This window comes from Armigeres subalbatus, unplaced genomic scaffold, assembly GCF_024139115.2.
Source record: "Armigeres subalbatus isolate Guangzhou_Male unplaced genomic scaffold, GZ_Asu_2 Contig1516, whole genome shotgun sequence".
Classification (NCBI taxonomy): domain Eukaryota; kingdom Metazoa; phylum Arthropoda; class Insecta; order Diptera; family Culicidae; genus Armigeres; species Armigeres subalbatus.
In genome coordinates, this window is record NW_026942304.1 from 331 (window position 1) to 72,419 (window position 72,089).

General features: G+C 41.3%; 1 protein-coding gene across 25 annotated transcripts; it reads right to left on the reverse strand.

Moving 5' to 3' along the window:
- Positions 1 to 9,006: 9,006 nt before the first annotated feature.
- LOC134202905 (myosin heavy chain, muscle) lies at positions 9,007 to 28,420 on the reverse strand. 25 transcript variants are annotated; one of them, XR_009977373.1, is made up of 16 exons: positions 28,198 to 28,420; positions 27,442 to 27,585; positions 26,433 to 26,813; positions 26,192 to 26,354; positions 24,311 to 24,414; positions 23,489 to 23,896; positions 22,464 to 22,634; positions 19,688 to 20,283; positions 19,397 to 19,514; positions 16,702 to 16,965; positions 14,553 to 15,649; positions 14,276 to 14,354; positions 12,213 to 13,388; positions 11,229 to 12,137; positions 10,914 to 11,016; positions 9,007 to 10,378 (listed from the first exon to the last, which is right to left on the reverse strand). XR_009977373.1 is itself a non-coding variant. In XM_062677900.1 (15 exons), the coding sequence occupies exons 1-15, from the start codon at positions 28,402 to 28,404 to the stop codon at positions 10,304 to 10,306; spliced, it is 5,892 nt and encodes a 1,963-aa protein (XP_062533884.1). In that variant the 5' UTR covers positions 28,405 to 28,420; the 3' UTR covers positions 9,007 to 10,303. The 25 variants fall into 25 exon arrangements, 24 of the variants coding, with proteins under 24 accessions (XP_062533884.1, XP_062533877.1, XP_062533874.1 ...); XM_062677900.1 differs by lacking the exons at positions 10,914 to 11,016; positions 19,397 to 19,514 and adding an exon at positions 18,774 to 18,891; XM_062677893.1 differs by lacking the exons at positions 10,914 to 11,016; positions 14,276 to 14,354 and adding an exon at positions 13,895 to 13,973.
- Positions 28,421 to 72,089: the final 43,669 nt, after the last annotated feature.

Genomic DNA, 72,089 nt, shown 5'->3' on the forward strand with positions numbered 1-72,089 from the left:
CAAATGGTCATAGATGTGATAACGCAACAAAAAATATGTTTATAGAATTCATAATCAAAATTAAGAAATATGTAGGAAATATGTAAATGAAATAAAAACTGACTAAGTTGGAATTACTTTTCAAAATTTTCTGGGGGGGCCACAAGTAGGTCTGGCCCTCCTTATTTACGCCAATGCTGATCACCTCAGACCAAACTATAGTTGCTCTGTGCTCCGCGTATATGCAGCGAGCAGAATCCTTGGCGAACGGCCACTTACGGATCCGGGTCTAGGCGGCTTACTTCAAACCAAACATGAATGAATTCACCTTGCTTCACGCTCTTTTTGATTGTTAAAAAGTGCATTAGAATCCTCAAGATATGTATATGCCGTATATTTAACTTCATAATGGGTACTTTTTTACCCATTAAAGAGTACTTTGCTGGCACAGTGTGGCTGACACTTAGAAAAGTTGTTCGAATAACTTGAACCTCCTTTTCAGCAGGCCAATTGAGTCGGTCAATAGCTGACCAATCACGTCTTTCACAGGAATCGTTGCATTCATTTTCACCCCGGTTGCTGTAGCTTTCTTATCTTCGTTGGCAAAAAATTCCGCCTACTATCGCTTGTCCCGTCGACTTTACTTTATTTTCCAGAGTCGAGTGTCGTTGATAGGCTAAAATTCTGTCTCCTTTGGGTTTTATTCGCGGTTTTGGCTTCTGTTCATTACTCAATCTTCCTTCAAGTCTCATCGGTGTTGCATAGTTTTCTCTGGGTGATGTGAAAAAGTTTGGTAGCAAGCCTCGATACTGTATTGTCGTGTCCATATTTTCAATTGAGAGTAATAAGTTCGATTGCAAATGGTTTCATATTTTTTTCCCGAAATGCATAATAGTTGGAATTGAAAAATTACCGAATGAGAAAGTATACAAGCCAGTTGACATGATTTATTTTTTTTATATGTCTCTACTCTATAAGATGGTATTGCTTACCACATTCCGGTTTGAATGTTTCTTTCGTTTTTGTTGTTAGATGTTTGCGAGCGATTTAGTTTTATGCACTGATTATGAGAGAAGAGAAGATGTGTGGTATGAATCAGTCTATAACATGCATCAGTCTATGAAAGCCCTTGCACACCCTGTGCATGTAAGGCACGGTGTATCTGGTAGAGCAACATTATTTTCAAAAAATCAGTATCGGTAAAACACCCACCAGGCGAAAGCTTACACTCTCCTCTTTCATCTCATGATAAAATTAAAATGTTCTATCGGGGGGTCTAGAACATTTTTTAAACAATGTGCAATTACATTGAAATGGCCCAAACCCTATATATTATATATCAGCCCCTACATTTGTTTTGAAAACTGATTCTAACATAGCAGAAAGTTTAAGGAAAATTTTTCTCTCATTTCTTTTAACGATAGCCAGGCAAATCTTGATAATCAATATTCAAAGTTTTTAATACTTTTCCATCAGTGTACGTTGGCACGGAGAGTTTAAAGATGAATTCGTGAATAAATTACGATCAAAAGCGATAATGTTTAGTTCAAATGCCAAATTAACAATCACCTTACAACCATAGTGAGCCATGACTTTATACTATTTAAGCGCACGTGTATGTATACAGTTTGTGAATTTCTATTTGAAAGTGAATACATAGTCGTTTTGTTTCTTTTGCTTTTTTGGAATTATAAAGGTAAGTATTTAGGTATATCGGGATTTAGATAAAACATTTTTCTAGATTTATATATACATAAAACAGGAAAATTGTAACATGAAACCCAGAAGCCATGAGGAAAACCGATCTGTGGTTTGCATATTGTGTCTCAAGAAGTTGAACCTGCAACCGTTATCTTCCAATGCGGTTGATATAATCGAACAATATATTCTTCCTGATATAAGAATAAGAAACTGGTATTACCCTACACAAATTTGCAGAGCGTGTTCGTTCCAAATATACTCATTAAATAATGGTAGTGAATCAATAAATATAACACTACATGATTATACGTACAATTTGAAACCTCCCACTCGTAGCAGTAAGATTTGCTCATGTGAGATTTGTTCAGCAGCAAGAATCACACTTTTCCCTAAATTGAAAGGAAAACGTGGTAGACCTAGTACTTCGGGTATTGAAAAACGAAAGTGTCAATTGAATCTATGCTCAATTTGCTACAGGGAAATAGGCAAAGGGAAACGTCATGCTTGCACAAAAGCTGGAATGCAACGTAATTTGTTCAGTATTATCCAAAACGCTCAAGGCTCTGGTGACTCTGCAGTAGCACAATACATGAGGTGTAAGCCCACAGATAGTTCGGGGATGGTTACGCTTTCAAATTTGCATGGACATTTATCCAACTGGAAATCGTCTCCGGTGGATAAACAGTCAGAGAAACAGTTAACCGCTGATGATCTATTTCTAATAAAGAAAACGTGTGATTTGAGCACCAGACGAACGATTCAACTGAGCAAATGCCTGAGGGGTCTGGACATTGAAATTGCTCCCAACATTGCTGCCAAAATGACAATCTTCAATCAATCCCTTCAACGATTTTTCGAGGTCACTCAGCTATCTTTCGAAATGAACGGAAAGGATGAAATGGTTTTAAAACCAGTTATATATTGTAACAACGTACAGGAATTGGTCAATCATGTAGTATCTGTAAGAAAAATAAATGTAGCTGACTCGTTTTTCAAAGTAGGAGTCGACGGCGGAGGAGGTTCTTTCAAAGTGACTCTTTCAATTGTTGAACAAAATGGAACAAAAGGTCGCTGTAAGGATACAGGAGTTAAAATGTTATTGTTACTAGCTGTTGCTCCTGGAGTACCGGAAAAAAATCAACAACATTGAGACAATTTGGAACACGCTTCTACGCCTCAAAAGTTTCAAGTGTTTTGTTGCTGGTGACTTGAAAATCGTCAACCTTCTACAGGGGTTAGACAAAAAGGTTGAGATAGGAAAAAAATTGTCGAAGTTCAAATCAGCATAACATTGCGTAGAATGATCCAATTTTGATCAAACTGGGACCATCGGACGCGGAAGCTCTTATAGTATACTGGCCCTATGCGAAACTTCTGATTGGCCCTTGACCACAGGTGGTGTTCCGGGTTTTCCGAGGGTATGTTAAAAATGCATTTTTTCTGCTGCTTGTCATTTTATATGACGTTTGCTGCTATTTTGTTTTATGTTTTCCCCAGAAACTAGAACTAATATGCTGACCAATGCTGGCTGCAGATCGAAAATCCGTTAGGTATACGCAGAGATATGGCCATTTTCGTGAAAACGATATGGGATTGGCCATACACCCTGAACAAATGTCACTTTCGCAGAACTTCCGGAACCTGTTACAAATTGGCCAAAGAGTCTTACAGTCCTCAAAATATATCTCTAATAAAGATCCTATATTCATCGTCTTAGGAAAACATGAATTTTGACACCCATATATGCATGGTCCAGATGGTGCCAAAACCGGCCCCTCATGGAAAGCCCATGGAACCGGCTATAAGGGTGGCAGTGGACACTATCATTCTGGAAATGTTTCTGTAATCATCGTCTCGCAAATCCATGAAGTCAGATACTCATATTTGCATTATTCCGTTCTGTTATCATTTCATCATGTTCCCGGTACCGTTTTTACGGAAATGGCCGTATCTCTGTGTAGTTTAGATGGATTCTCGATATACAGCCACCATTGGCCGGCATATTAGTTCTAGTTTTCGGAGAAAGCATAAAGCATGATGAAAGTTAACGTCACATAAAATGACAAGCAGTGGAAAAAATGCATATTGAACATACCCTCGGAAAACCCGGAACATTTCTGGTGGCCAAGGACCAATCTCAGATTTTGTAGGGGGAACGGAATACTAGAAGAGTGTCCGCTTCTTATGGTCCTGGTTTTATCAAAATCGGATTATTATACGCAATATTATGCTGACTTGAATTTCGACTTACTTTTACCTATCTCAACCTTTTTGTCTAACCCCTGTATGTGGTATTATGGGACATAGCTCAACATTCCCTTGTCCATACTGCACCATAATGAAAGCTGATCTCTCTGCAGCTGCCGGTGAACCCAGAACTCTTGGATTTATCCGGGAAATGTCGACGCAGTGGAAAAAACTGGGGTCCGAAAATAAGCTAGCATGGCAGTTTTATAATTGTATAGAGGCCCCTTTGCTCAGTGGAGAACCTGACGAATCCGTTGAAAACATTTGCCCTCCTCCTTCTCTGCATATTACATTGGGAATTATAAATGCAATATACAATAAAGTTGAGACACTCAACGCACCTATCGCTGAAGAATGGGTCAAGATTAGCAGCTGCCAACGCCACAGCAAATATGGTTTCACCGGTCGGAACTGTCAGAAGCTGTTGAAGAACCGGAACATTTTGCGGAACCGGAACAACGCTGGGTTTGTTGAAAAGTGTAAGTTATCATTTGTGTTATATTCTAGATAATCACTATATAAAATTAACCCGTATTTCAGGCACTTGATCAGTTCGACCAGGTTCAAAAGAGCTGTTTCCAGGAGTCCTTAAGCTATGACTATGTTGAAAAAATCGAGAACTTTTCGAAAACCTGGCTTTTACCGAATAGTTCAAAGTTTCACATTTTGCGTTACCATATAGCCGAATTTTGCACATTCGCCGGAAGAGGACTAAGTGAGTACAGCGAACAAGCAAGTGAAACCGTGCATTTCGATTTCTAGACGTCGTGGAATCGAGTCAAGACTTCTGAAAATTCTGAATCATACGAACGCCAGCTTCTTCGTGCTGTGGTTATGTACAATAGCGAACATTGTTGATTATTTTAATTTTTCTTGGATATTTTAATGTTTTGGCTACCACTTGAACTCATTAAATTGTTTCTAGTACAAAATATATCTATTTCATTTTGTAGTTATAGTATTATTTTTAAAAATATTCATGCCAAACACATGAGAGGAAAACATGTGAACGAAGAACACAATAGTCTTTCATTATACATATTACAGCCAATCAAAAAAAAATAATGTTCTAGACCCCCCGATAGAACATTTTAATTTTATCATGAGATGAAAGAGGAGAGTGTAAGCTTTCATTTGGTGGGTGTTTTACCGATACTGATTTTTTGAAAATAATGTTCCTCTACACCCAAAACAATTCTGTGTGACATTCTTTGTATTAAGCATTTTGTATTAAATCTCGCATTCAAACCGATCAGAGAATGTCATCCTTGTTAATACAGCTCATTGCATTGAGTCGGTTTACTTGGTTTCGATAAATACATCCAAACGAATCTGGTTGGCTCCTCCTAGAACAAGTATATGAATCGTGTACAGCAATATAACTTTAACCCACACAATCTTCCCGATTCCATTTAGCTTGATAACGGAAAAGGACACAAATATGCATGGTGCTTATTTCACTCGTATTACTCATTGATATCCCTGTTACCCTTCCACTTGTCACTTCCGCATAGCATGAAATGTGGATTATAATTGCCTTTGGTCGCGTCGTTCCTCATCTGGTAAATAGTCCAGATGGTTAGCGCGTCAGTCTTGATGTGCTAAGTATGGAGGGTCCAGGTTCAATTCCCGTCTTTGACTGATTTTTTTAATATGATTGCTGAGGTTGTCGGAGTATGCAGCATTTCACTCCCTCGATGGGGGAGTGTAAAATTAGATTCAATGTAGACACTAACACATAACCAGTTCTTATTTTCTCGTGACCGGGTACCTAATACAAGGGTCTGCCGTTGACTTAATACAAGCTGTGCATTTGTCGCAAATTATGGCAAACTGTACGCGGAATTAATGCATGATTGTAATAAAATGTTGCAGTCTCTGGTTGGGTGTACCAGATACACCGTGAAGGTACAGGTATATATTACAGTAATATTACTGCTGGCAGTTGTAAGGATGATTCTAAAGTGCAAGGACATCGAGCTGTGTTGAGTGATTCTCTGTTGAAGTCGAAGCTACATAGGTCCTACAGCCCTACTTCGTTTATGGTGGCAAACGATAGTGCCATCGGTCAAGAATACGTCAGTAAAAATGATATTTTTGTGTTTGAAACTTTTTAAGACATGTTTTGAGCTGAGCAAGGTCTGTTGCTGAAAAGGCAACATATCAGAACGAATCGTCAAGCCCATATATTAACTGTCAAATGTTGAGTCAAATGCCCTGCGGTGTTTTGCTAGTGCGTTTGAATCATATTATTCCGTACGTCAAACAAGGCCCGAAAATGTCGAGGAAACATTTTCCATCTATTTCTTCTTCTTCTTCTTCTTCTTCTTATTGGCATTACATCCCCACACTGGGACAGAGCCGCCTCGCAGCTTAGTGTTCATTAAGCACTTCCACAGTTATTAACTGCGAGGTTTCTAAGCCAAGTTACCATTTTTGCATTCGTATATCATGAGGCTAACACGATGATACTTTTATGCCCAGGGAAGTCGAGACAATTTCCAATCCGAAAATTGCCTAGACCGGCACCGGGAATCGAACCCAGCCACCCTCAGCATGGTCTTGCTTTGTAGCCGCGCGTCTTACCGCATGGCTAAGGAGGGCCCCTTTCCATCTATTTATTAATTTCAAATTAAACAACGTTTCTTTCGGACGAAAAACTTACGCGTTCAGTAGATTAACTTCATCGTTTCCTGAAAGAAAATCGAATATCGATTCTTCCGAGAAAACAATAAAAACTGTTTTCCTAGAGAGTTGGCACCGAATCTTTTGATTTCTTTGATACAGATCAATAGTTTCAGCCCAGAGAAATCCTGCGTTAAAACATGTTTCATCGTTTACCTTTTTAAAGGTAGATTCAATATTTTAATAGTTAGTTTATTTATTAGGCTCAATTGTTTAATAAAAAAAAACTCTACGGAGCCGAAAACATCAGAATTAATATGTCAAATTAATCCGAAGAACTATCAGTTTCTCTGCGAGATATCTTATTTGGCGGGGAACGGTCTATCGATCCAACCATAACAGAATGTTCCCGTCGTTGACTCGTCGATTGCGCTAGTTTCTTTTTTTCCTCTTCCTCTTTCATCTTCCTGTGGTAGTCCGTGTAGCCCATTATTGCCTTCTTCACAAACCAGATCCGATCTGTTTTGTTCTTGAAGACCATTTTTTCCGCTAACTTCTCGCGTTCTACCATCGAGTTGGGTATTTCGAATGCTTCCATTCGTTCCGTTGAGCCACTGTCCAATTCCACTACATCTTCCTCTGGAACTTCAATAGCGTCATTCTCCGTTGCTTCCGCTGATGTTTGTCCCGATGAGGCTTCGAAGCCAATAACGACCCCAGGATATGATTTCCGCTGTCCGTTTTGCGTGTTCGCACCGACTGCTTGCTCCTTCTGCTGATTTCCATTGGCGCTCACTCCGGTGTACATATGGTCGAGACCTAAGTTTGGCGGGAATTTTTCCCGGACCACGTGATCTACTTTTCCGTACTCCGCAAGACGCTGTTCTAGCTCGTTATCCGGTAGTTCTGGTGGCAAGTACACGTATGTATTGCATATTGCTACCGGCAGCCGTCATATTTACTGCCACTGCAATCCCGCTAGAATAGTGAAATTTTCGCTGTTCCTTATTCTTCCTCAAAGACTCCTGCATTGCATCCATCGAAACGAACTTTACGAACAGCGACCAATCCATTGCTGTTTTGTATACCGTTTCCATAAGAGACACATCGGTATCCAATTGTCGCACAAACCCGGCAACCTCTACCCATGATGGCCGGGGAGCGGTGGGTGGAAAACGAAAGTTAAAACGCAGTTAAAAGAACCGTACGAACGAGAGCGAATGAAGCCAAACCGAGAAACAATGCAACCTGGTAGGTACCTATAGTGCCAAATCGAAAATAATCCGAAAATAATCTGACTGCTACACATCCGCGCGCGACGAGCGCAAAACAACAACTGAAGGTAGATTCAATGTTTTGTACGTGATCAATCGGCCACCGATGGCGCTTCCATCGGATTTGCTTGTGGTTGACCTTTGCACACAATCGCCATCTGTTTTCTTATAACAGAATGCATTTACGCACGAACTAGTTCACGTGCTTATAAGCACTATAGTAGTGGACAAGCTACCACACGGGGGTGTACTGGAGTGTTGGACTCGATCAGTGACAGGTAATACCGACTAAACCAGGGGTCTACGAAGCGGCCATGTTTCTGGTGCCAACATCAAAATCATTGATTAATTTAATACGAAGGCGTAATCCTAGTGGTCAAAAATCTGTCATTGAAAATATGTTTTAAATATAAACGCATTTTCCCAAAAGTACACGCGGCGCTCCCCAGAGGAAACGACGCACCGCACTTTTTGATGCCGGTATACTCGTTTCTTATGGGGAGATAACATTGCCGCGTTTGCTAGGGTGCGGTTGTTCCTTTCGAATGAGAAACGCCGCGTAGAATCTTGTGCAAATGCGCTTTTGGAAATATTGCAAAAACCGCGCGGTGTATCGTATTGACAGCACCCTACAATATCATGATATTTTGGCAAATTAGGGCGCTTGGTGCTAATGCCCCATGATAAATTTCTTTTAGAAAGCTCCGAATGCGGGGAGCACTGGCTCTGATGATGCATTTCAACTTGTTCTAGACAGCTGTGCAGTAACCAACACGAAATGAGTGAAAACAAAGCGAGGATCACCATTTTTTCTGTGGGGGCTGCCTATCCGATTCCGTTTTTTCGCACTTGTATACAAGTTTGATAAATTTGTTATCATGGCTTGTTATGATTCGGAACAGTTTTTGCTTCTCTTTTATCGTTGTTCGTTATCTATTGAGAGCGGTTTCTGCAAACCCTGCTGGCGACACAATAGGTATCTACGAGCTAACACAGGAGATATTTTGGCAAACTCACAAGCTGAATCCCCTTCCCTGTCAGCATACGACCAAAGTTTCCACCGGGGTCCCATCTTCCCTAAGGTTGTTCATTGTTGAACAGCGAAACTATCCTATGATGCTGATGTCTGCACAGTAGTGGGTGCTGGTTGGGTCAATTTTTCATTACAAAGTAAACATGCATGTATTTTAAATTAAATTTGGTTTATTTTGAATTTTTTCTTTCTTTTTCACACATATACATTTACAATAGCTTTCTTCTCTCCAAGAAAATTCCTTTCCTTTGGCTTTACAGATCGTAGTTTCAAGTCAAGTTCGAATTAGTATGTTTTTGTGACGTTTTTCTCAGTTTTATTTTTTCTAGTGTTCTCTCTCAGTGTCTCAGGTCGTGAAAATAGATTCGTTTTCAGGATGCTGCGGTTCGCGTCTGGCTTTTCTGGGTCCGCTTGAGAAACCTGTTAACCGGCGCCCGGTGGGCCCCACGGCAACAAACCCTTTCGGGAACTGGAATGCACGCCGGATGACAAGGTGGATGGCGTTTGGCGGAGGAACGGTCGAACGTTTAGACAATTGCGAAGTTTTCTTAAATTGCAATCGATGGGCTGATGTTTGTTGGTAATTTGAACGTGTCTCTATATTTATCTCTCGTTTTGCCTAGTTGAAGATGGTAATTTCGGGCTGTACTAAACGTACTACGCGTCGCAATCAATTCTTTCGGAGACGTTGCGTGGGGACCGGGACTAGTCAACAACTTCCAAAGCGTAATTCGGATTGTTCGGCTGCGAAGCGCAACTCCACAGTAAAAACTAAATCATTTTCCATTTGTTTCAGTTTCGAATAGTATCTTATTTCGTTATTTTAATTAATAAAATAAATACATTTTTTATTAATAAAATTATAAAAGATTCAGAGCGAAAGTACAAAATTATAACAAATACAAAATAAAGAAAATAAAGAATGATAACGTTTAAAAAAGTATCATTATCATTATGTTTTGATGGACATAGCTATCCTCTCTCGATATAACAGGCGATTCATTTTCTTTTGTTCTCGCATGACGCTCGCAAGATCTTCCAATACCTAATATACAAGTTCCGCTCTCGGAGAATTATTTGCGACCGGCACGTTCGCTCACTTCCACATACAGATAACACGTGTACGTTAAACAATACTAATTCTTTCGGGCTGAAAATGTGTATGTGTGAGCGTTGATCATCGTTGTTGGTTGTGTCTCTCTCTCAATTGTTGTTGGCAAGATGTTGGTTGCTGTTGTTTCTCGGATACGCTTCTCTGTATGTGTTTGTGAGGGGGAAACGTGCCACGCGCACTGGCTTTGCTCTGAAATCTTTTGTGGTTGTATTTGTGATGACGGCCTACGTCAGCGAGTAGCGTGAGGATCTTTTTTTTACGTGTAAATAAATTAATTAAATAAATAAAAAGGTGTATTTTATCTATAAATTAATTGGGTTGTTTCAGAATTTAGAAGCCGTGGTCATCGAATGTAGGGAAGTTCAGACCTGCAAGTGATGGCAGAACAGATGGTTGTCTCTGGGGCTGTGGAAGAGAGAAGATAAAGAGGACGTTTTGTATGAGCATGAGTGTATCAATATTTTGCATGTGTTTCATTTATTATTATCAAATAATGCTGAATGGCAGCGTTAAGTTTAGAAGTTTGATAGGATACTTTCAATGGTGGTAAGTGAATCGATGATCCTTGGGTGTGATTGTTGATTCCGTGAAGTGCACGTCAATGTAGTTTGAAGAGAATTATCACTTTCTGTAGTGATTCAAATGAAGATCAATGAAGGCATTCCATTTGAATTATTGAGCTTGTGATTGTGAAACTCGTTTGGTGCATTGTGTGTGATTCCGGTGAATGATACTCAGATAACACAATAAAACAGGAAGGCATTTTATGCTTGGGAGCTTGACTTGTCAAACGATGAATGGTAGGAGGTTACAGTAAATAACAGAAGAACTCGTCGTTATCAACTGGTGACGATTGAGCAGGGTACATGAGACACACTGAAGGTGGGATTAATCAGGTACTCAAAAAAACATAAATATTGCTACCATTCGGTACACTTACAAATGTGAACGGTTCATATGGTTCAATTTATTCGTTTGGATTGGGCGTACAATAGTCTATCATTTGTTTATTTGCAGCGATTTTACGCTCTGATGACCGATGGCTAAATCGATACAAGAAAAAAGAATTAATGAGGCCCAATTTTGCATGTGACATATTTTTGCGAAAATGAATTGAAAGAACATGAAAACTAATGGCTTCTCTTCAATCTGTTCCTAGCGTACTGATTTATTCAGAAAACCACGAGATCATATGAAGATTCATGAAATTGAATAATCGATTCTAAGCAGAATAGAACGCAGGGAGTATACTTACTGCTGGGCTGGCACCGCGCTGCACTGAACCGGCACGTCCTCCCTTGGTGCGGAATTTGGTGGCAGCTTGTTCGGCAATGTCGGCGCGCTCTTCGGCTTCTTCCAGTTCCTGCTGAGCCTTGCGGAACTTGGCAAGATTCAGAGCGGCGATTTCCTCGGCTTCCTCAATCTGCCTCTTGTAAGTCTTGATCTTCTGCTGCAGCTTGTCGACGAGATCCTGCATGCGTTCGTGGTTCTTGCGGTCTTCCTCAGACTGGAAGGTCAGTTCCTTGATGCGGCGCTCAGACTTGCGCAGGTTCTTCTGGGCATCGGCGTGTCTTCTCTGTTCGCTGTCCAGTTCGGATTCCAGCTCGCGGACGCGCTGTTCCAGTTTCTGGATGGCCTTCTTGCCTCCCTTCAGGGCGTTGGTTTCAGCATCGTCCAGGCGGACCTGCAGTTCCTTGATTTGTTGTTCAAGACCCTTGCGCAATTTCTCCTGGGTCTGGGCATGATCCTGTTCGGCACGGAGTTCATCAGCCAGGCGGGCGGCATCAACCATAGCCTTCTTGGCCTTCTCTTCGGAGTTCTTGGCTTCGTTCAGCAGCTCATCAAGGTCGGAGTGCAGGGTCTGCAGTTCAGACTCCAGCTTCCTCTTGGCGGCGGCAATGGAGGCGTTCTGGGCGGAAACTTCGTTCAGCTGTTCGTGAGCGTCGCTCAGTTCCTGTTCGGCCTGGCGGCGGCCACGGTCGGCCTGTTCCAGCAGGGTACGCGATTCTTCCAGTTCGTTCTGCAGGGCGTTGGCACGGCGTTCCGAGATTCCAAGCTGTTCACGGGCATCGTCGCGGGCACGCTGTTCTTCCTCCAGGGCGCTCTGGACATCCTTCAGTTGTTGCTGGTAGCGCTTAATGTTCTTCTGGGCCTCAGCGTTAGCCTATGTAGAAAAAGAAAGAAAATAAAGAAATTAGAATTGTGCTCCAATTTTATCGTAGAAGATGTATCACGTTACCTTGTTGGCATGATCCAGAGCAATCTCAAGCTCATTGATGTCAGCTTCCAACTTCTTCTTCATGCGCAGGGCCTCAGCCTTACCCTTGGCTTCGGCTTCAAGAGAGGCCTGCATGGAGTCCAGGGCGCGCTGGTGGTTCTTGCGGGTGTTTTCGAATTCCTCTTCCTTCTCCTGGATGCGGCGATCGATTTCCTGGCGCACCTGAGACAGTTCCAGCTGAGCGCGCAGAACCTTGTTCTCTTCCTGTTCCAGAGCAGCCTCGGCTTCTTCGAGAGCGGCCTGCAGTTCGTCCTTTTCGGCTTCCAGACGCTTGCGAGACTTCTCAATCTCGTGGATGTTGCGGCCACCTTCGCCAATCTGGTCCAGCAGATCCTTGACTTCATCAGCCAGGTTCTTGTTTTCACGGCGGACAGCCTCAAGCTGCTCCTGGCCTTCTTCGTAGGCACCCTTGAGACGGAACAGTTCGGTGGAGTAGTTGCGGCATTCCTTCTGGGAAGCATCCAGCTCGGCAGCCAGATCGTCGACCTTGAGTTTCCATTCTCCAATGATCTTGTCGAAGGCCTTCTGCTTCTTCTCGGCAGCATTGGCAATCGAGGTGGCACGGTCGACCTCGAGCTGCAGATCCTCGACTTCGGTGGACAGGCGCTGCTTGGTCTTCTCCAGAGCGACGCACTTCTGGTTGAGCGACTCGATGGTTTCCTCGGCTTCGGCAAGGCGGGCCTGGAGTTTCCTCTTGGCTTCCTCGAGTTCCTCGGCGCGGGCAACACCCTCGGACTCGTACTTGCTGCGCCACAACTGGGCTTCGGCGTTGGCCTTGCTGAGCTGGCGCTGGATGTCAGCCTTGCCTTCAGCTTCCTCCTCAACCTGTTCACGTAGGCTGTCGAGGTCGTGCTCCAAGTTGCGGAACTTGCCGAGCAGGGTAGCGCGTTCGCGGGATTCCTCGTCGGCGAGACGCTTGGTATCCTCCAGCTGCTGGGTGAGCGAGATCTTGATCTTGCTCAGCTGCGACACCTGGGATTCAGCATCCTCCAGCTGGCGGAGCAGGTCGGAGTTCTCGATCGACAGCTTCTTCTTGGAGGAGTCCAGGTCGTTCAGAGTGCGGTTGGTTTCATCCAGCTTGCCCTGGACTTCGTTCAGAGTGTGCTGCAATTGCTTGGCAACCTTCTCCTGGGCAGCCTGTTTTATTTGTAGATTAAATTGCCACGGACAGGATGATGTATCGTTCGATTTAGATGGGAATGGGAAAAAAGTCAGATGGTTAGTATCAATAATCCGAAACCGGATACGAGGCCACTCATTTACAGAAGCTGAGGCTGTGCATGTTGATTTTCTTTGATCCTATATTTACAGTAGGATTGCTATTGCTCGAGTGCATAGTGAATTGATATTTTTAAAACGATGAGTTTGGTGTGGGTGTAAGTAGGTGTTATTGGGTGCTCGTGATGTGTTGCAGATGCGTTTGATAATTCTTCCATTATGTGAGTAGTAGTGCGAGTTTTAGGAGCAGATATTGCGCAAAAATTCAGCTGTTTTAGGGAGTCAGTTTTATATCGGAAGTGAAATTTAACGATTGTATTCTTAGAAAGCAGCGTTAGAGCTGTTGGTATTGCTTGAAACAAGGCTATACAAAATTTTAGTTGTAGCTTGATTGAAGATAATGACAGCTGCAAATCTTTTAATACCTTCTCATTGGCCAAATGATCTAAGCTGAGACGGGAGTCGTTCAATTCAGCATAGTATTGACTGCGCTCCTTTTCGGCTCTAGGGAGATAATTGGATGACAAACATACAAACGGGTAACGGTTAGATTCGGTGACGTTGTGGTTGGGGATGGAAAATTCGTTTTTATCGATTATTAGAGAAAATAATTATCCAATTCAGTCGCTGCATCTACTCGTGGTTTTGGTGGTGGTGATGGTGGTGGTTGGGCTCGCTGGTATTGGTTGGATGCATATTGTGTTGTATAGTTTGAGGGTGTGGTGATAGACCATGCTCAGTCATCAACTTGCTGCTCAGGCGGATTCGAAGGGAGTGATAAGAAAGGAAGATAGGAAATACATTACCTTTTCGCGGGCAAGAGTATCGCAAGCGGAGCGAGTGTTGTTCAATTCATTGTACATATTTCCGCGATCATGTTCAGCCCTGGATGAAGGATCATTTTATTAAGGAATGGAGGATGGGATTGTAGGATGCAGGTAAGTGCAAGACAGAATATAGAAAGAAAAATATTGCATTTAGAGAAGAACGGCTGTGGTCAGCGATGCATTCCAACCAATCCGATTGGTTAACCTGTGAATGAGAAGATCGGAAACATATTTGATGCAGTACGATTATACTTACTTAGTCTTCAGCTTGTTGAGCTGGTCAACCTGTTCGGCCATCTCGGCGACGGCATCGTTGTGCTTCTTGCGCAGGTTGGCCAAGGTACCTTCGTGCTGGATGTTGGATTCCTCCAAGTCGCGGCGCAGTTTGGCGAGTTCGGCTTCACGCTTCTTGTTCAGTTCGATCTGGGCAGAGGTGGCACCACCGGCTTCCTCCAGGCGCTCACCCAATTCCTCGAGTTCACGAGCCAGATCGGCACGCTGCTTCTCAGCCTTGGCGCGGGCTTGACGCTCGGCTTCGACTTCCTCCTCCAGTTCCTCAATGCGGCCCTGCAGTTCCTTGATCTGCTTCTGCAGTTTGCCAACCAGGGACTGTTCATCTTCCAGCTTGGCGGACAGGGCAGAGATTTCCTTGTCCTTGCGCAAGATGGTCTGTTCCAGTTCCTTCTTGTTGCGCTCCAGATCGGCAACGGCTTCCTGGGTGAGCTTCAAGTCACCTTCGACCTTGCGCTTAGCTTTCTCAACATCTCCGCGCAGCTTCTTCTCGCGTTCCAGAGAATCCTCCAGTTCGTCGAGGGTCTGCTCCAGCTTGGCTTTAACCTTGTTCAGGTGGTTGACCTTGTCTTCAGCGGCCTGCAGCTCTTCGGCGGTCTTCTGGTTGACCTCACCCTGAACCTTCTTTTCCTTGTTCAACTTGTTGATCAGTTCGTCCTGGTGGGCGATCTCATCGTTCAAGTTGCGGATCTGGTGATCCTTGGAAGCCTTGTCCTGTTCGATCTTCTGGATCTGCAGTTCCAGATCCTCGGCATCCTTCTTCTGTCCTCCGATTTCCTGTTCCAACTTCTTCTTGGTCTGCAGCAGTTGGTTGCGGGCATCTTCCTCCTGAGACAGGCGCTCCTGGGTGTCACGCAGCTGGTTCTCGAGGTCGTTCTTCTGGGCGTTCAACTTGGCAGCCTTCTCCTGGAAGTCCTGGAGGGCACCCTTTTCGCCGGACAGGGAATCCAGCAGAGCGGTCTTTTCAGCCAACAGCTTGCTGTTGAGGGCTTCCAGTTCCTTGCGGGCCTTCTCTTCCTTCTCGAAGGCTTCCTGGGCCTTCTGAGCCTTCTCTTCCAGTTTCTGTAATTTAGATTTAGAGGCGGGCGCACCTTTAGCACTACCATTCACACTATTTTCTTCGTCAACTAGACTGGTTGTCGGAACGGTTGCTTTCACGGGTTTAGTATCGGCGTTGGGTGGTAAATTGTTTTCCGCATTGGCAAAGTTGAAGTTAAATGTAACTTCCACATCGGGTTCGATTTGATTTTCCATGTTGCTTCGAGCGTTCGATTAAGTAAGGTAAGTATTGTATGAATTAAAGAAATGCTGCTACTGGTCAAATGCTATCGAATCACTGGATTTAGCTGGAGACTATTTAACACTACTTAATTGCACCACAATTGGCTATGAATACTGGTTGATATTTCTCTAAGTCGTTGGACCACGTAAAGCTCAGGTAGAGGTCCGTCCGCTGTACTGCGAATCACTGGAGTGTATGAAATGATTGGCCATCCAGCAAGAGGTTGCGTTCGCTATGTCACCCACTTCGGCTCCAGCCGAGCGCACAGCTTCGCTTAATCTTCGGCACCAATTAAGTGGACCTACGCAGTGGAAATATTTGTGCATATCTATTCCCATCCCGAGGACGAGAGTCATTAAGAAAACGACACTCTTCTAGTTCCGACAGGTTGAAACAATTTCCAACCGCTATGGCACGGGGAATGTGTAAAATTATCACGAAGAGAAATTTTTATCAAAAATTGTTCAAAATAACCTGGAATATTTTCCGCCCACGCCGAAAGCGGGGCCGATCCAATCGCGAGGTAATAATTTATTTTCCACCCAGCCCCACTACTGGAGGCGAATCGTCAGAGTGCTAATGAAATTTTATGTTCACTAATTTCCTTCCTCTTCAGAGTGTGCTACTAAGTGTTTTCGCCACAAGTGGCAAAGGTGATGCGGATCTATTTTTGGCGCTTGAATCAGCGCCGTTAATTATGGGTCCGGCACAGGTGAAAACCGAGAAAAACTGTTGGCCCGAGTTCCATGGAAAATCAAATCGTGATGATCGCGAATGCAACCGCTGCGGCAGTCGTCATCGTTGCCGTCATTTTTAGAAAAAGGAAACTTACAGCAATCTGGTCCTCAACGCGGGAAACGTTCAGCAGAGGCTTGACCTTCTGCCACAGTTTCCACCAGGCCCAGGTACGGAGCTTCAGGTACTTGCGCAGATTGCGCTGGACGATCTCCAGGGAGACGCGCTGTTCCTGCATCTTCTTGAAGTTCTTACGGGCGATGTAGCCACGGCACCAGGACTGCATCCAGGACATGATCTTGGACAGACGCTCGTCACGGAATTCCTCCATCTGACCCAGGACACCGGCACGGAAGAAGACCTGTTTGTGTGGAAGTAAATGGAGGGGGAGGGGCGGACATCGCGAAACACGATGTGTAGAGAAAACTGTCGGTTAGATCTTGTTCGGCTTCAGGTTTCTCCGTTCCACGACGACGGTGCGATAGCACACGGTCGGGCTCGGAGTTGTGACGAGTGAGTTACAGACATTCACGACAACACATATAATGGCTTTTTGTACAGAGGATAGAATGAGAGCGGTAGGAAGCGATAAACACAGATATTTTTCACGAGAATGATGATGAAAAAAAGGATGGCGGTCGATGGGAGGTTGACAGACATAAAGGGGAATTTATGACTATGGAATGTGTGAATCGAAGGTGAGTGCAGAAATCTAACGGTGTTTAGATTCAAATGGTTTCTACTATTTATTTTTGTTTCGCATGGGTGAGTGCAGAAAAGAAAATGTTTCCGCCAACGGCGGACATATTAGTACACGCGCTGAATCACGTCATTCGGATTTATTGATATTTTTATAGTGTGTGAGTTAGAAAGGCCAAATAACACAACATAGAAGCGAAAGATATCTGGAAGATTTCAATTAAATTTCTGTGATTAAAATCACCATAAGTTTCCCACTTTCCAGATACCTTTGCTGACACTCAACACCAGTTTTCAGAGACCGTCCAGTTATACCTTGGTCTTGCCCAATCGGAACTGTTCGTCCGGTAGTTGAATATGGGCCACAATAATCTGACATGCCTTTTCTGGTGAACAGGGTTCTTTAATCAGTTGAGGGCACAGAATTTTGTATCTGTGTTGGGAGAGTAAAAGTACAAAAGGGATATATGATTGTGGGTGTGTGTGCATTATGGTACAATGTGGATCGAGGGGTTAGTTTGGTATCCCTATCGAATATCCTGGCACTCTTCAATCTGCTTTTTCTGAGGGGTTATGTACATATGTATGAGCTATAGACAGTCTGTTCATTAGGAGGCTGGTCTCAAGTAACCTCTTATGGACAAATGCTGGTTTGAGGGTGATTTTGCTATCGGAGCGAATGAGTTCCCTAAGGTAAGTAACGAAGTGATCCCGTTGGTGGAGTTGACGGTCTCAATCGTATAACTCCGAGGATCCGATGGGGGCCAAATGAGAATATGTATAAATCCGCTTGCACGGCGCTCCAGCTGTTGTGATGTTGCTGCTGCTGCTTTGTACAGTTCGCGAAAGAAAAACCCTATTTCTGATTATGCTTCTACTCAATCGAACTATGGCTACTACTAGAGGATAATTTGGATCATGCCTTGGTGAGACCCAATCGGAATTGATCTTCGGTCAGCTGGACGGTGTCGATGATGATACTGCCGCACTTCTTGCCGTCCTCGACGTCCTCAACAAGCTTCGGGCAGAGGATTTTGTAACTATTCGTGGGGTGCGATGTTGAAGCGAGACATGTTAGGATTATCGTAAATGGAAGGTGTAGAATACAGTTTCCGGGAGGAAGAGATAATCATTTGGTAAAACATTAGTGTTCAGTGGGTTGAAATGAAGATAGGTGAGGGTCGCGGCAGAATTCTATGTTTCAAGAGGAATCCGCCCGCTAGAGGAATGTGATTTGAGTGTGGTGGTGTGTTGGAAGAATCAAAATGTGGTTGGTGTTTCGGAAGAACGAAGCGTGTCCAGATCATTGACGTTCGGCTTCAGTTCTTCTTAACTTAAAGCACAGACTAAACAACTGTCACGGGGGGTTCATAGTTGGTTGTAACAGGACAGGCATAACATAACGCATACAAAAGAGTTGCTATTTGGGAGTAAACGCATAACAAACGGTACTGAGTTGGGGATTCATGCCTTGGTGTGTCCGAGGCGGTACGATTCGGTGTCGAGACCGATGGAATTCAAGATAACTTCGGCGACGTTCTTAGGCTCTTTCTGTTCTTCGGCGGCCTTGGGGTTTAGGATTTTGTAGCTGGATAATGGCACAATCACGTTGTGTGGTTTAACATGTGTGCGTGTGGTTCGGGTAGAACGTGACGGGACATTCACAGTGACAAGGTTTACACGAAATATCGAAGAGAATAAAAAACATAAAAAATCAAATGAATTGCTGTGCATTGGGAGCTTTGGTTCAACTTTCGAGTTGACGTAATCCCTGAAAGGAAATGGTTTCTGGTTTAAACTGTCATCGTAGACGTATCATTTCTACAAGTCCATTCGGTTGAGTTTCTGTTTATTTCTGGGGCTGTGGTGAAACACATAAAGGTGTAGACAATCACAATTTGGTGAACTGAACGAAGAGGAACGGGGCTAGACAAGACAGAATTGAACAGGTGGTCAACGGTTTCCATCTTCAGATGTGATTCTTCACATTGACCATCCAAGGATGTGGTTCGTTGGGGTTCGGTGCGGGTGGCATATGATTGGACAAAGACGACTGGGTAACAGATATAAAGTAGAAAAAGGTAAGTTCTCGCCTTGGTGTGACCAATACGGTAGGACTCGGGATCCAAACCGATGGCATCGAAACATTTCTGGGCAGCATTCTTCGGTTCGCTTTCAGCCTGCATGGCAGCGGGGGCCAAAATCAGGTAACTACAAGTCAAGAAAGAGTCAGCTATTAGTCAACCGCTAAGCTAGAATTCGTCCAAAGTCCGAACTGTCGTCAAGGCTGTGTGGGCTCCTGGCACTAAGTGTAGCTATGTATTCTATTGTATGGCTGAAAAGTAGAAAAGTATGCTCATTTGTTGGCTCAAATTGACACTTACCGCAGCTTGAAGTCGGGGTACATCATTCGGTTGGGGAAACCTTTACGGCAAATACGGATACCTTCAAGTACACCGTTACAGGTCAGCTGGTGCATAACCAAGTGGGCATCGATGAGACCGGTCTGCTTCAATTCGTTGGGAATGATACAACGGACGAAGTGAGGCTGAGTCGACTTCAGGGTGGTCATCAGGTTGTTCAGCTGTTCCTTGTACGAGGAGGAGACAGTGGCGAAACCAGCGCCCTTCTTACCACGTCCACCCTTGCCGCCACCGGCATCAGCACCGCCAGACTGTCCTGGGTGATCGGCGAAGATTTCTACCAGCAGCTTGTTCTGACCCTTCTTGAACTGATCGACGACGGTATCGTTCAGAGGATCCTTGTTCTTCTCAAGCCATCCGGTGATGTTGTACGAGACAACACCGGCGTAGTGACCAATGGCGAAGTGACCGGCCTGGCAACCTGGCTTTGGTGGCTTGGGCTTCTGGAACGGAGCGGACTTGCCGAGATGGTTGTTCATCAGCTTCTCAGCAAAGGTCTGATCAGTGGCTTTCGGGAACATAGACTCTTCCTCAAGAATGGACAGGATACCCATGGGCTACGGAGTAAACAAGTTCGGATAAAACCAGAAAAGAAAACATCGGTTAACACGGCGCTCAACGCATCACGGTTAGACGGCCTCGAAACGGGCCGTCCGGGATGCATCGTAAAGCATGCTAAGCTGAAAAACCGCGTGCAAATATTTAGTTAGTGCCATCAAATTTACGCTCTCCTACACGGTTAGTCTCATTTATCTACACAATACAGTTTCCTGCAACCCATTTCAGGCGCTTACCTTACCCATTTAGCTTTAGTACAAAGCGCATTTCTTCAGCGAAAAAATTGAAACTCAGCAAGAGAAAAATGAGCGGGAAACACTTCAAAAACCAAAGGAAAAATCTGTTTCCCACTGTGGTACAGCAAAAATGGTCTCGGCGCGGGGGAAACGCACGGAAGTGCTAACTTCCGCCGGGGCTAATCTACGGGACAAGAATTGAAATAACGTAGCGTTCGTAGGCAGTGGGTGGCTCGCAGTGACTGTTACTACCTTCTCGATCAGCTCGATCGTCGGCTGGAGGTCCAGACCGAAGTCAATGAACGTCCACTGTATGCCTTCGCGTTCGTACTCCTCTTGCTCGAGGATGAACATGAAGTGATTGAAAAATTGCTGTAGCCGCTCGTTGGTGTAATTAATACAGAGCTGATTGAAACCATTGTACTGTACCATGGCCGGGGTTGAACAGGAGGTGAGGTTGTGTGTGGGTTGAAAGGAGAAATAGATACACAATGAGCTATGAGAGTGATGATGGAGATAAGAGAATGATTAGTCGTTTAGAGAAAACCATGAATATCTGAAATGAGAACCGTTGTGGAATGTTGGAATATAACGTCTCGTGGTTATATTTCGGTTGTCGGGCAATTAGGGATGAACGTAGATAAAAAAAAACTCTGGAGGGTTATAGAAAAGTTGTTGTGTATGGAGGAATCACGACATTCAACACGTGTGGGGTAATCAATCTGTTACGAGAGATTCTAGAAGAAAATACACAAAACGCATCGAGCAGTGGTTGGCCGGCAGAGATCACTCCCGAACAAATGGGCGCTCTACCTTCTCGATCAATTCTATACACTGCTGCAAATCCATGCCGAAATCAATGAAGGTCCACTCGATACCCTCGCGTTGGTATTCCTCCTGCTCGAGGACGAACATGTGGTGATTGAAGAACTGCTGTAGCTTCTCGTTGGTGAAGTTTATACAGAGCTGTTCGAAGCCGTTGTACTGTATGATTCGTGTGGGAAGGAATATGCGAGGTTAGTGTTATGTAAAGAATGACCCGGCAGGGGTTGAGTTGTCCCAAAACAACAATTTTTGTATTGTTCTTTCTAGGCCCCTGCCGGAAGATGATGGAGAACCCAAAGAGAATGACTCGGTATTGTCGCGTATTGTGCTCTTCCTTCAGAGACACTCCGACGTAACCAATGATCAACGCAACTGTCTTAGTAATGGTAATGACGAATAATGGTAGTATTGTCTTTGGTACGGCGTTAGAAGTTCGGGATTGCACGAGTCTATCTCGTTGAAACCCGCGGTATGTAACTGTGGTAAGCGTTTCGCATAGAAGCGGTCGTTGTAAGGGTCGTTGAGTTGTACCTTTTCGATCAGATCGATACAGGCCAGCAAGTCCATGCCAAAATCGATGAAGGCCCAGTTAATACCTTCCTTCTTATATTCTTCCTGTTCCAGGACGAACATGTGATGGTTGAAGAACTGCTGCAGCTTCTCGTTTGTGAAGTTAATACACAGCTGCTCGAAGCCGTTGAACTACAGTAATGGAAACGGTGGTTGAGTACAGTTAGTCGAGTCTGGTGCAGGTCATACACAAAATTGAGGTCCCCTTTAGATGAGTATTCTCCGTTTGTCCGGTGTCCATTTTTTTATGAAAAAGTGATGAGTGATGATGTAATATCGGTACATGAACATGAGCTTTTGCCACATAAAGAAACACGAGTATACCTGTTTAATTCCTTCGTGACCCCAACTGAAAAAGCTTGAAAGACCAACTTCGTGGTGCATGCTGGAATTGTGATTTATGATTTATACATGCTACAGGAGGTACTCGTTCGCCAATCAAAGTCAAGTCTAAAAAGCAGCTATCCTTGACTTAGATGCGGAAACATTCAATCACAAAAAAACAAATCGTATAACGACGGGCAATAGGGATGAAATTTGGTATGAACCTTCTCAATCAGTTCAATACAGGCCAGCAGATCCATGCCGAAATCGATAAAGGCCCAGTTAATACCCTCCTTCTTGTATTCCTCCTGTTCCAGGACGAACATGTGATGGTTGAAGAACTGCTGCAGCTTCTCGTTTGTGAAGTTAATACACAGCTGCTCGAAGCCGTTGAACTACAGTAATGGAAACGGTGATTGAGTACAATTAGTCGAGTCTGGATCAGGTCATACACAAAATTGAGGTCCCCTTCGTTTGTCCGGTGTCCATTTTTTTATGAAAAAATGATGAGTGATGATGTAATATCGGTACATGAACATGAGATTTTGCCACATAAGGTTACACAAGTATACCTGTTTAATTCCTTCGTGACCCTAACTGAAAAAGCTTGAAAGACCAACTCCATGGTGCATGCTGGAATTGTGATTCGCGATTTATACATGCTACAGAAGATACTCGTTCACCAATCAAAGTCAAGTCCAAAGAGCAGCTACCCTTGGCTTGGTTGTGGAAACATTCAATCACAGAAAGCAAATCCTTAAACGACGGGCAATAGGGAAGAAATTTGGTATGAACCTTCTCAATCAGTTCAATACAGGCCAGCAGATCCATACCGAAATCGATGAAGGCCCAGTTAATACCCTCCTTCTTGTACTCCTCTTGTTCCAGGACGAACATGTGGTGGTTGAAGAACTGCTGCAGCTTCTCGTTGGTGAAGTTAATACAGAGCTGCTCGAAACCGTTGTACTAAATGGTATACGGGTGGCGAAAATCATTAAGTGTGTGGTTCCAATGTGTTCCCGAATGTACGTTTGGTCGTGTTGGTTGATCATTTGTGAAACCCTCCCTTTTCCCCTTTGCCCGTGTTGAGCCCCTTCCTGTTCCGACAAGAAGCAAGTCGATTTGGAACCAAGCTTCGTTGGCGATCACCTACTCAAAAAGACCATTTGAAGCAGATCACCCCCCATCGCTAGGATCCCCATGCGACCGGTTCGTCGGCAGTGTTGCCCCCAGTGTGTCGCATACTTACGTCGAAAATTTCGAAACCAGCAATATCCAGCACACCGATGAACTGGACGCGCTTCATCTTAGTGTCCAGAGTCTCGTTACACTTCTTGACCAGCCACTTGAAGAGACGATCGAAGATACCCTTGCAGAGGGCACCGACGGCGTTGGTGACCTGGTCCTTGTTCTGACCCTTGGTGACGAATTCGGCACCGACCTTGATACGTGGCTTCAGCAAGTTCTTGTACAGATCCTCAGTGACGCAACCCAGCAGCTTGGCGACGCGATCACCTTCCTCGGTACCGTCGGCTTCAGCCTGCTCTTCGCGACCCTTTTGCTTGAACTTCATGCCACCCATGTGCATGACAGCGGCGGTGATTCTGTAGATGTTGTCCTTCTCCTCCTGGGTGAAACCCAAGACGTTGAAGGCTTCCTATTTTAGGTGTATGGGAAGAAAACGTGCATTAGAAAGTGTTCGTCCGACGAACGGACGTTCGAGTAAAATGCGACACATGAAGTAAAGCGCGCTTCCCCTGTTTGATTGATGTTCGCGATTCACGCATGGTTGCGGAAAACCGGAAAATCAACCAAGTGGGGCTAGCGCGGTGGTTAGTAATGCTCAAAATGGCGTCTAAGCGTTATTCGAATAGCGTTTTCTACAGAGAAGTTTTGTTCGTTTCGATTCCTGAGTGTTTCGATCTCATCGTAGGTGCTTGGATTCGACATGTTTGACGCTCTACTGTTCCAGACAGCTTCGTTGCGCAGACAGGTGGATTCTAATAAGTGCTCGTTTTGATGGTGGAGGTTCAGGATTTGGGAGAATTATCCAGTGGGTACAACAACTTACATCGGTCAGCAGACATTCCTCACCATCATCGACATTGGGAATGGTAATTTTACCCTGGGCGACGTTGTAGTAATCGTAGATGTCGTTGGACAACAAGCACATATCTGTAGATTTTCATCGGACGGTTGAAAGAACGGATCTCAATTATTTGGTTCTGGCTGTACGGTTGATGGCGGTCCGGTCGGTACTTAGTTTTTTTGGGATTCATTATATAGTGACATGATTCTATGTTTTCTTCAGTTCTTGGTGAGTTGTGCTGCTGGTGCGTTTCGGCTCTTTGGTAAGTTTGATTACAGCGCTTTGGAACAAAACACACACACACGCAAACGTGTACGAAATAAAACACTCACACAAAGTGCGGAGAACATTACGTACACAAAAGGGTAAGGACGAGTAACGGGGAGCGTTAGTTGGTGAGAAAGTTCAGGAATTCATACATTTTGACAGCTCAATCCAGGACACGCGGCAGCGGACGCTTCGTATTTTTGTACAGCGGAACGCGATTTAATACAACAGTGGGGACTGGTTGGTGTGACGCTTGCAGTTTGCATTGGTCTGTACAAGGAAATTAGGTCGATCGGTGTGCGAGTGCACCAAAAGGTAATTCACCAAAGGGAAGACCCGGTACGACAGACTTACGTCCAATGATTCTAGCTCTTCTGCGTCGTTCACACCCGGGATGCGTGTCTTTCCTTGAGTAATCGTTGGATAATCACTAATGCGCGTACTGAGCATCGTTAGTTCTGTCCAATCGGATCGGTTCAAAATGTATGGATTTCAAAGATAAATACGAGTAATGAACACTTGATAACTGAGTGTGTATTCAGGTGAGATTAGTAGAGGATCTGGGTTTCGTGTAATGTTGGCAAAAGGACAACAACAGAAGCAACATTCAGCGATCAGAGTCCAGTTTCTGCCGATTCTTACTTCGGTGCCCAGCATTTCTTCGCCATCATCGACGCTTGGGATAGTAGTTTTCCCCTGCGATACGATATGGTAGTCATGAATGTTGTTGGAGAGCATACACAGCTCTGCAGGCCGATGGTGAGAAAGTGCGGTTGCATGAAATAGGTGATTCAAATTGTGTAGGGTACGGTTAGTGTAATGTGTGAAATCAACGGAGGCGTAAAACTGTAGTCCTGTGGTTTTCGCGTTGATGTCCTCACGAAGATACGGATGATGTAAACCGTCCGATGTGATCCGTTGCGAGGGATCCATCGGACGGCTGCTACTCTACGCTATAAATCAACGATAGTTCATAGTATCTACCAATGGAAATGAAGTACTCGACCATCAGTAGGGTCGTTCCATCAAGAACTACGCGATCTACATTCAAATCAACTGAAGCGATCCACCCTGTCAAAATCTATAACTACTGAGAGAACTGTTCATGGTTCCTCGAAATCTTACATCGGTCAGACTCATTTCTTCGCCGTCGTCTACGTTGGGAATGGTAGTTTTACCCTGGGCAACAACCATGTAATCGTAAATGTTGTCACTGAGCAAACATTTTTCTATTTGAAGTCCATTGAACAAAAGAAAAATCAACGGTTAATGTGCGTTCTCTGACGATTACTGCTGCTCGGAGCAGATTTGATGGTGACGCGGTCTCCTGAAAAAAATAACTTTTCCTTTCGTGTTTCAGTATGAAAGGAAAAGTCGTGCTACGGGTGCACTTTTGTGCTATCAAAAACGCTACAATGTGAAGGAGGGGATATGTCTAACAGTACAATTCCTAAATTGCTGTTTTCGGGGTAGGGGGTTCACAACATACAAGTCCGGGTTTTCTTTGGATCGTCATTTGTCCGCGAAGTGGTACGTGGTCAAAATAGTTCGTAAAAGTCCCTTGTATTGTCATTTGCATCAGTCCGAATATATTACCTTTCAGTCCCTTGACGGAGCCGGACATCATCTGGTAGAAGATATGGTAAGAACGCTCCAGCGTCTGTTGGGAGATGACACGGGCCTTCTCCAGCAGGTAGGTCTCAATATCAGCACCAGCCAGTTTACCGGATCCAGTGAAGTGAATACGGATGAACTTACCCTAGGGGGGTTGCAGAAGAAGAAAAATTGTGTTCAGTTTTCCAACGGCTCCGACTTTCAAGTTTCCAGCGTGACTTACGAAACGGGAAGAGTTATCGTTACGGACGGTCTTGGCGTTACCGTAGGCTTCCAGGACGGGATTGGTTTGGACGACCTGATCTTCCAGGGAGGCCTTCTTCTCAGTGCCTTCCTCCTTCTTGGTCGAGGCGCCAATGGTGGCGAAGTACGCAATGACCTTCTTGGTGTTCTCAGTCTTTCCGGCACCAGATTCACCGGTAATCAACATAGACTGGTTCTCGTGGTTGGTCAACATGTTGACGTAGGCACCGTCAGAAACGGCGAACAGATGGGGTGGCACTTCATTACGACGCTTACCACGGTACATCTTAGCGACACGCAGAGTATACAGGGGCCAACGCTTGTAGGGATTGATGACAACGCAGAACAATCCGGAGTAGGTCTGTGGGTGGGCGGTAAAGACATTGTGGTTAGTCGGCGGTATGACTGGAATGAGTGTTGAAACGAAATGCAACGGGGTACGAGAGAAAATGCTGGTCCCGAACGCGCGGCACATGTCGATCATGTGTTTCTCGGTCCGGGACGCAGTGGTGAAGGCGATTCGTGGTGCGGTGTAGATTTTGTTCTACGATACCGACGCACAGAACACTCGAATGAATTGTGTAGTCAATGTAAAGAGATATTTTTTTGGGAACGCGCTGCAAGGTGCAGCTATGGTCTCGAATATGGTGATGGATTTTCAGAACGATCCATCCGACGATAGAAGATGATGTTGTAGTGATGTAGTTGTGCGGGTGTTCGTCGATCCGGGTGTAGATCCAAAACGGGTGCCATTTTTGCGATTGATTGGTCCTTTTTCGAGGAGGTTTCACGCTCGCAAAAGCAGATGGTGCAAAGAAGGAGTGGATTCTTCTTGGGATGTTAATATCGGGAACAGTATTGGAATGATTTTTGGTTACATTTTGAGATGATTGTATCCAGCGGTGAAAGTCAGCCAGGGTTAGTTCTGGGATATCGAAAGGTTGGCGGTGTTAGCCAGTGAGTTCTTACCGCAGAAGCAGAATACTTACGTAGATAAGCTTGGCCCTATAACGCTCTCTCAAGTTATGCAAGACAGAGGCATCGTTAAGATATGTCAAGTTGGACATATCCTCGCATTTCTCGTATTTCGGTGGATTGACCTGGTTGACCAGATCCTTCTTGAAGTCCTTGGACTGAATAGGTCATGTGTTCAACAAAAACATCAAGTACCCCGAAGTGTTGGGTGACCCCATATTAAGTCGAAGCCACGTGCGGCATGTCGACAATATCGATAAATTTGATTGGAAGTATAGAAGAGAAGAAGAGCATCTGTTAGTTCTCGTTGCCATGAACTTACGTAGATCAGTTTGCAGTAGTATCGTTGGCGCAAGTTGTGCAGTACGGCAGCTTCGTTTAGATAGGTCAGATCGGCCATATCTTCGACTTTTTCGAACTTTGGAGGATTCACTTGGGAAACCAATTCCTTTTTGATGTTTTTCTCCTGCTCGTGTAGATGTGGAAGGGAAAAAATTGTGAAGAATGTGTTAAGTGTAGTTTTTGGTAGAGTGCTGGGTTGAATGAGAACAATCCATCTGTTGGTGATCTATCCTGCCGACCGAATATAAGTTGTGATCTTTGAATACAACTTCCATTCCGTCTGGTACTGAATTCGATCCCTTCAGAGTCATGTTCCGTATATTGTCGTGTTTGAATCCTCTCCGGTTCCGTCGAAACTGCGCGCTATCAGTCGATTGATACTGTTGTCTATGTCCGCGGGTTGTGGACGTCGGAACGAATGGTTTTACCTCACCACCGGGCAGGCCAACGGTGACCAGCTCACCCTTGGTGGCCTTGATTTCACCGAGGACGTAGCCCTCCTTCTCGTCTGGAACCCAGCAGGCCTTCTTGGCATCGTACGGCTTGCTTTGATCGATACGCTTCTGTTCGAGCGACACGAACAACCACTCGCTTGGATCGGGATCATCACCGACTTGAACAACTGGCTTCGGCATCTTGAGCTTTTTTAATTTAAAAAAAGTGAGACGGGGCTAATGAGAGACACGTTTATTTCGATTGATTTTTTCAGCCCTAGTTGCCTTCCTGAAAAGGGAAGAAAGAGAAAACTATCGGTTAAATGTTGGCACAATTTCTTTCGTTTGGTTGGCAGTTTTAGCTGGAGCCATTTCAGTTTGCAGCAAGATCGAGGACGTCCTAACGTAGCGCAAAACCAGTGACTTTATTCGGTTCAACAGTTGATTCTTAGTTCAACTATAGATCCAAATAAAGTCACTGACAGTTTAAATCATCTCATATTAAATGTTTTTTTTTTTTAATTTTCTGTCAAGTATTTTGCAATGTATTGCAATTGAACAGAGCAATACTTTTGAAGTGAAAATAAACTCAAATTTGTAACACAAACGATAACAATTCTAAAATCAGTTCTATTATCGTAAAAACAATTAAAAATTTCCTTTCCTTGATCTATCCATATTTAGATCGTCTCATTAAACTCTCAATCCGATAGTGTGTACAATATCTTCATTGTATGCAAACCTTGCACTGAGCAATCAGATCATTCCTTCAACGGCCGATGAGTCAAATTCTACAAAAAGAAAATATCACGCTTGCGCACCCATGAAATCGCGCAAACCTGGAAAGTGACGATCCCACGCAGAAAATTCCAAGTTATGCAACGGTATTGATCACGACACAGACTGTTTTCATCTTTTCACGCAACCCCTCAGCAACTTGGCTTCTAATAATAGACACCACCGGGATTGCACAAGTAAGATTTTTCCGCCTCTGCTGGGGCCATAATTTTCAAACTATAGGCGGGCGAGAAAATTTTCGCGCGCGCTGTTCGGGATATTTTTAAACATTTCCACCGAAAGCAGATTTTCACATTCCACCGGGTTGAACATTTGGACGGGCTACGGATTAGATAGGAATCGTTGATTCCAAAAATGCCACTGCTAACACCGTTTGAAAAATAATTTATGTACAAGGAAAGGTAAGAAAATTTGGCTTTGAATTGATAAACTTTCTGGAATTCATTGCTTTATGATAATCGTTGATTTGTTTAGGCCAAGTTTTCGAACCAACTATCATAGAGTCTTCATAACGCAGTAAAATTTTCACCAGTTCTAATAATTCACTAATTTGACTAACTAACCATTGAAATGTGCAATCAACCTAATCAAAGCTAGGCTAAGCCTTTATTTAAAAAAATTGCATCACATTATGCGTTTATTGCCGAACACTTTTCCAAATTACCTCAACACTATTAACAGTTTCTTCGAGATCACTTAACAATTCGTTAAAGTTCGATAAACTTCGTATAGTCCAATAAATATGATCACTTATAAGAACAATCACCGTTCCAACAAATTACACCGAATAAAAATTGTACTCCAAGGTGTAACACCCGAGAGAGACACACAGAGATCGACTAGACTAGAGACTAGAGAGAGACGATCTGCAACCAACGACAATTGCGATCGAATTGAATAGGCCCTGCGAGCGATCGGTACGATCAAGTGGCCATGTCACGGCGCTACCGAGCCGAAAATTCACGAACGTGAACCGAAAGCCAAAACACACAACTGTGTGAGTCACTCCGCTGACCGTCTGGGAAGGACAACCATAGAAGTTCGGCCCTGTGTGTCATCGAGAGGATACGAGACAGGGTCCTAGGACCGATGACGGCAATCGACACGAAGATGCGTTTCGGGAGTTCTATTTCTGAAACACAAGTCGACCGGCTCCCGAGCAGGGGTGTCATCTATTTACGTAACCAGCTTGACGATCGGCTATCGGTCGGTTCGCTGCCAGCCCGTACCCCAATACGGACATGACACAAGCGTGTACTCTCTCGGGGGATGTGTTGCGTGCGCACGCGTGCCGTAATTCACACGTGGATGCGCAAACGCACTTCACCGATCGGTAACCTGTCGCCCTCACTGCGCCCAGCAGGTGGCGAACGCTGCAACAATCTCGGTATGAATCACTCCAGTCAAATACGTGGCAAAGGTATCCCACTTTGACAGCTGTCTGGCGCCAAGTTCATTCACAACCATTCAAATGTTATGTAAGGCGGAAACAGTCTCATTTGCCATTCATAAAAACAATCTGCAGACAGCACCTGAATCAATCACAAAATAATTACAGAAGATCAAAAAGCGCCTTGCACTGCTGATCAGTTTTTCCACAACTGTCTTCCTTCATGTCCTTATCACTTATCACTGGAAGACTACCATCAAAAAAGTCCATCAAATTTCGTTAATAAATCCTTTACTCAGGCACTGTAAGGCACTTTTTGATTTTCATTCGTAAAAATTTCGTATTTTTCAGAACAGTCACGTAATTTGCTGTCACATCCTTTAAGCTGGCGCTCAGATCATTCCAAACGTTAATCCATCGATTAGGTTCAGGTTATCCAGTAATCCAGATGCACTTGACAATTCTAATATACGAAAAACTTCACACTTCGCCCCGTTTGATGATTTAATCCTCGATCAATACAGGTTGTTCCAGGTCAGCTCGGAAATACACCTTCTCGAACCCCTCGTAAGTATCGTCGCCCTTATTGGGTTGAGCTCACTCTACCTTCCCCTCTCTCTCTCTCGCACTATTTCACACCGAAATGGCTCCTTGCAACCCAATATGGAGGATAAAAGCTAGAATTTGATGTTATCACTTACGCGTTCGAAAGCCGTTCTAACCGAGAAATGTGTGGAACTTGCTTTTTATACGGACCAATTTGATTGCCTGTTGAGTGCCTGGGATTTGCCTCCCGATTATGACGCACACCACCCCAACGTGCTATGTATTCGGGTACCCACACACGATCAGCGCCACACGGTGACCTCCTGTATATAATAAGGCACCCACCTCACCCCACCGGGAATGTGCGCGAGATGCTGCGAAACCATTCAGCTTTCCACGCTTTTCCACATCTCAGCGGTGTGCGCGGTAGGTTCAAGGGTCCCCTCATGAGATTTGTAGACATGAATTTAATCACAATATCACTAAAAAATAACGGGAGCTGACCACAGCATGCAGAATTGATACGCAAATAATATTCAGGCCTAATTAGAGCAGACTTTTTTAGAACATATTTTTCAACTGTAGAATGAAATTTTCCCAAAGCCGTTGCTCTTCCTTCGTAACTATCGTATTAATTTTTACCAATCTCTTTCGATTTTTGTGATGATGACGCCAATTTTCGATAATAAAAACAAAAATAGCAAAATGGTTGCCGCAATCAGCACTGTATTTATTGATTTAAACAAGAGTAAACAAATTGTTTAGGAAGTACTTTTCAGATCCAAAAACAACGATAATCGCATGTTTACGCCACTTGCCACTTTGCCAATACAAAAATGAATGCAGTTGCCCAAGAATTGCCTTTTTGATATACTGATAGTTCGTAGAACCTTACGGAAGGTTCCTGGAGTGACTTTTGCTTAGACTAGCCTATGTAAAGAAGAATCATATGCAATTCATGGTTTGCATTTGTCGATTTGTAAATCTAGCCTCCCGATTAGCAAGCATTATTATTGAGGTGGCATGTTTACGCGATTCGGGAACGAATCCGTCAAATGATTTTTTTATTTGAGTTCTTTGAATGAACTTTGAGGCATCACCAATCTTCAATATTATTATTTATGAAGACATAATGAAATTACTTCATATGAAACTTCAAAAAACTTACAACACATTCAACCCACCATATTTTGGAAGTTATTTTTTTAGCGTCGCTAATCTAAACAGGGGGCCCTCCTTAGTCGTGCGGTAAGACGCGCGGCTACAAAGCAAGACCATGCTGAGGGTGGCTGGGTTCGATTCCCGGTGCCGGTCTAAGAAATTTTCGGATTAGAAATTGTCTCGACTTCCCTGGGCATAAAAGTATCATCGTTGTGAAGACTTAAATACTGGCGGAAAGAGATCACTCCGAGCTGCTCGTCCAGTCTGTTTGACAGTCAGAAACTGATTGAGGTAAGGCAGCATCGTGGCTACTTGGATGATTAGGAAAAGGCTCACGGTAAGTATATGCATGGAGGTTTATCATGCCATATTCAGCACACGTCATAATGTTCACCACCATCCTGGCTAGTACCACACATCCACCTTCCTCTCCAAAAAAAGTATACGTTAGATTTCCAATATAAAATTCTTGCAAAAATATGTTTACGCCTTCATTTATGATTGATTTCAAAATAATAGTTAGTATTAGTTATTTAGCATATTTTCAAAACATTATAGTTACTTTTAAACTTCATTTTATTTGATTGACTTACTTTACTTATGGGTCCTCTGTACACCCCCGGTGCGGTGGTGCAAAAGGCCGACTTCAAAGAGCTTCACCCTGAGTGATGGCAGCTATCGCTTTAACTTGTTGCCAGTTTAGATTTCTATAGGGGCTTGACCGTGCGGCAAGCTGCGTGACTACAAACCAGGACCATGCTGAAGGTGGTTTGATTTGATTTCCGGTCCGGTCTGGAAAATTTTCGGGTTGGACTTTTTCTCGACTTCATTGAACATAAAAGTATTATCCTGTTTGGCTCAAGATACACGAATGTAAAAATGATAACTTGGCTAAGAAACCTCGCAGTTAATAAGTGTGGAAGTGCTAAATGAACACTAAGCTGCGAGGCGGAAATGTCCCAGTGATGCCAATGAGAAGAAGATTTCGATCATAGTAAGGTTTCGGACCCGTATTTTAAACTTGGTAACGATTATCCTTTCATTCATAAGTTCCCACATAATCAGCGCAGAGTGTGCCTGGGCGGTTAGTAGGAAGCCAACTCCACGATTCCGGGGAGCGTGTTCATCCCGTAAACCAGAGAATAGCAGAATTTGTCCCGATGGCATTTGTGTTCTCAGAAGTTTGGCCAAAAGACTTCCCTCAGTCAGATCTCAGATCTCAAGGTTCATGCGGCGTGCCTCATTGGAAAGTTGTGTCAATTTACCCGGCTGGGCTAGGGTTAATACGTTCCATGTCCGCATTCTTTCATTGTTGGATTCTCCAACAAATTGATGTTTTGGGAACAGTATGTTGTTGGCCCAAGGTTACCCAGTCAAAGAATGGCAAACTAATTCGATACAAACATAACTTTATTTAATAATTCTTAACCGCGTTACAAACGTAATGGCGTCTCATCATCAACTCCTCATCTCCCGTCGTGTAGGTACCCGAGCAAAAAGTATTATTTGGTAGTGATCGTCACCAATGCGTGACCAGACCAACCGCTACAACATCTCTCCCTTTAAGACATCACGTAGTGTTCGTACCTCGGTGGAAGACGAATTGTCCGTCCTCGCGACGTAACGGTAGTTGTAGATATGGGAATGCGGGATCGTACCTCAGTCTGGGACGATGACTGCTCCGTTGTGCTACTCGAAGATCTTTACTGGCCTAGTTGAATGCTGACTTGTGGCGAAGTAGCTTGGAATTGTTGCATCACTCCACTTTCCTCGATCTGTCTACCGGGAACACGAGCAATACCAAACTCACCAAGCAGAATATCTAGTGGAAGCTCCCCGCTGTCCGATGACCTCTTCTTGACAGATTCTGATGCATACCGTGGACGTAGTTGATTAATATGAGATCTCATCAATCCAGTACGCTGTCCCTCCAACCATACATTATAGTCAACTGCGCCAAGTCGTTCAATAATTTTGCCTGATTCCCAGCTCCAGTTATTTCTCTTATAAACTTTAGCGTAGACCAAGTCACCATGATCAAATCTACGCTTTTGAATATTTTTCTCATGTTTTTCGAGTGCATACTGCTTTACCGGACGCAAAAGATCCAACGTAGTTCTCATTGGTCTACCAAACATCAACTCACTCGGAGATTTATGATCGTTTGTTCCACTCGGTGTTGATCTGTACGTTGCTAGGAAAACTTTAAGTGTTTCTTGCAGTGGCTCTCCCTTGTTTATTTTCTTCATCGCTCGCTTCATTGTGTCCACATAAGGCTCTGCCTGCCCATTAGATTGGGGGTGATACGGGGCAGTGCGTATGTGTGTGATGCCATTTGTCTTGCAAAATGTGTCGAACTCGTCGGATGCAAACTGTGGTCCGTTGTCCGACACAATTGTACTAGGCAACCCAAAACGGGCGAAAGTTGATTTAAGGAACCCTATAGTCGCTTTCGAAGTGGTGGTCGTTGTCGAGAAAATTTCGGGCCATTTTGAAAATGCGTCGATGATTAGCAGAAAATAAAAACCCTGAATTGGACCCCCATAGTCTACGTGTATGCGTCCCCATGGGCCAGCTGGTCTTGGCCAAGCCTCAGGTGGTGCGTGTGGAGGAGACTTGGAAACTGCTGCACAGTCCTTGCATTGCTTGACAAAATCTTCTATTTGATGATCGATTCCTGGCCAGTATACCGAACTCCGAGCAAGACACTTCATCCGTACCATGCCTGGGTGCCCATGGTGTAAACGTTGTAGAATTTGCTTCTGCTGAATCGTAGGAATTACGACTCTCACTCCAAACAAAATACAGCCTTGAATGACGGTAAGGCTATCTCTCCGATTGTCTCCGAAACGCTGCCATCTCAGGATTCATTTGTTTGTCGGATTTGATTTCCCAAGACGAATGGAGAAACTGTGCTACTTGCTTGAGAAGTGGATCCCTGTGCGTAGCTTTAGCAATCATCTTTGCAGTGATTGGAATTGAACTAACCACATTTTCCAAAACCGCTGAAACATCTTCTTCGTGGTGAATTGAAGCAATTACGTAATCCTATTCGGGTTTAGCAGCGCCGTCGATGAGTCGAGAGAGGATGTCAACGTACCCTAACTTTGTCGTGTTGATATACTCGATTGTAAAATCATAGCATAGCAACGTCAACGCCCACCGCTGTAATCTGTTTGATGTATGCGCAGGGATTCCCTTGTGTGACCCAAAAATTCGGAGCAGTGGTTGGTGGTCCGTTTCCAATACAAACATTCGTCCTAGTATCATTCGGTGGAATTTTGTGACGGCGTATACAAGACCAAGGGCTTCCTTGTCGATTTGACTGTACCCTTGCTCAGTTGGCGTCAAAGTGCGGGAAGCGTACTGGATCACTTTTTCAACGCCCCCAGGGAATCGATGTCTGATGCTTGCTCCGATACCTGTACTGGACGCATCGGCTGCGACTACGATTGGCAGTGCCGGATTGTAGTGTGTTAGCATCAAATCCGTTTGCAGAAGCTCCTTGAAGCGCGAGAACGAACGTTGACAATCATCTGACCAAACCCATTTGGCATCTTTCTGCAGTAATTCGTCCAGCGGTCGCCGCAGCTGATGCATTTCACTGATGAATTTGGCGTAATAATTAACTGCGCCCAGAAAAGAACGCAGTTCTGCTATATTCCGCGGCGGAGGCATTTGTACGATCGCTGTTATCTTTTCCGGGTCTGTCCGAATGCCGTTACGGTCCACGATATGTCCTATATACTTCACTTCCGTCATATTAATGCTACACTTGTCCAACTTGAGCCGAAATCCATATTCCTGAATCCTCTGGAGGGTTTGATGAAGGTTTCGATCGTGTTCCTCAGCTGTCTTACCGTCTTACCGCTACAACAACCGGTGATACCACTGCCATCTTAGGTAGGGGAGAATAGTGCATAATGTACCCTCGGGGCAAAATGGCCTCACTTATAGAATCACTCCTATAATCTGTTGTAGGACCCGTGAAAATGGTAGTAGAACTTGTGAGAACCAGAGCTGGCGACTGTGACAGGACGTTGTATAATCATTCTGCGCGGTAGCACACATCCGCTATACCTGACCTTGTTGACTTGTTATGCGCGATAATGAATACCTTATATGGTCTTGGTTCTATTCAACCGCTATTTCTTTATTAATTTATTTCATCACAGTGTCCCAAACACATAATTTGATACACTACACAATATCTCAACAACGTAAAACAATAATCACAAATTGTCGACATTGATTCCAAGAGATGATTCAACTTATCAACTTGTGCGCGCTCCTATTAACTCGCTTTTGTGCAGTCCTATCAACTCTGGTGCATGGTCCTATAAGACTACTTCCTACCGATCCACCATATGTGGGATCCTAATGACCCGCTATCTGCGCGATCCTAATGAACCGATACATGCGCGGTCCTCCCGACTCGATATCTGCGCGGTCATAATGACCCGCAATTTGTGCGGTCTTTCCGACCCACAATCTGTGCGGTATTTCCGACCCGATATCTGCGCGGCCCAACTGACCCGCTATCTGCGCGGTCATTCCGACCCGCTTTCTGCGCGGTCCTTCCGACTCGCTTCCTGCGCGGTCTCTGTGACCCGCTTCATGCGCAGCCTCTCCGACCCGCTTTCTGTGCGGTCCTCCCGACCCGCGACTTGCGTGGTCCAACTGACCCGCTATCTGCGCGGTCTTTCTGACCCGTTATCTGCACGGGGTTTTATCGACTCGCTTTGTGTGCAGTCCAACCGACCTGCTATCTGCGCGGTTATTCTGACCCGTTATCAATCATACTTACTGCTTCAATCAAATCTGCTGAACCGCTAAATCAAATCACTTTTGTCATTATAAGTTAAAAACACTTACACAAACACTGCAATTTGTGCTCAGAGTGATCTCTTTTCGCCCAGTTTTTTTTTTTAAGGTTCTGAAAATCGTGAAAATTCTGCTGGCAGGATCGCCATTGTGAAGACTTAAATACTGGCGGAAAGAGATCACTCCGAGCTGCCACTCCGAGCTGCTCGTCCAGTCTGTTTGACAGTCAGAAACTGATTGAGGTAAGGCAGCATCGTGGCTACTTGGATGATTAGAAAAAGGCTCACGGTAAGTATATGCATGGAGGTTTATCATGCCATATTCAGCACACGTCATAATGTTCACTACCATCCTGGCTAGTACCACACAATCGTGCCAGCCTCATGATATACGAATGCAAAAATGGTAACTGTGAAAGTGCTTAATGAACACTAAGCTGCGAGGCGGCTCTGTCCCAGTGTGGGAATGTAATGCCAATAAGAAGAATAAGAAGAAGTCTAAACAGATAAGTTCCAAAACAGTTTCCAAGATGATTGTTTTGATCATTCAAACAACTTTATAAAATAAGACAACTTTCTGAGTGATGCAAATTTAATGAAATGGAATCCAATAGAAAGTCTCATTTTTCCAAACAGTTACAAGCTAGTGGAACTTACAAAACCTAACAGATCTGGAGATACGATGTATAGAAGACAGCAATTTGCGAACACTGACTGATTTCGAAATATCTAAAACATTTTTTTTAAATTCTTTATTATATGGTTGTTACCTTTCTCGTACAACAAAGTTGTACCGAAAGGCTATCACTCCAAAATCGAACTTTTTATAGAAGTCTCGGAGACCCACGATGTTATATACCAATCGACTCAGCTCGTCGAACTTAACAAAAATGTGTGTGTGCACACGAAAACCGAAAAACATTGGCCACTTTTTCATATAGTAATTCTTAACCGATTTTCTCGCATTTTCTTCCATTTTTGTTTCTGCTTATCTCTGTGGCTTTCTGATACTTTAGCGAGAAGAAACAAATGAATGGAAGAAAATTTAACGAAACAGGTGTAAAGAATGGCTGTCTGGTCACATGAAAAATCCTACTGTCCGGACTCGAGGGACAGCTACCGGATACATAAATTGATTTTGCACCACAGTTACACTATATGTCTAACAAATCATTATCGTATATTATTAATTTCAAGTTTTGTACAAAGTTTACAACATGAGGATCCGATATTTCCTGCAAGTAAAGGACTTTTCAATAGCTTTCTTTTGTGCTACATAAAATGTTGGAGGGTCCTCTGCAAGTGTCGTTATGAGAAATGTCCGGTATTGTCCGGCGCTGGGGGATCTCCCCCTAATCCTAAAGGAATTTTTGTAAGAATTTCTAATGGAAATATTAAAGGAACATCCAGATACATTTTTCGAGCAACTCTTGAAGTCAAAATATACGTATTGGAGTTTATCAATGGATTGCTGGAGAGATTCCCGAGAGAATTTATCAATAAATATCCGAAGGTGTTAATTAATTGCTAATTAAATTTTCGGAAGAATGTCCAAAGATATTTTAAATGAAATTTTAAAGAATTCCTGGATGAAGTTCTGAACAAATTCCTAAGTGTTATAAGTGAAATTTCAGAGAAATTCCAAGAATTTCTTCCTAGAGTTTCGGAAGGGATTGTTTAAGGAATTACTCGAAGAATTTGTTGAACAAAAACCTGAAATAATTTCTGATGCAATTCCTTAAAAAAATGAAAGAACTCCTTATTGAATGTCTGCATCAATTCCGATTTTCCAAGGAATTAGTATACAAATTCATTAAAGGAATTCTCTTGAAAGGAAATCCGTTGGAATTCCAAACACATTTCCAATGGAATTTATCAAAGAATTGCCGAAGAAATTCCAAAAATAATGTGTAAATGAATTGTCGGAAAAAATCCCTCTGGAGAATTTCCGAAGTACTTTCTGAAGGAATTTTTGAGGTATTTCAGACGACATATTGATAAAAAATTGAATTCCGAAAATAATGGATGTTCCCTTGGATGTTCCTCATAATATTTCTTCGAAAATTCAAAGATTGAAATTACAAGAAAATTTCGATATTCCTTAAGAATTTTTTACGAAGTTTTAAGAATTTTTCTGAACTTTCCCAAGAAATCCTTTCGGAAATTCTGGTAAGAATTTCTTGGAGTTCCTCCGAAGTATCCCTCAGGATTTTTTCAGATCTCCAAGAATTTCCAAGAAATCCAAGAAATTTCTTCGCTCATTCATCCATATTTTCAAAGAGTACCTTTAGACCTTCGAAGATTCCTTTCGAAATCTCTCCGGAATTCCCTTTGAGCATTCTTTCGGAAATCCCTTAAGAAAACCCTTCAGAAATTCTTTCAGGAATCCTTCGGAAATTTTTCATTCAGAAATCCTTTTGAGAATTCCTTCGAGAAATCTTTAGAAATTTCTTATGAAGCTGCTCTAGGAAATCCTTTTAAATTACCTTTAAAAACTCCTCTGGAAATTCCTTTGGAATTTCCTATTCCATTCTTCAATAAGTTTTTGGGAAGAGTTCCTTCAACAAAATTTCCGGAATAATTCTTGCAAGAATTTTTAAATGTATATTATATTGTTTCACTGAAGAAATTTCTGAGGAATTTTACGAAGGCTTTTTGGGAGGTTATAAAGAAGAATCCTTGGAAGAGTATTCAAATGAGCTATTGGTGAAATTTTATAAATTATTTCTGGAGGAGTTCTCGAAAGAACATCTGGAGAACTCTTGAAGAAATTCTTGGAAGGATTTTAAAATGTATTTCAGGAGGAATTTTCGAATGAATTTTCGAAGGAATTTCCAAAGAATAACCTGAATAACCTAAAAGAATGTTTCAACGAATTTCTGAAGGAATTGTTGAATAAATGTCCTGATTAATTATTAAAGGGATCTAATACTTCAGAAACTCCTGCACGAATTACTTAAGAAATATGTGAAGCAATCCCTTCGGGAATTCTTCTAGGAATTTATCCATGAATACCTATGATAATAACAAAAATATTGTTTTGAATGAGTAATTCATGCCAAAAAGAAAAATTCAAAAATATCGGGATTTCCATCGATCCATCACCATACTTCTTCGGATATTCTCAAGAATTCCTTAGGAAAGAGTTGCTTCGGAATTTTCTCCAGTATTCATCTGGGTGATATTTCATGAATTTTTCCAAAAATTCGTTAGGAAAGTCGTCCCCAAATTTTTTTTTCGTGAAAAATACCCCCAGGAATTAATTCGGTTAATCATCCAGAATTCTTTCAGGCATACCTTTAAAAATTCCTCTAGGTGTTCCATCGAAACTTTCTCTAAGTAATACATCGGAAATTTCTCCATGATTCATTACTAAAATACTCAAGGAGTTTCTACGGAAATCCTCCGAAAATAAATCTAGAAATAACTCCAGAAATTTCTTTATGAATTCATTCGAAACTTTCACACAAAAAAAAATCTGGATGCTCGACCGGAATTTCCTTTGCAAATTTCTTTGGCAAATTTTCAGAATTTCCGAACCTCTTGAGTTTTCTGTATATTCCTCCAAGAATTCCTTTACAGTTCCTTTCAAGCGTTCTTTTGGAAAATTCTCAGGAAATTACTTCCCGGAGTTAGATCCAGAAATTATTTTGGAAATACAATACATTGCTTCAAAAATTCCTTTAGGAAAACTTTGAAAAAATCTTAAGAAATTCTTGCGCCTTGAGAACTTCTTAGAAATATCCTTAACGAATTATTTACAGCATTTCTTAGTCAGAATTGCTTCGGGAAATTCTTCGGCAATACCTACGGAAATTGTGTCAGAATCCAGGGAAACCATCCGAAGTTCCCTTAGGAGAATACCTTCAGAAATTTCTTTTGGAAATTGCTCTAAAAGTTCATGCGGAAATTGGTTTAGGAATTCCTTCGATCTTTTTTACGAAATGCCTCAAGCAATTCTCATAGATCTTCTTCTTTTTCTCTGGTTCTACATTCCTACTGGAACTTGGCCTTGGCTTTTCAATTTATTATTCTATTAGCTTTTCCATAGTTATTAATTGAAAGCTTTTCTATGCCCACTATTGCATGAATATGTATCTTGGGTGGCAAGTACAATGGATATACTATGCCCAGGCAGTCGAGAATGTTTCCAACCTGAAAACATCCTACACCGGACTGAGAATCGATCTCGCCATCTCCGGATTGACAATCCTACGCCTTTGCTCGCAAGGCTACTGGAGACACCCAAGCAATTATTTCAGCAATTTCTCAAAGAATTTCATCCAGTAATTCCTTAAGAAACCCCTTTGGAATATTGTATGAACATCATTATTTCGAGTTTTTTGGCAGTTTTTTTTCCGGAAATTTAATAAGTCTCAAACCTTCGGTTATTCCCTTTGAACATTAAAACACAAGAACGAAAATGTATTACACTCCACCAACTATTGTGATCACGTGAAGCCTTCAGCAACAAAAAAAATCCCACAGGAAATAGAAGAAAACACGTTTTCATGCAAATGAAACCAATTGCTACCATAAGGTGTGTATTTTGAATTCAGGTACACTTTACTTATTTAAAGAGATATTTAAATCAATGATTTTAAAATATTGAATGGATATCGGATCCCTCATTTTATGAATCAGTAGAGTGCCTTCCTACAAATGTGAATCAGTTTAATCACGGTTTTTGAATCAAAAGATTATTTTTCAATTTTTGCGAATAAATGTCAGAAATAATTTATTTACATTTGATTTCCCATGTAGTAAGTGTTTTGGATAAAAGAGCCAATAATAACTGCAATAGATTACGTAACGCTGTAAGCGGGAAGGGCATGCGCATTGTGTTTTTTACAACACTGTCAGTTTGTGCATGTATTATTGATACATCTCTCAGTACTATGGAGATATACGCTTGCCATCTTCAACAAAGTTGTTCTCGAGTTGGGTAGATATCTCGAGGTCAATATAACTTAGTAATTTGCCGTCATCGATATATGTTAGATTCAAAAAGTTGCCGGCATTTTCGAAGTTGTGGTGTGGTAAGCACAATTTTGATGGAAGCCACTTAAACTTGGCTTAGGCACTTAGAATCTTAGAATCTGTAAGATTTAGAAAGTTTCCGACATCTACAAACCGTTTCTGCAGCGTTATCGTAAAATGAGTGCCTGTTGAATTGGATATATCGAAATCTGTAGCATTCAGCAAATTGCCATCTCACACATTTTTTTCCCAAGTGGTAAAATTATAATGTTATTACGTTTCAGTTTGAAACCGCTTGGCGTCAGTAATGTAAAGAAAATGTAAGACAGTTTAGAATGCAAGACAAACCCTGTAAGATTCAGAATGTTACTATCTTCTATTTTTGTTCAGATGATAAGAATAATTGTAATGGATACCGGTTAAGTCTGGAATTTATTTGGACGCAATATAAAAATGGTCTTCCCTTAAGTCATTTTTTGAACCTAAGAGATTTTAAAATAACCGTTATCTGCAAAGTTGCTCAAGTGGTATGAATTATTTCGATGGTGGGCATTTTAACCTAAAGTCCAACCGATAGGCGGTGGCTGTGTACATATAAAGAATTGCATTAGATTTTTTGGAATCTGTAAAATTAAGTTTACATCTTCTACAACACTTCTCGGAAGGTCAAACCAATTGAAATGAAGTGCGGTCTTGCATATTTATTTGGAAATCATCTGCTTAGGTTCTAAAAATCGAACAATTTTGTAGGAAACGGTAACACGGAATTTAGAATCACGTCTTGCGAGATATCTAACCTAGCACCTGTAGTGAAGAGAATCGAATAAATAAACTTTTGTTAAATATCACAGTTAATAGCGACTAACATATTTTATTTATCTGAAATATAATTTTGTATTATGATATCACCTAAATCATTAATGTAATGTATTCAAATATATATGCATATATGTGTACATATTCGACCAAATCAATCAAATTAAATAAAACAAATCAGAATGATTGATTGCCGTTTTACACTACATAGCATGGTCCTGCTACATGATCTATCTAGTTACCGTTGAGTTAGATCAAAGATCATTCTTCAAACCGTTTTTGCGACTGAAGGTCGTGTTTGTTTGGTTGTCAAGGACTGAAAAGCAAATCGGCTGAAAATTTCAAGATCCGCCGAAAACCAATTTTAGTTTACCACATTGGCGCAATCGACGACGCTCAAATGTAAGTATAAAAAGCGTTTTGAACGGCTTTCTAATCCGGCGACTGCCAGAGGAAATCAACGTAAAAAAAAAGCGTATTTCAATAAATGCTTGCGTAAGGCCAAGCAATGGGTACTAAAAAAAAAAAAAAGCTTGCGTGCGGTCAAGTGAAAACAAAAATGCTTGCGAGAGGACAAGCGATTGATACAAAATGACAAAAAAAAAACAACTTGCGAGAGGACAAGTGAAGGCCTTGGCCTATAATAATTACTTGCGAAAGGTCAAGTTCTTGAAAATTCGAAATTCATGTTCAAATGGTTGTATACAATTTCAGTTCAAATTGGATACTATTATCAGCCCGATCTAACTTCACCCACAGATTAGATGCTTGAAACATCTAATGTGAAAATCATCAGGCATGAATTAGGATCTAAATTGAAATGAATTGAAATAATAATTTGGAATTGGAAATAGAGTTATATGATATTACGTCGGTAAAGTTGAATTGGATTCGCTTTGGATTGAATATGGAATAGCTATAAATGCAAAAAAAAAAGAAAAATAGAATTGCATTTCGATTGAAGTAATTATCCCTTTTGATTCCTATCTCTTTTGATGTAGATGCTTGAAACATCTGGTTTTTCAACTTGGAAGGAATTTGGATTAAATTACTTTAATGAATTACAATTCAAGATAGATAGTTGCATAATAAGAGCATAAAAGACTGATCAGATTTTGAAACAACTTCATTGTTTACAGGGATAAACATTCGAAATCTTCCAAGAAGGGAGTCAAATCAACAAAAAATAAGGAGATTGAAACACTTCGGAGTGATCTGAGCGCAGAGAAAGCTTGATGTCTAGTGCTGGAAGAAGAGTTGCATCACTTGTGTGCTGGTCAGGCTAACGTGGACGTAGTTAACAGTAGCGTTATAGAGCAAGAATGGGAGCCCCTGGATGAACAACCTTTAAGCGAGTACGACAGTGTTGGATTCCAACAAGCGCTTGGCCCTACAAGTACTAGACGGATGGATACTCCAGTTCAAATGAATGCCAGCGAAAACTCTCGGTTTATGTCATCGGTTACACAGCTTTCTTTGTCGTCCATAAACATTCCGGAATGTAAGCCTCTGGATGGCGATGAAGAGATTTTTCGTTATTCTTATGAAGCATGGAAGGAGCTTTTAGAAGATACCATGAGGCTTGCTGGCGTCGAAGATGACCGTACGAAGTTCACCATATTTAAAATTAAAGCAGGAGCCCGTCTGCTACAAATCTTTCGAAACACCAAATCTCAGGCCGGTTTTCCTAATCCGGAAACCGAGCCATTTGCAAACACGCAATGTACCGATTGAAATCATACTTCGGATCGGGCTCTGATGTAATGTTCCAACGGCGGAAATTGGCCCTTATGATGCAGAAACCGGAAGAGACTAGCCTCGCCTTCATCACCCGTGTCGGGGCTACGGCAAGACTTTGCGAGTACGACGAAGAAAAAGAAATGGAGGAAATAGTGGGTGCCGTCGCGGCACATGCTGTCAGCAAGGAGGTACGAGTAGCAGCATTAAAAATGTTAAACCGAAAGGGATCCTTCTCTAACCTAGTCGACAAAGTGAGGGAAATCGACGCGATTCAGATGAACGAGGAATATTTCAAGCTCAAATATCAGAAGACAGAACCTGCAATGGTGGCACCGGTGAGGGCTGCCTATCCGGCGTACAGTCAACCACCTTTTCAACGTCCTGGCTCACAAGGTGGAAAGCTTCAGAACATAGGTTCTCGAAGGCGAGACTCTCGATTTAATCCAATGAGGACGTCTCGTAATGCGGAAGGTCAGAACTCGTTTCGTCGTGGATTCCATGATCAAACGATAAGCACATCGGACCGATGCTGGCGGTGCAACAGTGTGTACCATCTTGCATCAGAATGCAATGCGGCACACAAGGTGTGTATTGGATGCGGACGAAAGGGACACATAAGAAGAGCCTGTAATAGCCTGGAGCGTAGACCCGCTCAATACAAAGAACGATTGGAAAACAGCAAATCACCAGAAACTAAACCGTCGACATCCGCGGCGGTGAACAAAGTTGAAGTTGAAACGGAGAATAATGAAGATCGTTCTGAAGTGAGTGAGAATATGAATATTTGATTACTCTTCTGGAGATCCCATTATGACACGCATAATCATTCATTTATAAACATTAATCGATTGAATTCAAATACGATATTAAAAACTATTCAGATTTTTAGTGAAATAAAAAAACATAATAGTACTATAGTTTGCCCACAAGTTTCTATTGAATATGACGTGACATATGGGCCCGAATATTATATTGGAATTTTTGAATTTCAGTTCACTATTTTCTTTAATAGATCGATAATCAAGAACTGGAACAAGTGGATTTAATGACAGTAAACTATAACAACCCGAGCCGAAAAGATGGAATTATTTCAGCAAAAGTAGCAGGTATGCCTTGCGAATTTCTGATAGATTCAGGGGCACAAGTGAATACGTTTACTGAAAACTCTTTCAAGCGGCTTTTGGCTGACGATCACTTCAAACACGAGGTTCTCAACATTAAAAAAGGGTCAGACCGTTCACTGAGAGCGTATGCAACCACCAATGAGATATCGGTGTCTGCTACATTCGAGGCGGAATTATTCATATCAGAGGATAGGCCAGTGTATACTGAAAAGTTTTATGTTGTCAAGGAAGCAAAGGCATTGTTGAGTAGATCGACCGCTACTAGGTACAGCGTGTTGTTATTAGGGATGGATGTTCCAATATCATCTAGAGAATCAAAACGATTATCAGATACTGTTCATGGGATCGCATCAGTAATTTCTTGCGAACCTTTCCCAAAGTTTAATGTACCACCGGTGAAAATATTTTATGATACATCGAAACCACCAAGTAGACACGTGTATCTAAACATTCCGCAAGCTGTAAAACCTCTAGTGGAAGAGCGGCTTCAGCACCTAATATCTGCAAACATAATTGAACGAGTTACGAATGATATGGACACAAGTTTCTGTTCATCACTAGTAGTAGTTCCAAAGGGAAAGGAAGACATACGCCTAGTAATCGACCTCAGGGGACCTAACCGCCACATTTATCGATCCCCATTCGCCATGCCAACTCTAGAATCAATAGCAGCGAAACTCGATGGAGCCAAGTGGTTCAGTACAATTGACTTGACCAATGCTTTTTTTCACATCGAGCTTGATAGCGATTCCCGACATCTTACAAATTTCTTCACGGAATTTGGAATGTTTAGGTGTGTCCGTTTACCTTTCGGACTCTGTAACGCACCGGACGTATTCCAGGAAGTAATGCAGAGAAATGTACTAGCTGGTTGTAAGGGACAAGTCAACTACCTAGATGATGTTCTTGTTTTGGTCAAACTAAGGAAGAACATGACGCAAATTTGGCAGCTGTCTTATCCTGCCTCGAGAACAATAACGTCAAACTTAATAAAGCTAAATGCGTCTTTGGTAGACAATCTGTGAACTTTATCGGATTTGTCTTCACTTCAAATGGTTGGGAGATTCAAAATTGATGCTATCAAGAACTTTAGAACACCTATTACATGCGCAGAAGTCAAGAGCTTCCTGGGACTAGTTACGTATGTGGACAGATTCATCCGTAACAGAGCAGATAAAACGCAACATTTGCGTGCTTTAGCGAACGCTACCCATTTTGTGTGGACGGAAGCAGAACAACGTGAATTTTTAAAGCTTAAAATGAAGCGTTGCAATCTATCAAGCGGCTGGGATACTATAATCCTATGGATAAAATTGAATTATTTGTTGACGCCTCACTCGTTGGGCTGGGTGCTGTTCTAGTGCAGCTTAACGAGCATGATATACCAAGAATTATAGCTTGTGCATCAAAAGCATTGACCAGCACGGAACAACGTTACCCCATACCCAAAAGGAAGCATTAGCAGTCGTCTGGGGCGTGGAACGTTTTTCAACATATCTTCTTAGCAAGTCATTCACTATTCGCACTGACGCTGAGGCTAATGAGTACATATTCAGTAGTTCACATCGTTTGGGAAAACGGGCAATTTCGCGAGCGGAGTCTTGGGCACTAAGGCTGCAGCCTTACGACTATAGTATCAAAAGAGTTTCTGGAAACGACAACGTGGCTGATACACTTTCTCGGTTGGTGCGACAAACGCAAGATCCGGTTCCTTCGAAGAAGACGATGACGAAAGCCATTTCCTGTATTCTTTGGATGTGGGAAATATGGAAATATCTTGGAGTGATATTGAACTATGTTCCGAAAAGATAATGAACTTGAACTTGTCCGTGAAGCTTTACAAAATGACGTATGGCCTGACGCATTACGAAAATATGAAGCACAGAAAAGAATTTGCACTATCTTGGTTGCACCATATTCAAGGATAATCGAGTCATATTACCATTGACACTTCGGCTGAAGGCAATGAAAGCTGCTCATAGTGGACACGCTGGAGAGGTTGCGATGAAACGCATAATGCGGGAATTTTTTTGGTGGCCCAGAATGTCAGCGGAGGTCGAACGATTTGTAAAAGGATGCGAGACATGCATTAGGCTGTCTAAAAAGAATCCTCCTATGCCATTATCCAGCAGAATTCTACCAAGCGGCCTCTGGGAAATATTACAGATCGATTTTCTGTCCCTACCAAACATCGGTTCAGGAGAATTTCTAATTGTCACAGATACCTATTCACGTCACCTAACTGTTTCTGAAATGAAGAATATCAGCGCTGAAAGTACCAATGCGGCACTATGCAATATTTTCCAACTTTGGGGCTGCCCGCTAATAATTCAAGTAAGATTTTAGTATTGTGTTAATGTTCGTGAATTACACCAACTTTTTGATTTTTTTAAACAGAGCGACAATGGACCTCCCTTTCAAAGTTTTGCATTTGTTAAGTTCTGGGAGGAAAAAGGTGTGAAGATACGAAAGTCGATTCCTCTCAGCCCACAATCAAATGGGTTGGTTGAGCGTCAGAACCAAGGGATTATAAAGGCTATGGCGGCATCACGAATCGATGGTACCAACTGGAAGGTAGCACTACAAAAATATATCCATAGTCATAACAATCTAGTACCCCACGCTCGGCTAGGAGTAACACCATTCGAGCTCATGGTTGGCTGGAAGTATCGAGGAACATTTCCGAGTCTATGGGGACCTGAAAGATCAAGAGGAATCGATCAAGAAGATTTACAAGAACGTGACGCTGAATCAAAGTTGATTAGCAAGAAGTATTCAGATACGGCCAATCATGCAAAAGAATCAAATATTAGCATAGGAGATTCAGTGCTACTAGCACAAAGCAAGAAAGGGAAATGTGATCCTACTTTCACTTCCGAGCGGTTCAAAGTTGTGGCAAAGGATGGAGCAAAAACTGTAGTTGTCAGTAGCAGCGGTGTTCAATACACGCGTAACGTACAAGACCTCAAGATCGCACCTTTAAATACAGATGAAATGGATTTTGAATGTGAATTGGCAAATGACTTGGAAACAACATCAATGGACCTTGATTCAGAACCAATATCAAGTATTCCGAATACAGTGAGCACACGTAACTTGAGAGAACGAACGAAAATCAAAAAACCTTTAAGGTATGATAAAAACTATATGTATTCCGTATTTTCTTAGAGTACAGGCAAGATGAGATGTAGTGAAGAGAATCGAATAAATAAACTTTTGTTAAATATCACAGTTAATAGCGACTAACATATTTTATTTATCTGAAATATAATTTTGTATTATGATATCACCTAAATCATTAATGTAATGTATTCAAATATATATGCATATATGTGTACATATTCGACCAAATCAATCAAATTAAATAAAACAAATCAGAATGATTGATTACCGTTTTACACTACATAGCATGGTCCTGCTACATGATCTATCTAGTTACCGTTGAGTTAGATCAAAGATCATTCTTCAAACCGTTTTTGCGACTGAAGGTCGTGTTTGTTTGGTTGTCAAGGACTGAAAAGCAAATCGGCTGAAAATTTCAAGATCCGCCGAAAACCAATTTTAGTTTACCACAGCACCTACAGCTTCTTATACACCCACAACTTTGTAGTAAAAGGCAACTTTCTAAAACTCAAGGCAACTCCTTAAGCAGTAGCTTTGCTTAACGATTGAATTCTAAGCTAAACTTGCCTCCATCGTAATGGTTCTTGTCACCCAAACAACTTTACGGAAAATGTTAAGCTTCTTAATATCACATAGGATATCAACAAGAATTTCTGCCAGGATATTGCGCTTTGGCACACCCCTCTAAAGCCGCAATTACAGTTTTAATTCAAATTTCAAATAGTTCCATCTTAATTTTTTGAGTAAGCACACACGATTACGAAGGAGTTTTACCAAAATAATGTTTGAATCTTTGGTTTTTGAGCCTGTGCCGGGAATTGGCCCTACCGGGAATACCATCCGTATATCGAGCTATTCAACCTAACAGGTAATTACTTACACACTTGTGCTTCATTGCGAGTTACAAAACCTAACGGATAATTTCTTACTAACTAGCGCCTACCAAATGGATGAATTCCGAATCGAACTTGCCTCCATCGTAATGATTCTTTTGAGTAAAATATAGGATGCAGAAAATTTCTGAATCCGACAGATATCGAGAAAATCTAATTGGATCTAATGGTAAAAACTTTCAGTTATCACTACAAACTTGCGGAGATTGCTTCAATAAATTGCTTTGTGGCCACCCAATCAGTAAGTGATTTGAGAAATACTCGGTGTTTAATGTCGATAATTAACTTAGGTAGAAAATGGCAACAGAAAATCTAGCTATATATGTTGCACAAAATGGCGCGCATGCTTGAATGTATTAAGATACTCGATTCAAAAATTGTAAGGAGCATGTGTTCTTCCCACTATTTATGAATCAACAATTTTGCTCAAAAATTTGCATATATCCTTAAGGTACCGTTGTTTTTCTTTTGTCATATGTTTATCCTGGGGCCCTCCTTAGCCGTGCGGTAGGACGCGCGGCTACAAAGCAAGACCATGCTGAGGGTGGCTGGGTTCGATTCCCGGTGCCGGTCAAGGCAATTTTCGGATTGGAAATTGTCTCGACTTCTCTGGGCATAAAAGTATCATCGTGTTAGCCTCATGATATACGAATTCAAAAATGGTAACCTGGCTTAGAAACCTCGCAGTGAATAACTGTGGAAGTGCTTAATGAACACTAAGCTGCGAGGCAGCTCTGTCCCAGTGTGGGGATGTAATGCCAATCAGAAAAAGAAGAAGAAGAAGAAGAAGATGTTTATCCTGCTTGTAAATTTTGTCTCCAATTATTTCTGCTTCAAATTTCGAAAAACTAACTCACGAACCCAGTTTCACATCTTATAGCTCATGAAATCGTGTCTTGACCGACATATCAAAAAGCAACAACATTGACTAGGAAAAAAATGGACCGACGGATTTTATTATTTTTTGGAATATAACAGCACATGTACGGAGGAAATCTGTTGTAAGGAATCGTTCAAAAATTACATCAATCGTTTTCGGCATTTTCAACCCCCTCCCCCCTCCTGTCACAGTCTGTCACAAATCACTCACCCCTTCCCCCTGTACGTACAACTGTAAAATATATAATGGTTCGTCTTCTTTGTACACTACTTTTACAAGAAATTTAGTGGGAATGAAGTCCCTTAACAGCAAATTAAAATAAATTTTAGCTAATCAAATTGTTTCAAAAAGGTATTTTTCTTGTTGGACGTAACACGAGACGAGACCCCCCTCTTCCTCTGTCACAAACTGTCAACAATTCTAGAACCCCCTCCCCCTCAAACTTTGTACGTAATTTTTGAACTAGGGATCGTTGAACGAATACTTTAGCTAAAGGTCAAGTTCATTTTGATTATGATTAATATCAGATTTTAGTCTAATTTTACATTTCAAACTGAAGTTATTCAAAAACTGTGGGCGATTCACCTTTGTGGGACCAGTGTAGATTTGTTTTAGAAACAGCGTAAAAACATTTCCATACAACCAACCCCCCAAACCCAAAGTATAGCAACAAGAAACTGACTTGGGATATTTTCATGGCTAAGCTAAGCTACTATATCGTGAGAAAACAATCTTAGTGGAAAAAATCACATTTGACGTTAGGGGCACAACCGAAACCTTCTTGCGGCTTTTTGTTGTCTTTCAATTTTTGTTTTTATTATTTTTATTTTTATTTTATTATTTATTGATTCTTGTCAAAATTACATTTTTATTTTTTATTCTTTTTTCTTCTCTCTTCTTCCTTCTTTTTCCTTCTTTATACTTCCTTCTTTCTTCCTACTTCATTCTCTCTTTTTTCTTCTTCTTTTTTTTAATTCCATTATTTTCCTTCTTTCTTCAACCCTTTCTAGTTCCTTCTTTCTGTTTCTTTCTTCCTTTTTCGTTCTACATTTTATTCTTAGTTCTTTCTTCTTAATTCCTTCTTTCTTGCTCCAATTTCTTTCTTTATTCTTCTGCCTTCATAGTTCCTTTTTTCTTCTTCCTACTTCTTTTTCTCTGTTTTTTTTTCATTATTTTTCTTTGTTCTTCTTCTTCCTAATTCATTCTTTCATTTAACTTTCTTATTTCTTCCTTTTTTCTGTTCCGTGTTTTTTCTTCTTTTTTTTCTTCGTTCTTCTTTCTTTCATTTCATGTTTGTTCTTCCTTTCTGTTTTCTTTCCTCTACCTTCTTCCATTTCCTCCTTTTTCCTTATTCCCTTTTCTCTTCCTTCTTCTTTCTTTTCTTCCTTCTTCCTTGTCCCTTGATTCTTTATTTTTCTTTCTTCCTTCCTTCTTCCCTTCTTCCTTCTTCTGTTACCCTCTTCCTTTTCTTTTTTCTTCATTCTTGTAATCTTGTTCCTTCTTCTCTCTTCCTTGTTCATTCTTATATATTTATCCTTCCTTCTTCTGTATTCCTTTTTCCTTGTTTCTTCTTGCTTCATCATTATTCTTTCTTCCATCTTTATCTTACTTTTTCCTTCTTCGTTCTTCTATTTTCTTTCTTCAGTCTTTCACCGTTTTTTCCTCCTCCCTTCTTCCGTCTTCTTTCTCCCTTCTTTCCTCTTCTTCTTTCCTCCTTCTTTCTTCTCAGTACAATTTAAATTTTTTATTCTTCTTCTTCTTCTTCAGTGGCATTACATCCCCCACTGGGACATTGCCGCCTCGCAGCTTAGTGTTCATTAAGCACGTCCACAGTTATTAACTGCGAGGTTTCTAAGCCAAGTTACCATTTCTACATTCGTATATCATGAGGCTAACACGATGATACTTTTATGTCCAGGGAAGTCGAGACAATTTCCAATCCGAAAATTGTCTAGACCGGCACCGGGAATCGAACCCTCAGCATGGTCTTGCTTTGTAGTCGCGCATCTTACCGCACGACTAAGGAGGGCCGTTATCCTTTATTCTTTATTTTTTATTCTTTATTCTTTATTCTATATTCTCTATTCAATATTCACTATTCAACCACTCAACATAGTTGGTACAACATATCGTATGGTTGGGATTTATTCCATCCCATCAATTTCAGCCTTTCAATACATTTCAGCCTTCTGACACTTTCAGCCTTTTGAGACTTTCAGCCTTTCGGGATTTCTGCCTTTTGAGTTCAGCCTTATGGGTATTCAGCCTTATGTGTCTTAGGCAGAGCATAAAATATTCACTTTCATGAAGCACATTCACTCCGACTTTGACATTGACTTGTTTTGATTATTCAAAACATAGAATGACTTACTCAGTTTACTTCTTCATACATTCATTCAATTGATTACGACTGAGTATGGTAACTGCGCGAGAAAAAAACAAAATTAGCCTTGACTATATTGACATTTGGCGCTAAAAATGCCCCTCAATGAACGTCGGGATTAGATCTATGCATGTATTTATTTAAATCATCAAACATGTGTTCAGTTTTACGATTATTTAATAATTTGTGATATTCAAAGAAATACTCACTGATCAATATTCATTCTGAAAATTGACGGTGCAGAGCCGAATAGGAATATGTTTAGAAGTGAAGTGACAAAGAAGGCCGATGGGCTTCATAAAAAAAATAATCGAATATTTAAAGCTCTGGTCTTAGCCTTTCGTATGATATAATATCCCTTTGTAGTCTACATGGGATGTTATTCGAATTCGTAGAAATTCCACGGCAAATTATTCTGAATTTCCACTGAAAATTCATCCAAAATTCTATTTTGTATTTTACGTTATATGTTCTTCTTATGGCTTATGGTACTTTGTTCGTGCCCAAAAGTTTTCATACGCATTGATTTTCATGCAGGACCAAAATAGATGCGGTAAGGTGAACAACCGAAATAATCCAAGTTGTAGCAGTAACCAATAAGTATTGAATTGTTCCTCTTTGGGTCCTTATTTAAATTTGTAATAAATTTATGAGCTTCATAGTATTATTGAAGAAATTCAAAGCTGATTCAGCCACACCTAGACATTTCATTCTAAATCGAACAGACGTTTTGGCATAATCGTTTGATATTCTTAAATCCGTAACTCTTTCTAAATAGCCTGCATATGCTTTTAGAACAAAATATATTTTGTTCACGTACGCCTATGCATCACCCCGGGATGGCGCAAGACACGTCATTCGTGCGTTTGGTTACTCCTCGGACGCTAGCAATCCCGAAGCGGTGGTGATCATCCAACGATCACCTAAACTAATACCCATCGTTTATCTGCATACGCGCACACATATTTACACGTTAATATCTGAATCGGCTCGCAGCGTACGGGTTGGGAAAATCTGTCGCGGAAAATCTTTCCATCGCCAGCAGGTCATTCTGGCAGACCAGATCAGGCCCGCTCGGACTTGCCGCTATGTTCCGGTGCATGCTAGTTGCTTTCGTTCTACAGGCGCGAACTGACGCGAATGCTGCGAACTTTTATTGAACGCGCGAACTATTTTTTCCCAGAAAACTTTTCTTCTGGCCATTTCATTCGTTTGTGCTGCTGGAAATCAAACACGCATCCTACTGACCGATCAACGCTCATCCACCAGCTACTGATTGGTAGCACAGTGTTTCAGTTAAAATCATAGTTCATCTACAAGTTCTCAAACAACAACTTCTAAAAGAACACAGCATCATGCTATTTTTGTAAGAAGATCGCTTCAAAATGTTCTGGAATAGATCCACCACAATGCAATCCAGCCAACAACCACCGGCCGGCAAAGTGTCATTGTTGCCTTCCCTGAATAGCCGCGCGAAATGGGTCAACATCGCTTTTCCCGGCGCTGCTCGGGTTCGAGTTTATTTTTACCTCCTCTACCCGATCGACGGTGATGCTCCGAGAAAACGCCATTACCAACCAACCAACACCGACATCGACGAGGACGACCACCGGTTGTTCTTTTGGAATGCATGTGTCGCGACATGGCAAATGGAGGCAGCCGAGCGATTCGTGCGGAACGTAAGTGCCAGGCCAGCTCGAAGAAAATCCTCATAAAGCAGGGGAGTATGGCGTGAAACGCATTGGAGGGGAACAATGTTTCAGCATGGGATAATTCGAAGAAACATCAAAATAATAGTTTTTCACAGGGAGGATAATTTATTTACCAAATTGATTTAATGTGATTCAGTCAGTCAGTGAGTCAGCAAAAACTCGAAATTTGTTGTGGAGAAGATCTATCGCATGAGAATAGATTCAGAATGAGACACTGCAAAGAGCTTTGCATTTTAAATTTTGACAGTAAAAATGGGTGGATGTTCGAGAAGAATTGAAAAAGATCCTTCTTTTCGGTACTAATTTTAAAATAAAATCTTATGAACTGTAATTTACAGCCAGACCCAGTATATGTCAAGTAAGAGATCGACTTTGTACGTTTATAATCGACATAAACGTTGGATGTTCTCAATTTTTAACTACTGGGAAATGTTTTTTTTTTGCGTCCATTGTACCACCTTCCTCTATATGAAAATTTGGATGACGATTAGCATGACGGTGTTGGTAGTAGTGTATTCATACCACCGACCCACTGCCACCCACCGTTTGCAGTTCACGGGGCACCACATACTTGAGTGATGAATACATATCTCATGCTTCCACTTGGCTTGATCTGTTCGCAGCTTGGTTAGCAGAAAAGAACAAATAGGCACCCACCAACGTCGCGCTCAGGGTGTGGGAGTACTGAAATAGTTTTTTTTTTCCTTTGCGCTCAGGCTTGAATGGTACGGAAGGTTTTTTGTTCGAATCTATTTCAAATTTACAATGGAGGCGCCGAATTCTTCTTAAATCGACGGAGTTCATGGCGTTTTCTTCATTTATTCAAAAATTAAGATTTATGTTCGTAGAATTGTTTGTAGTTTGATAAAAATGTACAATTTAAAAAAATTACGCTATATATTGGAACAAATCATATATATAATAGCCCTGTTTGTCTGTCCGGTGACTAGCCAACCAGACACAGCCCGCGGGGAAATTCTCACAAAAAAATAAAATATTTGACACTTCAATTCTTTTTACGATCAGATGCAAAAAACAAAACCAGTAACAACCTAAGACAACCAGACACAGCATTTGATGAAAAAATCACAGACAACAGACGTTGAAAATTTTGTTTTTTTTAATGCAGAAAAGAATCTTGTCACGGGCGCTACTGCGTCCACAAATAAACTAGTTCATAATAAGTAACAAGCGAATAAAATCATTAGTTGTTTTCAGCATTATTTATGCGTACAACACTCTGTATATAAAATCCTATATACGAAATCTATATACGAAATCTAATATCACCTTTTAGAAAGTAAAAATGTTTAAACGTTTGTGAAAGGAATATTTTTTGATAAACTATATTCTGTTTAATTTTTTTTATTTCGGTCTTCTTCACCATCATTGGATAAAGTAAAAGTATTTAATTAGATTACCTAATAACTTTCCCCAAAAACCAAAGATGCTCATTTTCGATGAAATTTATTCGTTTGATGATAATTTGAACTAGGTACAAACAAGCAGAAAACCATATTAACGGTCATGTATGAGGAGCTTCTGGTACATGAAAAAGTGGCTTGAGCCTTGAGTTGGAAATTAAGCGGGCGACTAGATACTTCGAACTTTTCTGGTAAGAGCAGAACTAGTTATCTTTTAACTCACAATCTAATTTGTTTCTAGAAAGTCTACTAAGAATCACTTACACCAATTGACCCACAAATGCTTTTAAAATTATCCGAGCTACCGAATTTTGATATTTTGTAAATTTGTGGTGCCTGGTTATATTTAATTGAAGAGAAACCGGATTCGATAGGCTAACAAAACAGAGTCTTACACTACAACCACAACCAATAGAAATGGACACTGTTGGTAGAATAATTCAAGATTATTATTTATTTCTTTATCTGCCTACTCAGATCTCTATTTGATAATGTTCGAAAATTGAGTGAGTCTTCAGAACGCATTTTGAGTAAAAAAATATTATTTTGTTTGTAGTTTTGCAAAATTAGCTACTTTTACAATAGCTTTTAAGCCCATTGTCCGATCTGAATTTCAAATGCAAAAAATGGGGAAGGATTCTGCGTCGAATGCATTTTATTGTGAGCAAATCGGTTAAGGATAAGCAAAGGAGGGAAAGGAAAAGCATAAGGAAAAGCAAAATAATGGCCATCTGCTTAGCTTATAGACCGAACCGGTCAATTTTCAATAGGAAACCATGGGAAACATTTTTTGTTAGAAAACAATGGGACAGGATTTCCCGGTGAGAGCTACTTGTTACGAGTTAATCGGCTGAGGACAAAAAGTATAAAAAGTTAGCTACAGTCAAACCTCCATTAGTCGATATTGAAGGGACCATCGACTTAGGGAAATATCGATATGAGGAATAGCAAATCTTTGGAAACCTGTTTGAAGGGATCATCACAGTAACCCATATAATATTTTTTAATATGGCATAATTTGCTTCCATGAGTCGATATCGAGTCATAGAACATCGACTAATGGAGGTTTAACTGTATAGACTTTGTTACTAGCTCTTTTTTTTTAATTGTTTTTAACCCATTTTTTAACCCCAACCCATTCCAAGCCCATAGTCCAATCTGGATAATTTTCAATAGTAAAAAATGGGACAGGATTCTCCGTCGAATGCAAGCGGTTAAGGATAAACACCAAAAAAGTGAGCTAGACTTTTTTACTCGCTTTTTAATAAAAAATGTATATTGGCTATAACTTCCAAGCTCACAGTCTGACCTGTCCAATTTTCAGTGGGAAACAATGGGACAGGATGTTGCGATGAATGCAACTTGTAAATCGTGCATTAAAAGTGAACTAGACTTTTGTCTAATGAAAGTATTTTAGTTATAATTTCTGAGGCCATATTCCGATCAAGCCAATTTTAAATAGGAAACAATGGGACAGGATTTCAGGTCTGTTGTGAGTAAATTGGTATAGGTTAAGTTCGTATGAAGAAGTTATTCCACTGGACTATTTTGGAACTCACGTCGGGAAATAATGTCAAGCAATAAAAAAAAAACGAAACAAGTAACTGTCGTCAGAACAGTGCCGCGTAAGAAACAGATGACTGTAGTGAACAAAGCGAAGTAGTGATCGTCCTCAACAGTTACAATGGAATTTTTAATTCCAGGTCGAAGACTTCCCTGGAATCATAAGTATCATTTTAATTTTTGCCTTTCTCGTACACCAAAGTTGTACCGAATGGTTATATGATTGCTCCAAAAAAGAACTGTTGATAGAAGGTTCGGAGACCCGTAGTGTTATATACCGATTGACTCAGCTCGACGAAGTGAGGCGATGTTTGTATGTGTGTTTTTTTATTCCTAAGCAATGTAGGGGGAATCTGCTTAACATACTTCCTGGGTTGGACGTCCAGGCAGTGCGGGGTTAGGGACCACCTCCAACAGCAAACGAGGGAGGCAGCCGCTAAACCGTTTCCATTGCCGCCAAGCCCATCGTTCCATCGGTACAACCAGAAAGTAATGGTTGTATTCAAAGGGGGAGGGGGGCTCGAGGTTAGCTGCGTGTCCTTGCAGCATCGAACATCTTGACTCGCTTTTTTAGAAGAACTATGGTATCGTGCCACCGCATTGTCGGCTTTCCAGGTGTCCTTATCACGCCCTTTGTCCTTAGCAGGTGGGAAGGGTCGAATTCGCGCCTGCTTCCCTCTGCACGGCTGGTATCAAGAATGATGATGCCGCGTGCACCCCAAATTGACCTCTCTGCGATAGGGCCTATTCACCTACACACAGAGGGACTTGCCGACGCGGTGCCTACTGGCCCTGCCCCAGCCTTGACGAGGACCAGAGCGTTAATGAATAAAGCTTCCAATGAATGATTAAATTGGTTATGATTAAATCATTTAACTTTATGGTTAAAGATTATGATTAATGATTTATTCATTTTTGACAATGATTAATGATTATGAATAACGATTAAAATATTTTTTTAGAATGAATAACGATTATGAATAATGAATAAAACGTTTGAAGTATGCTTAGCGATTACCGATCGTGATTAAATGTTGACAGAATATATGTATGATTAATGATTAACGATCGATATGATTAATGAGTAATGATTATGAATAATCAAATTGAATGATTTGAATAGTGATCAATAGTCAAGTAACCTTCCTTTCAAATTAAGTTATTAAAAGGTATTAAATTTTATGATTATGATTAAAGAACAATGAATAAAAGCGATGTATGCAATGATTAAAATTGATTATTAGTGAATAAACTCAAAACAATTATAAAAACAATTATATGATTAATGACTAGTTATTATTGATTAAATCATATTTTTTGTATGATTATGATTAATAATGATAATGATTAATAATGATTAATAATTAATGATTAAATAACCCATTATTCATTAATCATGATTAAATCTATGATTAATCACTAATGCTCTGACGAGGACCCCTTTTCCGTCCTTGATCGAGCTCGTTCAGTAGGCGCTGGGTTGCGAAGGCCGACGGAGGTCCTTCGTAGCTTAGTTGGTTAAAGCACCAATCTAGCGTACTGTAGGGTCATGGGTTCGAGTCCCATCGAAGGGAAACAGGTTACCTCCGATACATTTTCCAAATCAATATCTTCCACATAACGTACATATTCACATATCAGTTTTCATAGCATTGTAAATTAACGTGAAAGTCGGGGTTTAATCCCCGGAAATAGGCAATTAACTTTGATTGAACTGACCCTGGGGTTATGTCAACGCACTTCCGCCCCACCTTCGTGTCATATACCAGTACTCGATTCTGGAAGTAGCTTCCGAGAATCTTGTACAGGTACTCGGGAATTCCAAGAAGCAGGAGCGCATCTGCAATAGCTGCCCAACTGGCACTATTGAATGCATTCCTCACGTCGAGAGTCACTACTGCACAATAGCGAACTCCCCTCCTCTTAAGCTGGATAGCTATCTCCGCGGATTTGGTAACCGACAAGATAGCGTCTACGGTCGACTTACCCTTTCGGAAGCCAAACTGATTACTCGATAGCCGTATCAAGCAGGCATATTGGTCTCTATGCCGACCGGGCCTTTGCAGTCCCATTGCTTGTGCCGGTTCCAGACACTTGAAGCAAACTTCGAGTTGCTCGTATATGTACACATGGCACCCCGACCATCCCACCTTGACGCTCCCTGCAGATAGCCGAACCAATGCTACCTGCGTCTCTGCCGGACCTTTCCATAGCCGAACGGCTGCGGTGGGCGTCTCCACTTCACACTGTCGCCGCAGTGCCGTGACGAGCTCTTCGACTTTGGTTATCTCGTCCAGGTCTTTAACCCTTAGATTCACCTCCGTCGTGAGTGCACTCACCTTGACGGTCTCGCTTAGGACTTCCTCCACCAACTTCTTGTAGGCGGTGCCCTTTTGCTAGACCCCCCCCCTTCAGGTCGAGGATCATCTCGCCCGTCCGGGTACGTCTTATTCGACGTACGTCGGCGCCAAGTTCACCGAGCTTGACGTTACTCCTCATCGCCTTCAAGTCCGAGTACTTAGTCTCGTCCATCTTGATGACTAGGGCATCGCCCCTGGAGCGATTGGCGCCTACCCTAGACTTCTTGTTACCCTTATTCGCCTTTTCGGCCCTTGTAGCCGGTTTCCTCTTGTTCTTGACCAGAGTCCAGGAGGCGTCATCCCCCTTTATTTCCCTGGTCTGGGGCGGCTGAGAGCTCTCACCACCGTCTTTACTTGGTAGACAGACCTTTCCAGGTCCCCCCTCCCCGGATTTTGAAAGTAACTGGCCGGGGCTCAACTTCCCAGCACCACTACCCTTGTTCGGGGTAGTAGCCATCCGCGTTTTGGAGCGGCCCCCAGGGAGCTCATCTCTTGAAAACTGTCTCCCCCGTTTTTGTGTCTGCTCCGTTGGAGCAGTCACCCCCGACGTGCCCACGAATACTTGAGCCTCAGTCTGGGTAGACTTTGGCACCACCGTCTTCGCTGGCACGCCCTCGGTCGATTCGACCTTGCCCGAGTACGCGAATCCTTGGGCCTCAGTCTGGGTAGGCTTCGACTCCACGGATTTCACGGGTTCGCACTTGGCCATCCCAACCGCCCTCTCCAGCTTGGCGTCCAACATCGACTTTCGAAGTTTCAGCAAACTCCCCTTGAGGCCCTTACTGATATTATGCTTCGAAGACGCAAAGTCGATGATGGCGTCCAGCTGTTCCGTCGCCACCTCAAAGGCTAAAAGCCCATCGCGTTTGCGGTCCATCGCCCTCATAAGTAATGGGCCGTTCATAACCTCTACTGGCGTAGTCGGGGAGAAGGTTAAGTGGCCGACGCTGGCGCTGTGCACCGAGCTACCGACTATTGCCTCTGGCCTCCTAGGCGGAGACCTGAACAACCCACCTCTTGCGAAGGTGTTTTCGCATACACTACTAACACTAATTGAAGAATTGACTTGGTTTTCCATTTTGGTCCCACGAGAGTCCAGCCTGATGCAGTAAAGGACAATTACTGTGGAAGGTGCCCAGGTACCCCCACAGGCTCCGTTAAAGGCCTAGCTCATTATTTCATCCCCCTGGCTATACATCCCCTCGAAGCGGGTTGCTTGAAGCCTTGGATTAAGGGTTAGGGACGATGGTCCCCTTGGTCACACCCTCACTCTAGCTGATGTCAGAAGGACAACAGTGCCCAGGCTGCACTACCAGCGAAGTACAAAACCCTTAGCTGGCAGTCGATTGTCTTCAGAAGACCCGTGAGAGGAGTTCTTATTTTTTCCTAATTGATCTTTCCCGTTAAAAAAATATTCGCTCAATCGATTCTTTAATTTATTTAAGGTCAACTTTCGCAAGAAACCCATTTTTTACGCCTTTTAAGTATTTTTAAAACTTAAAACAAAAAATCGAAAAATTGATGTTTTTCAAGCTTGGCTAACATTTGCCTGACTTTGAGCATCGGGCGACCGGTTCACACGTGCAGCACTTTTTGGTTTTTTTTTCGATATTTTTAATATAGTTAGAGGGTAGATATGTTCTTTGGGAAAGCTGACCTTAAATGGGCTATAGAAACAACTGAGACAATAGAACGAGATATCATTTTTGACGAGAAAGGTCAATTGCAACTTCCCATTATTTCGTGAACACACATTCCTAAAAAATAAAACCTAGAATAATCCACCTAGCGGTGATAGTGCATTTCTCGTGTATTATAGAATGTAACAAGAAAAGCACATAAAAGAGTTCAAAATTGCACTTTATGAAGATAGATTCAGTTATTTCCATCAATTCACATTTGAACCGTTTGTTTGAGAAACTGCATATGTAACATTTTTGGCCAAAATGAGATTTTTATATATTCTGAATCCTCGTCCAAAAATACGTATTCTGGCAAAAAATACGAAAAAACAATTTTTGTTCAGGAATGTATGATACATTTTTCGTTTGTTTAAGAAACTACATATGTCCACGTACTTTGAAGAGCAATTGTGAGGTACTGCTTACATTTTTTGCACCGAAAGTGCCCCAGGGTGTTGAGTTTTGCCAAAAACTATTGATCTGTATCGAAGAAATCGAAAGATTCGTTGCAAATTTGTTCAAAAACAGTTTTTTGTTGTTTTCTCGAAAAAGTGTAAAATGGACTTATGCAGTTTCTCAAACAAATGATTCATTTATTTGCGTTCATTTGAATGCATTGCAGCAGCTGTTGAAAAAATAAATCGATTTTGAAATTTGGTTTGTCCAAGGTGGGAAACCCTTAGGAAAACTGGGAAAAAACTAATGTTATTCAAGAACTCCAGAACGCAATGGCCGATTTTCAATTTTCAACAGCAAAAATAAGGTAGGATTCCGCGTCGAATGCAACCTGTTGCAAGCGAATCGGATAAGGTTAAGTGCAAAAAAGTGTGTCTCACATTTGTGTACACACACATACAGACTTTGCCCCAAATCGTCGAGCTGAGTCGATTGGTATACAACACTATGGGTCTCCGAGCCTTCTATCAAAAGTTCGATTTTGGAGTGATCCTATAGCCTTTACGTATACTTAGTATACGCAAAAGGCAAAATGTATTCTCCGCTGAATTAAGAGAAGTGCTTACATAACGATCAGATGTTAATTTTTAGTGCTTCGAAAATGCTTAACTATTACAAGTATGAATAATAGTTTATCTTAGCCCTTGCCACTTTGATCTTAGTCCTTGCTACATATTCAGCGATCTAAAAACTTTCTGTTGCTGTTATTATGTTTTCGCTTCAACACACTTCTTCTTTTATGGAAGCGGCAACAAATGTTGCACATGATTTTTGTAAAAATGAACTACAAATGCATAAAGAGTCCCATGAAGATGATAAAACTAAATAAATACTCATAAATCCACGCAAAAAAGTAACAAACTTTAAACGACTTATAAAATAAACTTCAAAATAACCGTAAATTTACGAAGTATGTTTACCCGTGCGTTATTATTTAACCTCTCCAGGTTCAAAAAGCTTTGCAGATTGTCACTGGCTTTTCGATAATTATCAATGTGGTTGAAGATTTGAAGAATTCTATCCTGACGTTGAATAAATGGTGAAGCGGGCGCTTGACCCAAGATTCAAATAAACAATGGCTTACTTTGGGCGGTTTATAGTTTATTCTCGCGAAGGTTGAACAATTGAACAAAATACGGCAATGTTAACCCTCTACAACGCAATTTTTTGTTTTCGCTCAAAATCACTCTTTTGCTTTCTAAAATCGATCTAAACACGATTTGGGCATTGAAAACTTTTAATTCACGATTTTATCAATTTCACACTTTGATATTTTAGAATTTTGCATTTCAAGTTCTTTATCCAATCAAATAGTTTCTTGAATCTATTGACCTTTTTTGATTTTTCGACATATTTAGAGTATGAAAATTCCTATCCAGTGCTGAATTATTGAAATTTTTAAATTTTCAGGTTTATATTTTAATTTTCCGTGTAACGAGTTGGATAAATATTTAAGAGTGTAACATTTAACACTATAGAGCTTCGAAAATTGACTTTAAACCACATTTAAACATGCATTGAAGTTTATATTATTGATCAACATCAAAAACTTTTTGAAATCTGATCAATTAAAAATTACAAAATACCCCGTCCAAAGGCGGTCTAGGGCACTAGAGGGTTAATACTGTTGTATTTTAAAATATCCGTACTCATTAGTAGAATAGAAGTTGCATAGGTCACATCACTTTCCATGGTGAATACCGACCTATGTTAATGATTACCTCACCCAACTAACACAACTCCCTTCCCATGGTAATTGTGGAGATGCAGAGGTATTCTCGGTCTCTAGTAGCAGCAATTGCTACAAACCAACATTCCCTTCCTCTACCAACTGACTCTTGGCCGGCGCTGTTATTGATAAACAGGTGCGAGCTGCTGCAACGTGCACTTTGAGAATAGATGGTAAACCCCAACCTGAATAGTGGATCGAAGTACAATTTGCACCAGTTCTGATGCTGGCGAATTTTAGGATATTTTTTACACTCACGAGTGATAATTTACTTACGACGGCCTCGCCTTAGCTACTTATTTCTCCTAGTTTGGAGACGTTTTTCGCAAATGCACATCGCAGGTTTTGTTCCCTCGAAACTACTTTTTTCTCCAGTCACCTTTGGCAGGGATTTTTTGAGTGCAGGAGCTACTTATTTCTCCGGTTAGGGAGACGTCTTTCGCTTATGCACACCGCGAGGTTATTTTTCTAGGAACTTCTTGTTTCTCCTTGTAATACTTGAGATACTTGTTTCGATGCAAGGAACCATACAAGAAAAACCTTCTGTAACTACTTGTTTTATCTTTACGAAGAGACGTTTTTATTTCAGTTAAGGAGTCGAAGGCTGGAGTTAGGGATCCTAATGAAAGAATCGGGAATAAAGCATCGAACTTAACTTTATGAGACATTCACAGGAGTAAGGATGGTCTTATTTCTACATTGTACACTAGTGATTTACAATTTTGGAACTATTTGAGTCAAGAGAGCAAAAATCTCTTTCTGACTTTCATAATTGATCTACAAATAATTTTCTATTTGATCGTTACAACAATTCCTAAGTGTGTGGTGATCTATCACCATACAATAGTATTGCACTTATATACTAACGCCCTGCCAGATCTGGTAACCTCGATCGGTTCTATTTAGCTTGATTTCTACAGCCAGATCGGGAAGTGCTCACAATTTAGAGCGCGACTTATCTGTCAAGGATTACATAACTTTTGTATCGTTCATGACAAAAGGACTATATTCCGGCAGGACGAAAGAGAAGAGAAAAAGGATTAATGTTATATGCGCCTACGCGTTTTTATCGTTGAATCTGTGTATGTTGTTCGTTTCGTTATGATGTTAGTTTCTATCCTTATGTGAATTAGTTATGCTTTAACTACTACTGCTTTAACTACTACTACGCACTACTTATCACTTAAATTTCCATTAAATCAGCGTTGCATTGCTGGGTGCAACAACGTGATTGCTTTTAAGACAAATTAATTTGGTTCGCGCAGCGACAACATCTTTTAAATTGATAAGAAAATTATTTTGAGCTTTTAGTTGAATGTCTTTACTTGTCATAGGACGAGTTCGTGCAATTCCATTTAACTCACCTCTTGATTGTACTTTTGCGAGATACGTATTTTGACCTCAACAGTAAGGCCGTCTTCAGTGTCTCGTACTTGAATCAACTCCGAGTCGAATCAAGTATGAGACACTGAAGACGGCCTCACTGTTGAGGTCGAAATGTTGTGGAATTAAATGGAATAGCACGAACTCGTCTTATGACATGTATTAGATAGAAAGTACTCAAATCCAAATGTATGCAACCGTACGTTTTATTTTCCGTTTATATATCCAAAAAGGAGGGCATTCAATTTTTACTAAAAAGGAGGACATGTCCTCCTGAATCCCAACGCTGTTTATTCCATCAAATTGTAATCTCATGTAAACTGAATCTAAGCTCCCACGCATTTACTCCGTTAGAGTTGTGCAGCATACCCAGAATACATCCCAAAACACCCACTCATGAATTCGGTGGAAAATCATTATGAATTTTCCTCACCGCCGTTTAAAACATTACAAAACATTATTCTTTAAGATGTGCGACTGTGATGGTTGCCAGTTTCTAGTCCCGTAACGTTTCTGGTCGATGTTATTTTTGCCATCGCTGAACGAAAAAAAAAACACACACATTTCGGCCCCGTGTCGGTGGGATGAGAAATTTTTGCCGCATTATTCTTTCTCACCCACCGACTGATGATGACTTGTCAGAAGCTATGCTATATGTACCGATCTACCAGCCAGCGAATGTTATTGTCAGATGGTCGCAGATTTAGAGATTAGATTGTTTGCAACAAGGGTACCACCATGTACAGATGATGTTGGTGTGTCCCAGGGGATCATCACTCTTTCTACGGCATTTTTAAACCGAGGAATTTGGTTTCCTCAAACTGACTGTGTATTTTGATTGTAATATTTCAAGTGTTACTCAATTATATTTGGCAGTTCTGCTCGATGCTGAGCGACAGACTACGGGAGATGCTTTCTAGTCTACTACCCAAGTGCTCAATGAAAAATTTTGTTTTGCAGTTCATGGCAAGCAGCAGCGGAAGCTGAACTTATTCAATGTTCGATAGCTACTTAAGTTGAAGATTGTGGCTCAAGGAAGAAGAAAAGCTACGTCAATACTTTTGTATCGCAGCAAAAATAGCATTCGTTACGTAAGGTTGGATGGCAGAATTGGACAAAATTATTTACTATCACTGCTTTTGTCAGCTGAGCCGGGTCTCAGTACAAGGACACGCAGTTAAACTTCGCACAGAGTTGTTTCTATAATTACTACTTCGTACGATACGAACGACTGTTTAAAACGTTGATTGTACATTGAATGGTTGGGGCTTTTTTTGTTTTGACACTGAAACTTCATGATGAATACTCGTACATAAGCGAGAGGATACACGAGCGTCGTAGAGGGCTTTGATCTGATTTCATCCGTCCATAGTTACAAGTATACTTGGGTCGTTAGATAACAGATAAAATGAATCATAAAATACTGTTAAAATAACTGAAAAGCTACAATATTGACGAAAATGGGAAGCTTGCTCGTATTCGTTGTTCATGATTCTATTGAAGACGCAAATTTGAAAAATAAGTATTAAATTATTTGAGTTATGCTTCCACTTACCACATCTCGTAAATCTGGAAAATCTTTGCATGATTTTCTATTTAAATAAAGCTGACTTGTGGCAGTGGCAGCATAAGAAAAATGCTAGAACTATCGTTTCAGTTATCTTAATCCACAGAACACTACCATTCTTATATGCTATGATATTTTAATTTTAGTTATTGTTAATTAATACATTATCTCTGACAATTAGGATCCTTCCCTGGTTAAAATAAACCATGAAGGAACTATAATGTTTTTAAAAACTAAACTCAACCTAATGAATACTAATGGTGCAAGGAACTACATAATCGTTGCAATAGTAGATTGCAACTATTTTTGTCTAAAGTTGGAAATTATTTTATTGGACATTTGTTATAATGTCTCAATATTAGAAATTCTATGTAGCCTCCTGTAGCCTTGCGAGCAAAGCCGCAGTATTGTCAATCCGGAGATGACCGGTCCAGTCTAGGATGTTTTCGGGTGGGAAACATTCTTGACTTGTTGGGCATAGTGTTTCCCTTGTACTTGTCAAACAAGATACATACTTTTTTGAACTCGGCTATGGCTGGATCTAGTTGGCTCCCCATCATCCCCATCACACATTACTTCATTAAGACTACAAAAGTCAGATAAAAAAGATAAATAAATACAAATATAAATACAAATACTCATTCAATGGCGGGCATAGAAAAGCTTTCAATACATAACTGAGGAAATGCTAATAGATTTACTAAGTTGAAATGCAGGCCAAGTTCTAGTTGGAATGTAGAGCCGTGAAGAAGATGAAGTTCATTGGTACTATACCAGGTTGGCAACTTGAGAATTATTTTATTGGCACAGCATACCTACAACATGGTTGGTCTAAAAATTTGTTTGTAAATCAACAACGTGTTGGTAAGACAAAGTTTTGATTTTGTATTGATAAGTGGATCCACTTAATATATTTGTTACATTTAACTTGGATGCCTTCAATGTGATTTTTGAAAGTTAATTTTTGATATACGGGGACATTTTATGGGTGTGTTTGCACTATGATCGTTAATTCGAGGACAAGCATTCCGGAATCGAAAACTAAATGCATTCGCGTTTTCATTCACAACGGGACTCATGCTCAACAGTCATTTCTATTATTCCCGCTATGCTGCGTCGCAGCATGCGTGGAATAATATAAATGGAAGTTGTGCGTGGTTGCCTTGTGATATTTGGCCCATAGAATAAAAACCAAAAGTTTTTCATGTCACTTCTTTCGTACATTTGTTGTTGGATATCCTCATTTATAGAGTAGAAGGATATCCGATACGATTTGTGATCATTTGGATCTGCTATACAAAAATGTGTGCAAGAAAATGGAAAATTTTTCATTGCAGCTTGGTGTTATTTGGCTGAACCCCGACCATTTAGTTTTGGATTCCGGGATGGTTGTCCTTCCTTCTTTCTCTTTTTTTAACCTTCTTCCTTCTTCTTTCTCCCTTCTTTCTTCCTCCTTCTTCCTTTTTCTTTTTTCTTCTTTCTTCTTACTTTTTCCTTCCTTCTTCTCCTTTCTTCCGTCTTCCTTCTTCCATTTTATTTCTTCATTCTTCCTACTCTCTTCGTCCTTCTTCCTTCTTTCTTCCTCCTTCGTTCTTCTTTCTTCTTATTTCTTCCTTATTTTTTCTTGCTTTTTCATTCTTCTTCTTCCTTATTCCGTCTTCTTTCTTTCTTCTTCCATCTCCCTTCTTTCTTCTTCCCTTTCCCTTCTTCCTCGTTCCACTTTCCTTCTTCCATTTTCGCCGTACCTAAAAGATTTCTACATTCCACTTGGTTCATGGCTAGGGTCCGCAAATCGTCTGGGCTACATGGTCGGCCCGCTGGTCCAGTTTTCCGATTTTTACGGTGTGAACGATGAAATTTATACTCTGGTGCAATTGGGTTATTTAGGGGTATACTGCCGCTAACCGCAAGTCGAGCACATATGTATATGGACGCCATATACAGATGTGCTCGACTTGCGGTTAGCGGCAGTACTATGTTTTTACATATTCTGAATCTGCATGAAAAACTGAGAATACCTTCAATTTTTCAGAATTTATGAAGCCCCAGAACTTTTTATTTGCATTTCAAATTTATATGGAACTAAAAACTTGTTTTTATGCTGCACTAGCAGACCCGTCAAACTTCGTTTCGTCTAAAATTGTTTTATTCTCTAATTAGTTCTCAAGTTATGCAGTAATTTATGCTTCCTTTGTATGGGAGCCCGCTTTCCAGAAGGGGGCGGGGTCTCGAACCATCTTAAGAACCTTCCCCGGTCCCAAAAACCTCTGCATACAAATTTTCACGACGATCGGTTCAGTAGTTTCCGAGTCTATAAGGGTCAGACAGACAGAAATTCATTTTTATGTATATAAGAAGAAGAAGAAGAAGATTGGCTATCTGTCATTCTATTGATCAAAATGGCTTATTGTTTGCTATACAAAAATGTAAATAAAAGGTTTACAAACAAAATAAAAATATGTTGGAGATCAGCAAAGCATGCATTTTATGTTAAACTATAAAAAGCTTCATTTTTTTTGCTAAACAATCCAATTAGGCCACTACAAATATTTAATTTAAATTATGTCCGACTGGATTCCGAAAGGTCAGGGGGGGGGGGGTAATAAAAAATAAATAATAAAATGGAAAAAATCAATAAAACTCCTCGGATTTGTTAAAGCATGTTTTGAAAATCCTCAAAATCATCCAATGTTGTTGCCCCTTCAAAAAATAATTTTTGGGCAAAAAATCCGAAGGGGGGAGACATAATTGTTTTTAAATATTTGTGTCGGCCTTAGTGGTTTATTATCAAGAATTTGAAAATCTTGGAAGCAAAAGGCATTTTTTTGGCGACCGAATGCAATACCGAATCCTTGCATTCTTACACCAGCAGATTTTTTTGTAAAACGGTAGATCTTGTAACTGAAGCAAGTCCCACTACTGCTGCTTGTCATGACAATCGCCGGTGGAATAAGATCCAAGACTATTCAGTTTTTCCTAGAGACCGCTTCTAGTGACTACGATGTTATCGTCTTGACTGAAACGTGGCTTCGAGATGACGTCAGAAATATTGAGTTATCGTCAAACTATGATATTAATCGTTGTGACCGTAGCATACCAGTTGGTTCCAGAAAAGTTGAGGCACATTCATTGCCGTTAAAGAGGACATTTCCAGCGCTTCCGTTGGACTTGACAGATGCGATTCGCTTGAACAAGTTGTCGTAAGGCTCTCATTTCCGTCTCGAAACGTCTACATTTGTGAAACTTGACATCAAACAACAGTGAACCTGATGAATATAGACGAGCTCGGTGGTCTGCATAATGGACTTTAGGTATAAAATGACCCAAAGAACAGCCTATGGTATAAAGAAGGCAAAATTATGCCAAACGTCCATTATGCCTAACTTCCATTATGCCTAACATCCATTATACCTAACGTCGCAGACCTGAAGGTCGTGGATTCAATTTCAAGCACGTCCCTTTGCTTCTTTGTATTTCTATCTTAAACAGTTTAAGATAGTTACTGTCTAAGACGAGTTTAGTACTTTCCATTCAATTCCATTACTTTTCGAATTTCGGAGCAATCCACTACGTGGGTCCTAAAATGAAGAACCGATAATCGATTTTATTTCAGGGAACGATGAAGTTAACCATCCTGAACGCGTCAGTTTTTCTTTTGACTCAAAAATTGAAAGGAACATGGTTCAATTTGAAATTTGAAAATAGATGAAAAATGCTTCCTCGACATTTTCTGTCTTGTTTGACGTAAAGATTCAAACGCACTAGCAAAACACCGCAGGGCACTTGACTCAACCTTTGACAATCAATATATGGGCCTGACGTTTTGGGCTGATGGTTGATTCGCTCTGAAATGTTGCACAGGCGAATATTTGCCTCAAAATGTATTAAACATAAAAATATTGTTTTTACTGATTTAGACTTTTACCAGATTTTTTATAACATCGGTTCAAGTATTCTTGACCGATGCACCATAAACGAGGTAGGGCTTTAGGACCCAATTAAGGGCAATTTTCACGGAATCCAAATTTAAAAGTACTCGCGTTTTCAAGGGCACTGTCATTTTGATTATTCCAGCTTTGCTGCATCGCAGCATGCATGAAATAATAAAAATGACAGTTGTGCATTGCTTACGTATTGAGTGGTGTGCTCTTTCAAATTTGGATTCCGTGAGGATTGTCCTTCATATAAGAAAGGTCATAATTGCATTTTTGGAAGATAGATTCAGTCATTTCCATCAATTCCATCAATTCATGAAAAAAATCATCGGTTTAAAAAAATTTGAAAAAAAATGGGGAAAAACTCAAAGGTGCAGCCCAATCGGGTTGTACGCAAAGGTGACGTAGGACTACGTAGATATACGAAATGGAGGGTATTTTTCATCATAATTTGTGTAAATTTATTAGCATTGTGCAAACTGCTCGGGGGTCAACCGAATCAAGAAACTGAAAGTAGCCCCCAGTTGGATGAACCAGCCATGAAAAAGGAACGACTCATCGGCCGCATCGCCACTGAAGCCACTTGCCTATCTTTTAGTGGATATCATCAGAATCCTAGAAGACATTATGCTCAAAAATGTCCGGAACAAAGGAAAAATAAGCAGAATCGGAGGTGGCGCGAAACCAAACACAAATATATTAATTTGCAACGTTCGACTTCTGCACGCGATGGAAGCGTACATGCATCGTTTTCTATAGCGCTGATTGCAAAGTGAGCGGGACTTCAAGAATAAATTACAAACAGGTTTTGACCTTTGGGAAAATTGTTTACCCAGACAAACAGACTGTTCGGCTGTTTAAACGACAATGACGATTTTGGAAAGTTTTTTGGTTTTTAATAATGCGCCTTTTGAAAAACTAAGGCAGCTGAACGACATTTTTCACTAAGGTGGCGTCTTCATCTATTTGGCCGTCGTCGAAGGAATGTAAAATTTTCTGGCAAGATTCTTTGGTTTTGTTTCGTTAGTCATTAGAAATGATATCGATTTTTTCCGGCGACGACAGAAAGTTGCCCTTTGGTAGCACAACCACAAGCGCGCGTCGGAGGGAGATGATGCAATGAGTTTGTTCAAATGTATGGCGTCAGTAGCAATCAAATGGAATTTCCTCACAAGATTTTGATTTGTTATTGAGGTTGAATGACGACCACCAACGCAGACATCCACCACCAATTCGATGATTTTCCTTTGAAAATGCCACCAGAGCGCCTTCGTGCTGCTGTGTTCGCTCCGCTGCGACCGCTCTGCGTTCAACCGCTCTCTGCGAAATCCCGATCAAAATGAAAGTTTTCGCGCAGCAATGGAAAGCAGCTTTCTTGTATTCAATAAATTAAACCCGTTAGCTCCGCCCCTTTGTGA

What these genes read in the sequence shown, in the direction of transcription:
- LOC134202905 (XM_062677900.1), bottom strand. Translation starts at nt 28,404, where the DNA reads ATGCCGAAGCCAGTTGTTCAAGTCGGTGATGATCCCGATCCAAGCGAG. An exon ending in CTGGTTTCGAAATTTTCGAC is followed by an intron (nt 22,635 to 23,488) that starts GTAAGTATGCGA and finishes CCATTACTGTAG; the next exon opens with TTCAACGGCTTCGAGCAGCT. An exon ending in GTATTGAACTGATTGAGAAG is followed by an intron (nt 20,284 to 22,463) that starts GTTCATACCAAA and finishes TTTACTCCGTAG; the next exon opens with CCCATGGGTATCCTGTCCAT.